The sequence below is a fragment of the Borostomias antarcticus genome (assembly GCF_949987555.1).
Source record: "Borostomias antarcticus genome assembly, chromosome: 17".
Classification (NCBI taxonomy): Eukaryota; Metazoa; Chordata; class Actinopteri; order Stomiiformes; family Stomiidae; genus Borostomias; species Borostomias antarcticus.
Window position 1 is genome coordinate 4,385,819 of NC_140250.1, and position 72,089 is coordinate 4,457,907.

The following is a 72,089-nucleotide window of genomic DNA, read 5'->3' on the forward strand; positions in this document are numbered from 1 at the left end:
AACAAGTTATCACCATCCGCTAATTACATTAGGCAGGAAGGACATTCAGTGCCTGCGTGCATGTTTGTGTGTGTGCGTGCGTGTGTGTGCGTGTGTGTTTAGAGTCACACTTATTACAAACGAACCTTGGAATCTAGTCTGGTGTTGTTTAGTGAGCATTAGAACAGAATCAATTCTAAAACCAGATCAACTCTTCGTAGCCCTACTGTATATATGACTGTCTGCCCTAGCCTGAGACACACAGAGTGATCACATACCTGTAGAACTACGGTACTTTTTTTCTTTCTTTCTTTGAATTTCTATTTTTTTCTGCTCAATATATTTAGTCATGATCAGTATCACCATTCATATGTCTATTGTATTCAGTGGCCACTTGATTATTGTATGTACACCTATACTGGGTAGAACCCCCTTTTTGGGTCCAGAACAGCTTGAATTTTTCGTGGCATGGATTCAACATGGTGCCCTTCTGTACACCACTGTTATCAACAGCTGTTGTTCGAGCATTTCTGTAAGCTTGAACAAGTCCGGCCGTTCTCCTCTGACCTCTCTCATTAACAAGGTGTTTTCACCCACAGAACCGCCACTCACTGGATGTTGTATCGTTTATCGTCTCAATCTCTGTAAACGCTCGAGACTGTAGTGCCTGACGATCCCAAGAGGACAGCTGTTCCTGAGAGAACCACCAGATCTGGCACCAAAGTCGCTTAGATGACACTCCTCGCCCATTCTGATGTTTGATCCAAAAATCACTAAACCTTTTCAAGTTGTGGCCACATAATTAGCTGTTGGAGCAAGCTAGTTTGCATCAACGAGCAGGTGTACCTCATGGAGTGCAAACCGAGTGGAAGAGCGTTTCCCTGGTTTGTTGTTTTGTTTCATTATGTTTCTGCTATTGATTTTGTTTCATTAAAAAATGGCTTCTCTCGCCATTTCATTCTATCCACCCCCCCCCCCACAGTCCTTGTCAAGCCGTACGTGTCACCTCGCTCATTTGGGCTTTTTAATCAGTGTGAGAGATTTGCCACATCCTCGGCCCCCTCACTAATGGCTGTCTGTCCCCATTACCCAACAGCCCTATTACTCCTCCTCCGGGAGCTATGATCAATTCCTCTATCGTTTAGGCCCAGATCAATCTCTACCCCCAAACTTTAATATCTCCCATCCCACCATGACACATCGCCCTCCCCGATTAGTCACATAGGCTGTATTTCAAACCGAAGGGCTCATCCCTACGCCCTACACCCTACAGTGTCTTCCCTTCGAAGTCTCCTTCTTCATCATTTGGGTAAGCTTGGTTCATCCTCTCCCCCCAGGCTCGAGGCCAAGGGGCTATCCTTTTACCACCCCAAGCCTGGGTGAGGGGATCACCTGGTCTATATATCCGGGCACACCTCCAGGAGCCATGTCACCGTTTCGTCATCCACGACCGTCAGGTCACGCATTCCGTTGCACGTCGGATATATCGGACAGTCTGCGGTTTGCTCCTCGGCTCCACACTCGCACGCCGCGCAGAATGCCGAGCCCGATTGGCGCATCAATGAGCGGAAGCATCCGACGCCGGTCCGGAGGCGGTCCCTTTTAAAAATGTAAAAGGGAGAAATGAAATGAAACTCTTTTTTGTCCGATTTCATATGAATTGATAATTACTGGAGGCCCCCTGTTCTGATCAGCCGTGCTCACACCCATGATCAGATGACTCTGGCTAGCTACAGTAGGCTACCATGCAGGGTAGAAGTGGGAGTTAACGGTGGCTCAATTAACGAACTGAGATCCGGATCCGCTGTCCTCACTTGACATCCATCACGTAATTAGCTCACCCGAAACAAAGGTGACCATTTAAAAGGGCTATCATGGGTCCTCCTCTGTTGTGTTTGTGTGTTGTCCCGCCTGCACCCGTCTCCACCACCAGATCGACCCCAAATAACTCACCCCTTGCTGGCCCTCCGTCAGGCACCATCTACAGTAGCAGACAGAAGGCAGAGCTGATGTTCAGATTCAGATGTTCCTTCAGATGGCCGTTGCTCTGGTGGGCGGGGGTCATACCAAACCTAATGTTGCAAATTCCAACAAATCATCGTTACCATTTGAACAGAAGTACGTGGTCCCTGGAACACACAGATACACGACCTGGAAGTTTAACATTCTGCAGCGCTTCCCACTCTGGCCCCGGCATTACTTTTAAATATTAAAACTGTTAAAGGTTAAATTGAGGTCTGCTTGGCCAGTTATCTGTATTGCATGGCTGATGTACAGTTCACCAAAAAGGCCATAGTAGGTCGTGCGTGACCAGAGAATCAGTTCCAAAATAGCACTTGGATCTCATTTCCAAGCAACTCCACCCAAATTTTATATTGATTGAATTATACGAAAAAGAATCAATATGAATACAGAGTCCAACTTTTTAATCACAATCTCATTTCTACTGGCTAGATTACACTGTTAACCTTTCTAAAGTGGATGACCTCAGTGCCATTGTCCTGGTCTGATATTTGTCCACCCACACCAGTCCAATCCAGAGGAGGGATTGTGGCCACAGCACCAGTTAGGATGGGTCTCAAGAGACTGTATGTGATTTCTTGTATCCTCGCTTTTTGCCTTCCTCTGAAAACACACTGGAGGAGAAGCTCCCATGTTCCTTCCCTCTGACATGCTCCCCTAATCATTTTTGAGTAGGATGCAAGAACAGAATCAAGAGAGACTTTTTAGATTAAAAACTAAACTCTCCGGGACCATTTCACAGACACTCTCCCTCTCCTTCGCTCCCTCTCCATCTCTCCTTCTCCCTCTCCTTCTCTCATCTCTCTATCTTGCCCTCTCCTTCTCTTTTTTCTCTCCCTCTCCTTCTCTCCATATCTCTATCTCTCCCTCTCATCTCTCCTTCTCTCCCTCTCCTTCTCTCCATCTCTCTATCTCCCCCTCTCCTTATCTCCCTCTCCTCTCTATCTCTCCTCTTTCCTTCTTCTCTTTCTTCTCTCCCTCTCCTTCTCTCCATCTCTTTATCACTCCCTCTCCATCTCTCCCTCTCCATTTCTCCATCTCTCCCTTTCCATCTCTCCCTCTCCATCTCTCTACCTCTCCCTCTCCTGTGTCCTACCACTTCTTCTCTACATGCCTATGCAGCTGAGAGAAGCAAAGAGAAACAGGGCACGGAAAGGAATTATTTATTAATGGGATGTCTCCCCAAAGCTTTGTAAAACATGCTATTATGCTCCCATTGAGCTCTCGGCTTCAAAGCAATGAAAGCAGAACTATGAGTGCCACGAGGGCTAGCCTAGATCCACTCAGTCATACACCATTGTTAGTTCACGCCTGGAAGAAGGACCAGGCCCTTGGAGGAATGATCTCCCCAAGTCAGTGGATTCTAGCCTAGCCTGGACCATCTGTGGACCACAGGATTCATATGGAAAATATATCATATAAAATTGCATACGATTTTTAAATGTTCTACCTGAAACATACTGTATAAGTAACACATATGACAGAAAATACAGGATTCGTGGTTTATTATTGTCGAATCTGGCTGCAGGCAGGCCACCAATAAACATACAAAAAGTTCAGAAAGTATAGTATAAAAATATTTTTCTTACTGAAGACTAGCCATATGTAACATATCCACTGTCATCTACCTATGTTACTGTTAGTTGTCTATTATTTCATACAGTCATGGTTACAGTATGTTTCATAGAGTCATGGGTACAGTATTTGTTTCATGTGTCTAAAACAGGGCACTTCTGTAAAAGAGACTCAGGTCTCAAAGGTTGGTCCCCTGGTTAAATATATATACAGTATATATCTAATATTTTGTATGAAAGTGGCTATGTCTTTGAAATAATCGTGTATGAAGAAAGAAACATCAAAATATACCAGATTCTTGTGTATCTATGGGGCAGAGCCCTGACCTCCCTGGGGCCCTAAGCAAAGTTCTGCTAAGGGGCCCTCCTATCTGACCCATGAGCCATGTAAACCTTTTTCTATTGACACCCCAGTGCTACAATTGAGTCCCCCCTCCCCCTGAACTGCTTGTAGCTGATGCTGGCTGTTCACCTCTGGTTGTGCTAGTGCTAGTACTGGTTGAGGCTGCCTTCTTCTCCAGGGTAGGATTCCCCCGCGAAATACTTACTGACCAGGGCACCAATTTCATGTCCAAACTCCTGAAGGATGTATACCAGCTGTAGGGCATCAGGGGCCTCAGAACAACACCTTATCATCCACAGACTGATGGTCTAAACGAACATTTTAATCAAACCTTTAAACAAATACTCGCAAATACTCTGATAGTTCATCAGTGATACTGGTTCTGATTGGGACCAGTGGCTCCCATATCTGCTGTTTGCTTACAGAGAAGTACCACAGGGCTACTCACCTTTGGAGCTGATGTATGGACATGAGGTAAGGGGGCCTCTCACACTCCTGAGGGATGTCTGGCAGAAAGACCGGGAGGCAGAAGAACCTTGTGAGGTTCTTATGTAATCCAGATGAGAGAGAGGCTGGAAAGAATGTCTGCTCTGGCACAGGAGAATATGGTGGCGGCCCAGCAACACATAAGGACCTGGTATGATCGATCTGCCCGGGAGAGGAGCTTTGAACCAGGCCAGAAAGTGCTGATCATGCTGCCGACAGAAGAAAGCAAGCTGCTGGCAAAATGGCAAGGACCTTTTGAGATAATCAAAAAACTTGGTCCCACCACTTACCAAATCTCCACCCCAGGTCGTGGCCGTTCTACCAAGAACCTGCATGTCAACCTTCTGAAAGAATGGGTCCCCCGGCCAATGCAACCCGGCAGTCTACCAGTGCTGCTGATCAGGAATTTGGAGGAAGAGGATGCTGGAGAGCAGTACTTACCTGAGCCTACCTCTCCTGTCTTGGATCTACACCATCTGTCACCAGAACAGCAAGCTCAGGTGAAAACTATATGTGATCCAGAGGTGGTCCAGGAGAACCCTGGCCGTACACAGGTAGTAGAACATATGATTGTGTTGAAGGAAGATGCTTCTGTTAGACGCATGAGTTACTGAATTCCTGAACGCTTGTTAGTGTCCCTCAAGTCACTGTCCCTTGACATCATCGAGCCGTCTAGAAGCCAATGGTGCGATTCCATTGTTCTGATACCAAAGAAGGATGGAACGATCAGGTTCTGTATTGATTTTCATCCTGTATTGCACTGCCCGGATTTTTCTAAGACCTTTATTCTACAGACTGACGCTTCAGATCGGGGTTTAGCTGCTGTCCTTCTGCAGGGCCCACCTGATGGCCGACACCCCGTGGCTTTTCTCAGCAGAAAGCTGTTCCCTCGAGACATGATACTCCACCATTGAAAAGGAGTGTCTGGCAATCAAATGGGCCATTTCTTCTCTGAAGTATTATCTTCTCATCCTGGAGACTGACCACAAGGCACTGAAGTGAATGGAGAGAATGAGGGACTCCAACAGCCGGATCACTCGTTGGTATCTCGACCTGCAGCCCTTCAGATTCCAGGTCCTCCACATCCCAGGCAGGGACTGTTCCAGCGAGCTTCCGGAGGAGGGGGAGTGTGTGACGGTCGCGTCAAAGCGCCACACATGATAAGTAGTTCCTTATTGTTTATTAAATAGTCCTTTCACCTTTCTTGTTGGTTTAGTTGGTTAATTTGTACATGTTTACATTCATAATGCACATACATACCCAGTTTCATATAATGACACGCCACATAGATTTGCGTTCATATATCACATCCATACTTTATTAGCAGTTCTGACTTGTATTGTTTGTTTGATTAATTTGAATTAAGATATAATTTTTGAGTAAAATTACTTTTAGCCAATACCCTTCTTAAGTTTATGTACCTGGCCAGGACCTATATATACACTGCTCAAAGAAATTAAGGTAACGCCAGTCAGCAATCTTCATGGCAGATCGCCAAGAACAAAATAACTAACTTGAACATCTTTATTGATTTCATTGTGCTATTCGCCAAGAACAAAATGATGGTCAATGGAAACCAGAATCATTAACCCATTGAGGGCTGGAGTGTAAAGAAGTGTTCCCTTAAAATTTTGAGCAGTATAGATTGAGTTGTTCATTTGTTAGTTGGCTTCCCTTATGTTCAGTTCTGTTTTGTTCGGCATTCTATAGTTTAGGCCCATTCTTTTGGATTTGAACTTTTTTTGTTTGGGTGAATAAAACCCCTATCTTTACATTTGCTTCATGTCCTCATCTTTTTGGCTGCTTGGTCCATCACATAGACAGTCACATTCCAGATTGCCAGCTAGTCTTGTCTACTATAGACAATAGAGAATGCTATATTATCCATACCAACATACAAAACAATAAGAGCCTGAAAGAGAAGGGAAAACAGTACAGGAGGCTGAGGGTTTGTTTTGTGCCATATTTTAAATGATTGGATTATATATGAACAAGATTATAAACAAGATATGATATCAACAAAATATGAACTAGATACAGTATGAACTAGATATGAACAAGATAACATGATGAAACAGATATGAACAAGGCATCAACTGGTCAGGGTCAGCCTGGTCAGGTCCAGAGGATGTGCAAGGGAAACAGATTAGGAGAGTTGTAAACGAACTATAACTCTATCTTCCTCTAACTCTGTCTAAATCTATCTTCTCTCTCTTTCTATCTACCTCTCATCCCCGTTTATTTTCCCTTACAATAAAAATAACGATACACCACAAAATCCCAGACTTCTGTCTTCAATTTAATTCAACAGACACCTCTACTGAAAATGGAAGAGGGAAAGTTAGCGAAGCAGAGAATCACAGGAGATTGTATCCACTTGCGAGGATGTGATGAGCCTCACAATGAAAGATTCAAATATTAACCAGAGCAGAGGAGTAACAGTATAAGGAGGTAGGAGAGAGAAGGATTCAGGGGCAGAAAACACTAAAACAATGGTCCAAGTTCTTGGCCAAAAACAAAGAGCAGTTTCTCATTGAGACATGGTCCAAGTCTAAACTCATGCGCCAGATGGAACTCGCCATTGGAAACTGTTTGGACAAGGGCAGGCACTTTCAAAGATACTTGGCAAGTGATTGGATGAACCATCTGTCTATCACCGTCTATCATGCACTTACTTCAACCGTTCCTCGCTGTCGTCACACCTAAACCTGCCCAGCGGAGCTGTTTGTATTTCAAATTCCTCAGAACCAACGCTGACTGGTGAGATCATTTTCTGATCTGGCACAAATTGATCTCTATGGAGAGTAGGGCTGGGACTTTTGCCCCAAAATCATATTCGAAGTTCGTTTATTTATTAATAATAATATTCAAATATATTCGAATTATTATTAATAATATTTTTACCATTAAATTCTTACAGAAAGACCTACCTAGGTATTAAAATAAAGTTGTGCACATTCTGTCCACTAGTGGGCATTGTATCATAGGCAATATCGATAAGCAATGATGTTTTCAGAAGCAAATACAAGTCTTTGTCAACAACCGTTCTTTTAATTTATGTCAGACCCTGGCTTGAACAGTAGGTTTTCACTGTTTGACAAAAATAAATAAAAATAAGCCAGTCAGGCTAGGTACTGAAAGACAAATAAAAGATAAATAAAGGTAGTAGGATGTATATCCCATTAATCAAACATGTAGCCTAGGCTAAATCAGAACTTGCCATTATGGGCTATCTGGCTGCAGTATGTAAGACTCAACAACCCTCGTCAACCAGGAGCCGGTTGCACCAGTCATTACTAAGTGGTGACTAGGCCTATAACCTAAGTGGTGACTAACTCGAGATTTGGTCACTACTAAATTTAAATGGGTTGCACCACTCACGACTAGTTCCTACAACTAAATATGTCCACCACCCTGGGAGGTGGTGTAAGTGATGACTAGTGCGAGGAAGTAGCGTCTTCAACTCTGCTATTAGGACGGAGGTGGGCTGAAACATTGTAGCTAAATCTGTCGGTGGAAAAATTATTTTTTTTAGCAGATGTCTTAGTTATATCAAGATTAAGCTAACTATTGGCACCGGTGTGCTTATTGGTGTCATATTTAATAAGTTTGAGTAATTTCACGATCGAGCTAGCTAACCACCTTTAGCTCAATGGTCTCAGTTGCTGGTTAGCGATGAGAGGGGGAGTCCCAGCCCAGTTGATAACCCTCCATTGCGGGTTGGGGGGATGCAACGGTCGGCTGGGATCCTCATAGTTAACCAGCAACTGGTCAGTGGACTGTACCAGGCAGCCTACGGTATGTCTGAATCAAAGGTTATCAAACAAGCTTGGGAACTAGCTGGCTAGGATAATTTAAGCATAACAATCCAACGGCTAACTCCCCCAAAAGAACCCCTCCACTGCACAAGCACCAACTCCAATAATAATAATAAGCACAAGCTACCGAGTGCAACGTTAGCCTTGCTAACGGAGATAATGAATTTGGAGAAGAGTGTTGCAGCTGGTGCTAAACGAGGCAAAGGAAGAATATTTTGTGGACTATTATCACATCCATTTCACAGTTGGGATTATACAGAAAGGTGAGGATCGAGCCTGTGTTGGATGACCAACTCAAATGCCTGGCTAGCTCAATATTGTTGTAAGTTTAACATGAATCGCATATGCGAGCCGGAGCCCGTCGCTTTCACTGGATGACTCGTGAAGCATGCTACATTTATCTCGCATACTAAACATGTTTTCGTGGAGTAGTACAGGTATGTACTAAATCGTATGTAGTAGGCGAGTTGCAGTATGTACTATATAGTATATGGACATTCGGACACGGCCCAAGCTCCTTGTTTACATTTTTACTTGCCGATTGGCTATTTGGATCCTGCCGTCACAGTCATACAACGACTATTTTTTAGTAACTAGTTAGTAGTTACTAGTTAAGACAACGCCTAAATTGCCGTGGTGCAACCGAAATAAGATACCAACTAATATGCGACTAACTAGTAGCAACTAAGAGTTTAGTCAGTGTTTAGGCGTGACTAAATGCTTGGGTTTAGACAAACTGGTGCAACCCAGTCTAGGGGTATAGATTTCGATCTCCTCCAGCGTGATTGTGGGCGTTGGCGAGGCCATTGTTCTGCTAACTAAGTGCTAACTAACGTCACCTCCTACAGGTCCAATAGCCTTGCTAATGAGCTCGCGATTGCAACTTCACCAGGCGTGAAAAACCCTCTGAATCTGAATCAAAAGCAACGTTTGCTAGCCAACACATTTACAAAACTTACAGGTTCGAATATTAAGGGCTGCCTAATATTCGTTCGAATACCAGTATTTCTGTCAATATTCGAATTATATTCGAATCCCGAAGTTCGGACTCCCAGCCCTAATGGAGAGTATCCAGATCGATTTGCGAGAGAAACAGAATGTGAGTTTGCGAAATCAGGAGGCTATAGTCTAAGTCCAGGAAAGACCAACTTCAAGACATCACTTTGATAGTTGGACATGGGCCTGAGTGTCATGTGATCAGAGTCAACAGCAGTGGCACAGAACGTGAGATTCTACCACTACACACACTGTTCTCAACACAGGAGGAGGCAGACACCCGGCTGTTGCTTCATTGTGCGCATGCCTCACAGTATAGCTCACATGTTGTGATCAGTAGTCCTGACACTGATGTGTTTGTACTGGCCATCACTTTCTGCAAGGAAATAGGAGCAGAGCTGTACTTCCACACAGAGAAAGGGACAAACAAACGCACCATACACGTACAGAGAACACCAAGCCATCTTTGTGATGAAGCCTCTGATTGGCTGATTGGCTTCCACTGTTTGACCAACTGTGACACAGTGAGTGCTCTGCATGGAAATGGCAAAGTGAAGACAGTAAAAACACTCCTTTCCAACGAAGAGCGTCGTGCTACATTCCGAAAGTTGGGAACAGCTTCTCAACTGCCCGCACAATGAAGCTGTATGCAGAAACAGATGCATTTACATGAGACCTCGATGGCCTAAAAGGCTGCAGGGGTGCCAATTATCCACATTGTCAAACACTCAGCAGGAAAACTATCAGGCAGCCATAATATACAGGAGGTCCCTGTAGAGCCAGCCAGATATCCAGCCGGCAATGAGCCAAGGCTGGAGAATAGGCTCTTTGCACAAGCGCCACTACTTCCTGAAATTCTACAGGCATCCTTGTTTCCTGTCCTATACTATTGGATGGAAGTGATTAATCAGGTGTGCGGCACACCTGATCACACCTGATTTATCACTTCCATCCAATGGTATAGGACAGGAAATAAATATGCTTGTAAAATTTCAGGAAGTAGTGGAGCTTGTGCAAAGAGCCTATAGACGGAGACTTCTTCGGGACTGACTGGATGTCACTGGATGTAACTCCTGCAAAAGAAAAACCATACAATGTTTGAAAGGGAGATTAAGACAGAGACAGACCAATATAGAACACAGTTGGCCAGAAGACAGAGAACACAGACAAAAGAAGGGATAGAGATAAAAAATAGGGCATGCAGTAGCCAAAGTGTGTGTGTGTGTGTGTGTGTGTGTGGGGGTGGGTGGGGGGGGGGGGTGCAAGAGGGAGGAATGGGGAGGGTTAAAGGGGATGCTGTGGAAGGAACGTAGGCCAGTTTCCAACTAGCCCTACACTAGACAGGAATAGAAGACCTAAGTGTGATAACAAAGCATTTTCAATTATCAATATTGACTATATCAAATATTAGTCTGGGATTAGCAACATATATTACTATTACAAACAAAAAATGAATTTGAATATGAATTAATATTAATTGAAACATTAACTGACAGTGAAGTAATCAGCAACTTAGCTTCAAGCTTTCCAAAGAAGTATGTTTTCTTATTTCCTAGTCCCCAATTATGTGAAGGAATATCATTGGCAGACAGGTCAAGTCAGGTGAAGCTTGGCTTTTTGATTGGATATCGGCATACTGTGCCTATCGAGCCTTATGAAATGTATATAGTTTTCATAAAACTATGATCAACTTGAGACTGGAAACAAACAGAAATATGTTCAGGAAAAAAAAAACGTATCATATTCTGAAAAAAATGTACTACTCTATCACTGGGGATCGGTCAATTAAAAACTAAAGCAGATAGCCGGCTACCCACCGTCTAATGGAGATCCCTGAGTTTTATATAAGACTGGTCACGGTGGTGATCCTTGGACTCTGACACAAGGAGATGGTAGAGATATATACAGGGTAGGGCTTTGAAGCTGGCTTCTAAAGCAGAGTTTGAAGGATCTCAAGATAGATAGAGATGCTGGAACAAAATACCAAATGGAGCTGAAGCACGGGTGTACGCCTCTCTCTTGTTTACACCCACTTAATCCCTCATTGTATCACAAGCCCCTAACAGCCTAGATGCTAAAGACATCATAAACCCACATGAACGCTAGGTAATGTCTAAATCCATCATCTACGGGGGTGTTAGTGGGCATCATAAATAAAGCTTAAGTGGTCTTTAATAAATCCAAGGTTTTACATGTCTCGCAGGTATTTTCTCATAAAACCTAAGAGGTTTTTCCTCTTTACCTCACAACGGCCTCGATGTTGACCACATCAACCGGTCTTTTAAATTCCTTTCAACATAATACTCAAATGGTGTTTGTTGATCTTGGTGCCTTTAAAGCACATCTTAACTCATGCATAATAGTCTTTCATCCCTGAATCAAAGTCTTTCTCCAACATTCATATTTCTCCCTATCGGGGGATGTCTAAACATTCACATGGAGCTGATATGATGAAAACACAGAGATGAGAGAGAGAAAAGGCACCCTGAATAACTTATGAAGGTTGGTCTTCAACTCCAGGCATTATGGTGTATTAGTTCCACTACTTTGCTGCTCCGTTTCCCCCGTCAAGGTGGGTTACGCAACTTAGGATGAGGAGACACGGTGACTATTTCTGGGTAAGAAGGTTCTGTTTTCCTCAGGAAGAAATGTTTTCAACAAGGAAATTAACAATAAAAAGACAAGCAAAAAAATAGTTATAGTAAATAATTCATTTCACTGTATACAGTACTATTCCAACCTTCTAACTATTTGTTTCATAATGTAAAGTGCATTATAAACTAAAAATGCTGATAACCAGTTTTTTCTGAGACTGACTTGTTGAGCACAAGCACCTCTTTTCTGCATCTGGCACCTAGGGAAGCAATTTGAATTCTTTGAAGCTTAAACACTCATAAATATAGCGTTTACAAAACACCTTTTTATGTCTAGACAGTCTTTTTCTGTGTTGCCAGTGAGGTTGAGGGAGGAGATCATGCACCTGCACATCGAACCCTCCAGAGGACAAGGTGCAGAGGTGTTTGTGTTGAGTGAAGTTGTACACTAGCTAGTTTCCTCCGTAAGAAAGAAGAAGCCATATGACTTCTGCTATCTTCTGCTCTTCTACCAATGCGCGGCTTCACACACGCACACCCTGGTGAGGCAAGCACAGGATCAGCCACTAGATGGATATTACAATAAGTGCCTTGCTCAAGGGCACAAGGGTAGGGCTGAAGCTGAGATCAAAAACAAGCACCACACTGGTTACCACACACTATTTTTCCAGCATCAAGCTCTGGACTCAAACCAGCAACCTTCTGGTTCCAGGTCCAACTCCTTAACAACTGGGCCACCCATGTGTGCTCTAGATTCCAGACAGGGAACAGCACTGTATCTGGAGAGCGGACCCTTGTTGTGCCGTGCAAGAGTTTGTCAACACATCATGAAAACCATGTAGATTCAGTGTCATGAGACCGGTGTAGATTCAACTCCACAAAATGTTTCTCTTGAGTTTTCTCCTGGCGAATAAAGGGCTAGAAATATCAAAGGAGTGGAAGAGAAGTCCAAATGCAACATCAACAGCAACAGCCTATTTATCGTTCGAAACATGTCTAGTTGTGACTGTGTGAAAACACCCCCACTAATCTGGAATCTGCGTGCACTGGATTCCAATGGCATTTGACTCTTAGTCAAGTGTCCAAACGTGAAAGCGATTATGGACAGCAGTCGTTGAACAGTGAGCCAAATTGTCTGGTGAGGGAATAAAATGGTTTAGGGTACACAGGTGTGGTACCAGGGTTTTTAAAGTCTCTTTTGGGGTGCATTACTTTGTGTAAAGCACAGGGGCCTAGGCATTCTCAAAATTATGAGAAATAGGCCTACCTTATACAGGCACATAAAAATCATCTGATATTGCCTTCAGGAACATTAAAAACTACCATGATTCGCATGAACAATCATGCGAAATGTAAGGCCTCATCTTCATCAGTTAGATCAGCATGACCCAAAACTAGATATGATCAGGTCATTGCCATAACAATATCAAAACAGATTTGGCCTACACAGTATCAACTGTGTAACTTCAACAGTATAGAACTCAGGACAAAAAGATGTATAAATCAAAAATGGCAAACATACAAGTGTTTATAGGCTACTTGCAACAACATAGGGGATATGATGACGATAAATTCCAATTTCCATTAGCCTATCTTCCAATGTGCGACTTGAATTGCATTTCTTCGTGAGCGGTGTGTGTTTTTCTTCCTCATGAGGAAGTGTGTTCTTCTTCCTCATCACGCAGTGGCAGGCAACTTCAGGTGATGACGGATAGCGCTGCAGTTTTACTGCATGTCTTTTTCCCCCCAACAAGCTCATAAAATAAATAACATCGGCAGGGTCAACTGGCAACCAGAAACAAATCATTACGAAGAACTTAAAATGAACTGATACTACATGATAGAACATTTGGACTAAATTTGATTATTTAATAGAGAATAGTATTATTTTAAGTGTCTACTCTTGTTTGGGTTATGATTTTAAGTGGTTTTGTTTTGGGAACCTGTAAACACTGAATAGCCTACAGTTCAAGTTTATTTAACATTTTCCACTTGGCTGTTTTTTGCGTGTCTCCTGTTATTCTTATTTCCAAACTAACATTTACTATAGTATCCACAAAGATACCCTTGACTGGTATAGCAAAAATTCGCAAATCACCTGTTTGATTGTTATAATAGCATTAAAGGTATAATATGTAATATGTGGATTAAAATAAACATTTTTTCAAAAATAATACATCCATAGGACTTTGCAAAGGCTGCAGAGTAAAAAGATTGCTTTTCCATAATAAAATATATTTTGTCGGAAATTATTACATTATGAAATTTTGACGGCCCGACAATGACACTCTGTTGATATCATACCAGCCAATAGTATTACAGCGTTGGTACTGCACGCTGGGTTGCCAGGTACTATTCTAGCTTCACCACTGTGAGATTAGCAGTAGCCAGCTAACGTTATACTTCCATGAATTAGCAGCATTATAGATGTTGATTAGTGTTTGTGCGACTATAAAATGGCAGCTTTTCCGTCCACTTCCGCTCACTCTTCTCAGCTAAACGTTTGGTAAAATGGCCGAGTTTCGTCGTCCTGCTTCTCCGCCTGAGCCCCGGCAAACCGTGCGATACGAATCTCAAAAGCTCAGTGACCGAAGAAGGAGCAAAAGTCGGATAGATATCGGGCCAGCCTTTGCTCATTGGACGGAGTTTATGGAGTTTCATGGGATAAAGTTGCATGGTGACATGGCTACTTTTCTACTAGACTGGTAAGCTAGCTAACTAGCTATTGTTATCTTTCTTGGAATCTGCATAGCCAGACCTAACATTATCTCCACACTACAGCATCTAATGTAACTTATTACATGCCACTCTGAAATACTTGATTGTGATTACTGATTAGTGTAACGTTATGTTCCTCTCAGAGTGAAGATCTTATCACAGTATGACTGAACAGTGCATTCTCTTCCATTTTGGCAACGTTGTGTTGTTGCAGTTCTTATCCTTAGACACTAGATGGGGGAAATAATCCACACATTACATATTATACCTTTAAATATGGCTAGATATCGTAAAACTAGACATTTTTATGTTGTTGTTCTACTGTTGTTGGACTCCAGACTCCCTACTGCTACGTCACTTCTGGTTTGGCAATTTATTAGATGCAGAAGTAACAAAAACAACTCCAGAAGGCACTGTAGTGTATATTATATATCTTTATTTTAAAATAAAAATCGAATTTGTTCATCATTTTCCTATACTGTACATTGACTCACTGGGGTCTCCAGCCAGCAATAATGCTCTTTAACACTGTAGTGTCCACAAACCTCTGATTGAACACCTCTGAGTTGTTAAAGATGACTGTGCCTAAACAAGTTTTAACATGTACACTTGTTTAGCCTAAAATCATGTGTGATTTATGACATATGACTTGTGCACATGCTGTTATCTGCTGTTGTTACAGACCTTCGTAGTCAAGAAAAGATAGATCACTCCAGAAGCACAACTAAGGCAGGGCCAGAGTGAGAGGCCATCAGGAGACAAACAAATCGGGAATAACTTGCAATGCATTTCTTTTTGTTATGGAGCTCTTGACAGCATAGGCCGGTCCGTGTGCCTGCTAGCACTGCCGTGAATAGATAAGTCAGAGGCGAGGCTCTATCACTGATCCCTTGGTTGCAAGATGCAATCTGCGGGCCCATCAGTCAAACGCGCAGGCTGCTGCTCTGCCCAGACTTTCGTCGATCTAGGAATATGAAATATGCAGTGTCTTACAGGCCATGCAGCCCTATGGATTATTTGTCACTCCTATTGGTTACACTCAGTCGATTCAGTATCAATTATGGTTTCTCATACTAGTCAAAAATAGACTTAACAAGACTTGTGAAGAAGGAGAGGGCATGCAGATTAAAAAATATGTGTGTGTGTGCGTGTGTGCGTGTCGAATCGCTGAATTATTCTCAATGGGCTCTATATCAAGTATGCCTGCTAAAAAGGTCTCCATGGTTTCTTCAGCAAAAGTGACAATAATGAGGAAGTCTAATGTAATTAACACTGCGCCACATCCGGAGACAGCTTTTCAACGCTATGAGCCTATCTGTCTCTGATATAGTCATTGAGAGCTAAAGCTCTTCAAATCCCACTGACTAGGTAGCAGTGGCCTTTCCTCTCAGTTTTGGCAGTGCTTACGATCGCCCCCCTCTGACCTCATGAAAATAAGCTATGCCATGTTAATAACTCAACCTACTTTTGTAAACTAGCTCCGATCATGCGGACTAAAAATAGTACACTACTGTACATGGACAAAAGTATTGGGCCACCTACACATTACACCTACAGGAGCTTTTATGACATCTCATTCTAAATTCATAGGCATTCATATGGAGTTGGTCCCCCCTTTGCAGCTATAACAGCTTCCACTCTTCTGGGAAGACTTTCTACAAGATTTTGTGTATCTTTGGGAATTTTTGCCCATTCATCCGGAAGAGCATTTGTGAGGTCAGACACTGATGTTGGACGAGAGGGCCTAGCTTGCAATCTCCGTTCTAGTTCATCCCAGAGGTCTTCGATGGGGTTGAGGTCGGGGCTCTGTGCAGGTCAGTCAAGTTCTTCCACACTAATCTCACCCAACCATGTCTTTATGGACATTGCTTTGTGCACTGGGGCACAGTCATGCTGGAACAGAAAAGGACCCTCCCCAAACTGTTCCCACAAAGTTGGAAGCATAGAATTGTTCAAAAAGTCTTGGTAAGCTGAAGCATTAACATTTCCCTTCACTGGAACTAAGGGGCCTAGGCCAACCCCAGAAAAACAACCCCAGACCATTATCCCTCCTCCACCAAACTTTACAGTTGGCACAATGCAGTCAGGCAGGTAATGTTCTCCTGGCATTCGGCAAACCCAGACTCATCCATCAGACTGCCAGATAGAGAAGTGTGACTCATCACTCCACAGAACACGTTTCCACTGCTCCAGAGTCCAATGGCAGCGTGCTTTACACCACTTCATCCGACGTTTGGCATTGTGCTTGGTGATGTAAGGCTTGCGTACAGCTGCTCGGCCATAGAAACCCATGTCATTAAGCTCCCAGCGCACAGTTTTTGTGCTGATGTTAAAGCCAGAGGAGGTCTGGAACTCTGAGTCAGCAGAGCGTTGGCGCACCCTGCGCCTCGGCACTCGGCGACCCCGATCTGTAACTTTACGTGGTCTGCCACTTCATGGCTGAGTTGCTGTGGCTCCTAAATGCTTCCACTTTACAATTACACCTCTTAGTTGATCGTGGAATATCTATGAGGGAAGAAATTTCACAAACGGACCTGTTGCAATGGTGGCATCCTATTACAGTACCACGCTGGAATTCAGTGAGCTCTTTAGAACAACCCATTATTTCAATGATTAAAGGAGTAGTAAAGGGAAAATTCATGTTTAGCCCTGTTTTGAGGTTACTTATGATCATATACAATGGTTCAGATCAAAACGTTGAAAAAACTAGCACTTTTGAGAAAGTCTGATAATTGCTCTACTACTGTTTAGGTCATACAATGGATGTGGATGGGCATCTTGAAAAATCTTACAAAAACATGTAAACATACCGCATAATGACAAAGTGAAAAGTTATTTTTTGCAAATTTATTAAAAAATAAAACACAAATATCACATGTGCATTGGTATTCACACCCTTTACTCAATACTCCCATTCTTTGCAGATCCTCTCAAACTCCATCAGGTTGGATGGGGAGCGTCGGTGCACATTTTCAGGTCTCTCCAGAGATGTTGAATCTGGGTTCTGGCTGGGCCACTCAAGGACATTCACAGACAAAAATGTTGTTTGCTGGTTTCGTGTCTGCAAAAAAGACGATGATTTAAAGTTGGATAACACTCGATTTTTGCGTTCTAGATTTTGGACATGCTCTCTCCAGAGGATTGTAAACCTTGAATGCACCACTGCCAGACTGAACAAAGCAAAGCCTGGTACATTTGATGCTTGGAAGTCTCTATCTTCCGATATTTCTGCTCTGCTTTTGACTGCATAATAATGTTTGTGTAATACTGTGTGTTCACCCAGTTTGACTGAGGTGTCACATATTTTCTATGGCTTGGCTGTTGCCCTGCCGCTGAAAAACATCCCCACAGCATGATGTTACCACCATGCTTCACTGTAGGAATGGTATTGGCCAGGTGATGAGCGGTGCCTGCTTGGCAGGGGGGGGTGGGGGGGCGAAAGGGGCGGTCGCACTGAGCCTCACGCTTTAGAAAGCCTTGCGTTTTGGCCGCGGTTTGCCTTTTAGTGCATGGTAGTGCGCTAAGTTAACTGGCCCGAGGTAACCCATCACTGGATGGGTAACACATCACTGGAAACACTGCACTTTTGCTTTCATGACTTAGAGCTGTCTAGGGGGAAGGGGGGGGCGGGGGAGTGAGAGAGCCATCCTGGGGGGAGGGGGGGGGTACTTGTGACTAAGCGAAAAAATATCACAGGGCCTCGCATATCCCCCAGACGGAACAGTCGCTTGATATTCAGACCAAAGAGTTCAATCTTAGTTTCATCAGACCAGAGCATTTTGTCTCTCACGGTCTGAGTGTCCTTTAGGTGCCTTTTAGGAAACTCCACGCTGGCTGTCATGCCTCTTACTGAAGAGTGGCTTCCGTCTTACCACTCTACCATAAAAGCCTGATTGGTGGAAAGATGGTTGTCCTTCTGGGGGACGATACACAGTTAGTTGTCATTGGGAGAGGATCTGACATGGTAATCCAGTCTGGGGGTTGGAGAGATGTGGGCTCCCTGGATCATACCGACCCCATTACTTCTTTATTTTTTATTCTCTTTTTTTAGAGAGAGAGAGCCAGTGCTTCTGCTTACAATTCACAGAATAACTCAGCAGGAGCACAGTCTAGCCTCTGTAAATCCCACAATGATGTGTCTGAAGGCTAACATTAATCTACAGTACTGTAACTCTTGTTCAACAGAAGAGAAAAGAAAGAAATTAAATGAGATTATAGCTGGGCATTTTGCAGAGGAAGAGGAAGAAGGAGGAAGAGGAGGAGACAATGACAATTACATGAGCGTCTCTGGCAGGACCCTAATCTTCTATCATGGCTGAAAGCATGCCTGCACCGGGTCCGGGTACATAGGGTCGACCATGCACTTCACCGCCTACCGCCTAGCACCAGAGGGCACTGCCACAGGATTGAAATGGCCATATCTCCACATGGGAAGATAACAGAGACCACTGCCACAGAGTGGCCCAAACATGGCCGCAGATTCACCTCCATTTTTTGGACAGGCTCAGGAGCGAAAAATTCCCCCCATTCACTATCAATGGGGGGTCTTGAAAAGGCAAAATCTTGAGGTGGGAAGGTCACAGAGACACAGTATTTGAACTGGCATAAAGCTCTCGACCTAATAAATGCATCAATACCATATCCAAAACAAATCCTGATCACACGCATGTGTGCGGGCACAGAGCCACGAAATGCATTCAAGGGCGGAGGTCTGTGCTCTCGGCACACCATTTCTAGAGTTATTTTGCTACTCTTGCTCTTTGGCTTTAGGACTTGATTATGCTCTTAGTCACTTGTGTAGAGAGGAGATGCACTTTTGAGTTCTGTCAAGTAGTACACTGACTGACACCTACTAGCAAACAAAACATGTTCAGTCACAATTATACTGTTAAAACTAAGATGCCTGGATAAAAAAATATGTTTTCCAACGGATATATTTGACGAAAGTAGATTAATAAGCAAGCCGCTTTTCATCGCTAACTCAGAGCGGGGAGAGCCATCTGTTCGTGGACTACAAGAACACTCATTGATACCTTTGACTGTGCATGTGACGCGTTTTTTCCAAAGATGGCGTGGTTCAATAGGGCTTCACTTCTTCGAGCAGTCAGTGAATGGAGTGACCCTATCCAGTTCGAATAATACATCCATGGGTGGAGACGGAGAAGCAGGACGACGAAACTCGGCCATTTTACCAAACGTTTATCTGAAAAGAGTGAGCGGAAGTGGACGGAAAAGTTGCCGTTATAGTCGCACACACACTTGATGCTAACCAACATCTATAATGCTGGTAATTCATGAAAGTATAACGTTAGCTGGCTATTGCTAATCTCACAGTGGTGAAGCTAGAATAGTACCTGGCAACCCAGCGCGCAGTACCAACACTGGTATGATATCAACAGTGTCAACATTTCATAATGTAATAATTTCAGACAAAATATAATTTTTTATGGAAAAGCAATACTTTTACTCTGCAGCCTTCGCAAAGCCCTATAGATGTATTATTTTGGGAAACAAAAGTTGATTTTAATCCATATATAACATATTATACCGTTAATGAGTAAACTCAATGCACCCTTTATAATGTAATTAAATGAACTATTAAAGGTTCTACAACCAAGAGAAATTAAGCTATTTTTCAGTCTACCTTTTTTGGGCTTTTCAAATTAATGATTTAATTTTAATTAATTAATAAATCAGGGATTTACTTTCTCTAATTAAGGACCCCTTAATTCCTATGAATGTCTCTGATACAGTTTAAGAGGTATTTTAAGGGGAAAATAATAGTATTTTAAGGGCTTCAGGTTTCATAGAGAGTGTAGACCGACAAGCAGGGGTAGGAAGCGGGGTTGGAACTATTGAGTGGGAACAGAGTGGGATGGAGAGAGAGGGGGAGGGAGAGAAGTGTCTCAGACAGAGAAAAAGATAGAGGATAAAAGGCATGAAATGTGTTAAGTGTGCTGTAATGTCATGTGGTTCCCTTTATCTCCTCTCGACACTGCCATACCAGTGCTCTGGATTGCATCAGGCCGCCAGCCCGCTGTTAGCTCAACAGCACCATCAAGCGTTCACAACTTGTATTGGTGTGACGACATACAGTGCATTATCTGTTTGTGCCTATAGGTGGCATTGTAGTGAATAATACAGTTGAGTCTGAATGTTCTTCAAAGGGAAGTGATTCAGAGCTGTTGGTTATACTGAGGGGGCTCAGAGGTTTGACGAGAAGACAGCAAATCAATAATCTGCTCATTATTTTAACAAGAGGAACATGAGAAACCCATCACTCCAACTAATGTCGATATCATTATACATGTTATGTATATGACCATCCTGAGCATAATCAAATCCCCTGTCAATCCGAATGCCTAATTAGGCTATTCAACAAATTATTTGTCTATTTATATCCATTGCATAACACATAACGAATTCACACTTTTTAATGTGCGGTGGCAAAGGTATTTCAATGGGGTCATGCAGTCAGCTTACTGGTATTTCCAAATGTCACCTGTGACACAAGGCCCAACTAATCTAATGGGTGGGTGTTGCCCATTCCGGTTGGCCTTTAATAAAGCTGTCTTTTTAAGGGAGTTTTTTTGTACCATTTTTTTTTCTCCCTTTCACGGTCGCAGTGTGAAATTGTCTAACAATGTGAGGTCGTTTCCCTGCGCCTTCATTAGGCCTACTATGTAATTAGCTGCGGCTGCGTTCGATTCCCTTAATTTCAGGCTATTCAGATCGATATCACTCAGGGCAGCAGCTAAGTGGGAGTTTGCTGGCGGGATTTCTTTTTGCAGCTGAATGGAAAGCGTCAGCCGGGGGCCAAAGTGAGTGATGGAAGACCATGTCCCCATTCACTGACTCAAACTTAAACCCTGACCCGTTAGCACATATCAGCAGAGCTGCAGTTATCTCATATCAAACTATGAAAAGCCATTTCACAGCTTGATTTGACCTTGTTGGATTGGAAGCCTTGTTAACATCTACCGGTATACCATCTGTCACAGGCAGTCCTAGGATATAGTCCATGTGGACCCAGTGTACTTGTTCTTTCATCACCATATGGTCATGTTGGCGCACCACATGAGGTCAAGGGCTTGGAGTTAATCAGAAAGGTGAACAGCGCTGATGGCTAGGCTAGCTGATGTAGCAGAGAGGAAAAGGCTGTTCGGTGTTCAGGGATCAGGGACTTTGAGTACGTTATAACCATCTGAATTTCTGCCGTGTCTTCTTCCATGGGAGAGGTCTGGGTTCCGTAACAGCCTGATTCACTCCCCCTAAGGAGGTCATATTCCTGTTGAATCCTAATGCATAATCTTCAAGAAATTAGATTTTTATTATCACTTCATCATGAATAAATCCAGCGGTTGATATGGGTATATGTGGGTGGCTGGTGAGGTCAGCCAAGGCATCCATTCACAGTTCTTGACAACTAGCCTGATGTAATCACCCTGCACCAAGGTAAGGATATACGCAAAGTTTGCTGAATGAATCAATAAACCATTAAGCACTACAAACTGACGCGATGTAAGGTGAGGATTCTTGTCCCACATGAGACCATTTAGAAATATGATCACATGCTGAAGACACGCAGAGCTGAATATAGCTCAATCAGTGTTGCTCAGATGTGTGAAATAGGAAATCAGCAATCAAATATGCAGATACAGTATAGACTTAATTTTGAGGAGTAATTGGAGCGCATCGATTTGATTAGATAAGATACCACATATTGTGTTTTGTTCCTCTGAAGATTCTAATGCTTTCTATAATCGACATATCTTAAGATCAATGTTTTCTTTTATATCAGACACTTTGGTAGAATAATGTTTCATATAAAAGAAAACATTTATCTTAACATAAATGAAGGCATAAAGAATCATATACAACATCATATCTTGATCACGACGGAGGGTGAGGTTGCAGGCCTGGTGATGTGTGTGGGTGTGAAGACATTCTGAAATCAAGAGCGCCTAAAGTGATTGCTGGAGAGACAGATAAAGACCAGTCTTCATTTTGCAGCAGTGCTAGGAGTCATGTTGTAAATTCTTCTTAAAACATACATACATGTGATGCATTCTTCATTCAACACAGAGAAAACAACAGGGGGCCCACAGAGAGTAACATGACATCATCTTGAAGAACTGTATTCATTCACTTTTTTACAGCTGACGCCCTTTAATGGAGGGACATAGTAGCCTACCCTTGGCTGTTTTTTTTTGTGTTTTTTTTATATGTACTGTACTATATATATATATATATATATATATATATATATACTTGTAAAGAAAGATATAAATACACTTCAGTTATTCAGTGAAGAATTTCATTCAGATATGTATACACTAAAATCACTATGACAGCATTCTTCATTCCCCTGTACACAAACGTCTAACTGTTCAGCGTCATCTTCTACAGTATGTTGCCTCTTGAATTTAGTGTGCTATAAAAAAAGATGAATATGCATGCTTCATTTAAAAAATCAACAACAAAGACAATTTGGTAAAGTATTCAAGACAATTTGGCAAAGTATTCAAGACAATATTTGTACTGTTTCAACTACATTCAATAGCAAGATCAGTGCACTGGGACCTCATAGTATACTGTACACTGCACACAACACAAAATAACCACCATAGGACGACTATTGATATTCAGGAACACACTACAAAAATGAAAATATTTCAAATCACATTCAAAAAGTACTGTAGTCCATCTGAGATGTTGTGCTTGGCAATATAGTTGTTGCTATTTTTGTTTTTGTTGAGATGAATCTAGATGAGATGTCTCCAACCACACAACCAGCGAGAGTTTTGTGGTTTAAAGGAGTAGTAAAGGGAAAATGCATGTTAAGCCCTGTTTTAAGATTAATTATGATCATATACAATGGTTCAGATCAAAAAATTGACAAAACTAGCACTTTTGAGAAAGTCTGATAATTGCTCTAACACCGTTTAGGTCATACAATGGATGTGGGTGGGCACCGTGAAAAATCATTCAAAAACATGTTAAACTCTCGATTTCAAAGACAAGAAGCTCACTGAGGGGGTAATTGGTGTCCGTTGGTGTTCTGACATCAAGCGGAACTACTTACGGTAGCTATTGTTATTGTTCAAGCGGAACGTATGTGCTGCGACTAAATAGTTCTATGCTAAATATTTAAAAAAGCCTTTCCAGATGAACTAGAATCTTACTTTATGGCGAATTATATGTCAGAACGCCAACTAACACCTCGGTGAGTTTCTTGCTTAAAACAGGACTAAACATGATTTTTCCCTTTACTACTCATTTAACCTTTTACAGTAATTGAACATGTGGCCATTTAACATGACTTTCCCCATTGGACATTCACTTGAAACAAGATGGCAAAGCAACATACCTGTACAAAGCAAAGCTTCTTGGAGATATTAAAGACCATATACAGTAGTGTAGAGGTCTGTGGCAGGTATACATTCTTGGCAATAACAGCACCTCTTTTGTTTTTAATCTACAGGAACATACAGTCCTAATTATATAATACAACAAAATGCCCTCAAAATATAACTCCACTTATTACAACAATTCAATGGACTAAACAAACGAAATATCTCTATCTTGCAAATACAATTGTCTTCATTCAGTGTAGAAGCAAGTATAATATATAAAACACAGTCCCATCTAGAATCAAAATGCAGAGTCAATGAAGACATTCGGGACAATGTTCAATTTCACATTCCGATATGAAGAAGGTGGTATGGAGAAGTTTAGTTGGGAGTACTTGAAGCTGCTGTTGAAGTAATAGTCCACTTGGGGGCAGCATGTAGGTATCCTTTGTTGTGTTCAGTGCAAATTCCTCATTCCCAGTCTATAGAAATAGAAATGGTTGACTTTGCTATGAGGTTCCTTGATTTGGCTGTGGGCATGCGTGCGTGCTTGCGTGCGTATGTGTGTGCGTGCGTGTGTATGTGTGCGTGCGTGCATGTGCGTGTGTATGTGCGTGCGTGCGTGTGTATGTGCGTGCGTGTGTGTGCATATGTGTGTGCGTGCGTGTGTGTTTGTGTATGTGTGTGCGTGCGTGTGTGTGCGTATGTGTGTGCGTGCGTGTGTGTGTGTATGTGTGTGCGTGCATGTGTGTGTGTATGTGTGTGCCGATGTTTGGACGGATCCTGTGGGAGACAGTGGCCCATTAGTGTACCAGCAGAAGTTACAACTTCTGAGTTTTTATCTAAACATTCTACCAGTGCTTAGAGCTGCCTTATTAATTGACAAGGCCTCTACAGTAGCATTATTAACAAGGCGTCACAGTTACATAATAACTAAGTCAACTAAGCCAATCATCTGAAATCATCTGAAGTGATGATTTAACTACAGTACAGCTTGATGTCAGCAGCTCACCTGGTTATAAATGGACATCAAACACGCCCTCCTCCACTGTCTCTAGGTCCTCCTCGGCAATTACTGAGAGAGAGAGAGAGGGAGAGAGAGGGAGAGAGAGAGAGAGAGAGAGAGAGAGAAGGAGAGAGAGAATGGTTGGGAGAAAGAGAGGGGGGGACAGGGAGAAAGATGGGGAGGAGAGAATGAGAGGGTGGTGAGAGAGAATGAGAGAGGGGTGAGAGAGGGAGAAAGAGGGGGAAGAGAGACAGAGTGTGAGAGAGAGAGAGAGAGAGAGAGAGAGAGGATGACAGAGAGAGAGGATGACAGAGAGAGATAGGGGAAGAGAGTGAAGGTGGTGGAAGAGAGAGAGAGAGTGAGCACGAGAGAGAGGGAGAGAGAGCCGGTGGCTATGGTTACCCGCCATTGTGCACAGACCATTCATATCCACTCTGGCTCTGATATTCAGGGGCGGCTGTAGCTCAGTTGGTAGAGCGGGTCGTTCAATGATCGACGGGTCAGTGGTTCGAATCCCAGCTCTGACTGTCCACATGTCGAAGTGTCCTTGAGCAAGACACCTTTTGCTCCCAATGAGCAGGTTAGCGCCTTGAATGGCAGCTGCCGCCATTGGTGTGTGAATGGGTGAATGAGATGCCATTGTAAAGCGAGTGCCGCTAAGGTGGAAAAGCGCTATGTAAGTGCAGTCCATTTACCATTTATCATTATATTCGCTCGCATCCTTTGTAGGCCTCCGCTATCCAGCGAGACCCATGGTGAACGGTTTCCAGTTCTCAACACGGGGACACCCGGGGCAAGGTTCCACGTTCCCACAGGGTGGTTTGAACATGCTCAACACCGCCGCCCACACTTGATTTCGCATTTCCATTGCAGATTACAGACATTTAGGAGAACGCCCCCGAATCCTGTTGTAGCTGCAGCGCAGCTAGGCGGCTAAAGTGTTGAAAAGAATGATTTGAAAAGAATGTTTTCGCCACGTTCTGGACTTTCATACCATTTGTCCTTTCATACCAGTCCTCGTTTCGTTCTCACGGCGGGAAGAGAACCGAAAAGGACCCTAAACATCCGACGGATAATCTGGACTATTAATCTGATGTATATAATCTGACCTGTTAATCTGACATTAAACTGTACCTTACAAGTTGATTCAGCATTAAAACGCATCAACAGGCTGTAGGCTGACCAGGGTGTTGGCTGGGGGGTGTGTGTGTGTGGGGGGGGGGGGGGGCTCACCTGTGTTCTGTAGGCTGACCGGGGCAGGAGGGTGTGTTGGAGTGGGGGGGGGGGGGCAGGGGGTCTCACCTGTGTTCTCTAGGCCGACCGGGGCGTTGGCGGGGGGGGGGAAGCTGTAGGAGCGAGCCTGGAGGGCGGGCGGCGCCTCGTGGCTGATGCTCTTGGTCCGCTTGCGGCACTCCACCGCCAGGCGGCCGCGGCACGCCTTGTGACAGTTCACCCCGCACGCTGCCGGACGGAGGGAGGACGAGAGGAACGGGGGAGAGAGGGGGACAAAAAAGGATGAGAGTGAGGGTGAGAGGAATGGCGAGAGAGAGAGAGAGAGAGAGAGAGGAGGAGAGGGAGTGTGAGGGAGAGAGAAAGAGGGAGGGTTGCGACAAGAATCATCGGGTTAGAGGGAAGAGCTGGTGGTGAGGGGCCGGCGCTCATACACACCGCGCAGACACACACACACTGAGACACACACACAGCATTAGACTGGCAAAACCTCCGCCAACAGCTCTGACAGGGAGGAAAACTCAGAGAGAGAGAGAGAGAGGGCCCCCTCCTCGGGGCGGATGCGTTAACGCGTCAGCGCTCGCTTCGGGCGTGAATAAAAATGCGCCGTCAGTGCGTCCGGAGTGAAAAGGACAAGGCGCGGCGCGTGCTTTCCGCGGACTTGCCGAGGCGCTCGTTAGCGTACGTACGTCTGCCTGTTTGTATTCTGTACACACGCTCTCATTCGCCAGAGACTTAATTGAATTTGAAGGCCCGCTCGCTTTCGCTAAATGGTCCATATCAACGGCGGACTGAGGTGAACTTCAAACACAGTCAATCGCTCAGCACTTCTATGCCACGGCGAGGGATTCGTTTCAATTAGTTGCCACCCATCTCTGTCGCACTCCGCGGCTAGGCTAACAGCGCTAATGGAAACGAATGGCTGGTGTTTCTCATTGACTTCCACTGATCTCGTTAACACAACAGCTGACTGGAGCACTCGCACCCCGACTGAGACACAGTCTGTGAGTACGGAAGACAGGGGAGTAGTGAGTCCAGGTGTGTGTGTGTGTGTGTGTGTGTGTGTGTGTGTGTGTGTGTGTGTGTGTGTGTGTGTGTGTGTGTGTGTGTGTGTGTATGCTGTACGAGTGAGGGATACAGATGACAGGTGTGTCTCTCAAGAGGACTACACGTGTGTGTGTGTGTGTGTGTGTGTGTGTGTGTGTGTGTGTGTGTGTGTGTGTGTGTGTGTGTGTGTGTGTGTGTGTGTGTGCGTGTGCGTGTGTGTGTGTGTGTACTGGTGCCTATGTATAGAGTGTGTAGTGTGAAATGAGACGGCTTACTCAAACAGTGTTCTCTGAGAGATCCCAAAGCACAAATCTATTTCAACATTGTGATTCGTGTTTGTCCAGCAGAAGAAGACAATCCTACGAGTGTTGACTTTAAGAACCCTCTATGGGGGAATATCACGCGGCTTGTATGTATTTGTCTGGGCTCCTGTTCTGTTGACCTTCACTCAAAGCCACCTGAAGCGACAGGCTGCTTCCGATCGATGATGACGAAGAGGGCCGGCGATTAAATGTCATGTGCCAGATTAGATTCATGGTCATTAAACGGATATCTCAAAAGGCTTGCTGGAGCCATTTGATATATTCTAGTCAGCTATTTCAGAGACTAGATTGTGAGTCTTACCTTTACACTTGTATCCCTGTTTGTAGAAGCCCCATATCTAAAAGTTGAGAGAGAGAGAGAGAGAGTCATTTGACATTTGTACAAACATATCCACATGAAGCGAATTCTTGTAATAGGAGGGAGGCCACGACACTGACACCCATGTGGGCTGGGAGAAAGAGGAGGACGATGAAAGACGATGGCAAGTATGAGGGAGGAGGAGGAGGAGGAGATGAAACATGGGTGTGTGGAGGGAGTGAGGAGGAGGTGAAAGGTGGGTGTGAGGGGGAGAGTGAGGGGGAGCTTTAAAGAAAGAACCAAAGGTAGAAGATGGGGGACAGAGAGAGAGAGAGAACGGAGAGAGGCAGAAGGGGAGGGGTGGAGAGACGGGCAGGGTAGAGAGCAGAGACGATGGGGGGAGGACGGGGGGGAGGGGGAGGGGGGGCATCAAGCAGTCGATGGCGCCGACGGTGGGGGGACAATGACATGAAAGACCTTCCCAGGAGATCAGACACACTGGAGAACTGAGAAGGGAGGAAATACCCTGATACCCCCCCAGACACACACACACACACACACACACATTTACACACACACGTTTACACACATAGGCATAAAAACAAACACACACACTAATATTCATGTATGCATTGCACACAAACACACACGCACGCACGCGCACACACACACACACACACACACACACACACACACACACACGGTGGAAAGCCTCAAACTGACATACTGTAGAGTCTGAGGCAGGCTCCTGAACAAAGTGAAACAGCACTCAATAAGAAGCAACACACCACTATCAGAACAGACCACTATGAGAACAGCATCGCCGCCTAAGCACTACTGAACACTATCAGCACATCAGACTATCAGAACAGCATCGCCACCTAAGCACTACTGAACACTATCAGCACATCAGACTATCAGAACAGCATCGCCACCTAAGCACTACTGAACACTATCAGCACATCAGACTATCAGAACAGCATCACCGCCTAAGCACTACTGAACACTATCAGCACATCGGACTATCAGAACAGCATCACTGCCTAAGTACTACTGAACACTATCAGCACATCAGACTATCAGAACAGCATCGCCGCCTAAGCACTACTGAACACTATCAGCACATCAGACTATCAGAACAGCATCACTGCCTAAGTACTACTGAACACTATCAGCACATCAGACTATCAGAACAGCATCGCCACCTAAGCACTACTGAACACTATCAGCACATCAGACTATCAGAACAGCATCACTGCCTAAGTACTACTGAACACTATCAGCACATCAGACTATCAGAACAGCATCGCCACCTAAGCACTACTGAACACTATCAGCACATCAGACTATCAGAACAGCATCGCCACCTAAGCACTACTGAACACTATCAGCACATCAGACTATCAGAACAGCGACACCGCCTAAGCACTACTGAACACAGTAACTGAGTCCTTACACCGCTGTTTCGCCTAGATGAAGATACCGTTTCAACACCATTTGCAGATTCACAGTTCTGTTCTATTCTAGTCTCTTATTTTGATTGGTCCTATTCGAGTGTGTTATGTTGTTCTTATTATACACTCCCACGCTCATTTCATAGTTTGAGCCATCGTGCACAGCGTCTGATGCAAGCATCTGATCTGTTGTATTCTATTCTGTTCAGGATCAAATCAAATCAAGCAAAAAAAAAAATGTTTCACCCGAGGGCCAGAAAAGTGAGCTGTAAAAATTCTTCCTTGACCTCTCTCAACGAAACGATCGAGCAAGCTCCTGGAAAATATTTGTCTATTGGCTAAGAACATATACAGAGCAGTAACCATGGGCTAAATACTTCACAGGAGAGGCATGAATAACAGTAGAGTGCACAAATAGTTACAGAGAAGTTGCCTACATGGTCGGCCATTATGGACTCCCACAAGCACACAGTCAAAAGGCCCCTGGACCCCTGGTCTAACATCCACCAGCCTAGCCAGCCTAGCCCTGCATGTACCTCCTCAACCCTCACACACACTCACTATAGTAGTACTGTAGTAGCAGTTATATTTGACAGTTGATTAAAAAATATATATATATACCTTATACATGCAAATAACAAATCATTAAGGAATACACAATAAAGTCACAGACATGTCCTTGCTCTTAGACATGCAGTACACAGAAGGACATAAAACGCACAAGCAAAATGATCTTCCAGCTTTGAACTGCAGGGAGACATCAGCAAGCCTACCTTAATTTAGCACCACTCATTAAAATTACCAGACCACAGAAAGTTGTCAGAAGAGAGACATCATTAAATCAACTATGAACTACCAGGATAAATTGGAGGGGCCGTTGAACTTAATTTAGGTGGGCGGGTTGTTTTTTCAGTTCTGCCAGCCACTGGGCAGAGAAGTGTCAAATGGAAGAGAGAAATATTATTTTTGACAGTGAGCCAACAGGAAAAGTTAGGCGGGCGGACAGGAAGTGGCTGGTGGCTGCCAAGCGCTGTTAGTGAGCTTATCTTTATCCCTCTTTCATGGTGTTTTCCCATAAGGGCATGACAATTCAGCTATGCTAACTGTGGTGTGCTGGTTTGTGTGTGTGTGTGTGTGTTTGTGCATGTGTGTGTGCGTTGCTTGTGTGTACATGCATGACGCACGAGTGTGTGTGTGTGTTGTGTGTGTGTGTGTGTGTGTGTGTGTGTGTGTGTGTGTGTGTGTGTGTGTGTGTACACTGGAACAAATCTACTGTATCTTTCTCTCCCAGCTTCTTTACAGCGTTTCCCAGCGGGCAGCCGGGCAGTCCTCCAGCTCAGAGCCAAACACTGGCCCTCAACACCGCTCCACTACCGCACCCCTAGTCCTCAACACCGCTCCACTACCGCACCCCTGGTCCTCAACACCGCTCCACTACCGCACCCCTGGTCCTCAACACCGCTCCACTACCGCACCCCTGGTCCTCAACACCGCTCCACTACCGCACCCCTGGTCCTCAACACCGCTCCACTACCGCACCCCTGGTCCTCAACACCGCTCCACTACTGCACCCCTGGCCCTCAACACCGCTCCACTACCACACCCCTGGTCCTCAACACCGCTCCACTACCACACCCCTGGTCCTCAACACCGCTCCACTACTGGACGCTGATTAAACCTCTGACCCATCCAGCAACCACTGCGGGGCACATGACTCACGACACCAGGCCAGATAAATCCATCAGTTAAAATTTGCCGGTCAAATGATCACCTCTGCCGTACGCCACAAACCAAAACAGCAGTGTTGAACAACCAACTATTGATTTATCTCAATCCGAAGATGAACTGTTGAAACAAAAGTTCCAACTATTTTGTAACCGCACTGCCTCATGCCTTTGACACTGTAACAAGAGGCCCCTCCCCCTCTCTATAACGCACTGTGGAGGTTTACAGAGCGAAAGCTACTTCCACTTGAGCAAGGTACCCCCATAATTTGCTCAAAAACAAGTGGCTTAGTGTCAAATAATTAATATTTAATTGTAAATTGTAATTGTACAGTCTGGGGTGGTCGGGGGAGGACGGCAGGGTACTTACAAAGCCAGCGCAGTGCTCACAGAAGGTGGGCTTAACGTAGGTGGTCTCGGTGAAGGTGTGTACGAATCCCATCTTGCAGTTGAGCAAAGAGCTGGCCTTCATGAAGTAGTCGATCATCTCCTCTCGACTGATCTTCCCGTCCCTGAGAGAGGAGAGAGGGATGGAGGGAGGGAGAGAAAGAGAGAGGGTTGGGCCAGACGAGGGCTGTGCTGAGGAGTGTTGATTCACTGTGTTGTGATTCATTGATTCATTTGATGTGTAGTTTGATGAGCGAGTTTGAAGTACAAATATGGTCAAACGGTGAGACTCACTGGTTCTTGTCCAGCTCTCCAAACTTGCTGAGGTACGGGAAGTTGTTCCTGATGATCTCAAACTCCTCCCTGGATATGTGGCCATCTCCGTCTGTGTCAAAGTTCTTGAAGACCGACTGTAACCATGGCAAAACATACAGTAATCAGTGCATGCATGCCTACCTGATAGAGTTAAATTAAGGGCTTCTGTTATCACCCAGTAATGGGGGCAGTTAAGGTGACAACTACTGCAAACTACTACTGTCTTCCAATCCAGTTATGTTGTGGCAGTATTAGGGTTAGCCTGGGGTTAGTGGATGTGATATGCAGTACTCACGTCCACCATCTTTTCAATGTGTTTGTTGATGACGGCCGGATCAGCTTTGGGCTTCACAGACGCCGCCCACTCGTCAATCATGGAGGGCTTGGGGGCGGGAGCAGGGGTGGGGTTGGAGTTCTGCCGGGACGAGGAGTGAAGAGATCAGAGTAAAAATAGGAGAAGAATGGGTCCAGTGAGAGTGAGCGAGTTGTTGACATCACGCAACCTTACGCATGAAGTTGACTGTGGGTTGCCAGGTTTGTTAAAATGTGAAGAGAAAATGAACCCGCTGGTTTCCTTTAGGATCTAACATAACGCTACTGGTTTCCTTTTTTGGGAACCTTTAAATGTCTAGTTAAGTACCTAGGGCTGGAATGAGGAATGATGAGGAAAGAGCACTGATAAAGATGCTGTAAGGACAAGCGATAGCAAGAATTTCAACGTACCAGTACCCATACTTGTTACACCTGGCGAATGAACTTTCTATTCTATTCTAGTCTATTCTATTCTATTCCTATAAGCTCATATGAGACACATGCAACCCTTGAGGGCATGGCGAGCGCGTGCTCACCACTAGCTTGGCACTGCGGGGCTCCCTCTGGAGAGACAGCTGGTAGATCTCCTCCTCTGTGTGGTACTGGTCCAGAGAGACCTGCAGGAGGAGGGAACAAGGAATGCAAAGACGGGGAGGAGGAGGAGGGACGAAGGGGATCGAAAGGCATGAATGGACTATTAGTTGAGCAGTGAGGTGATATTAAAATGTAGAGCATTTTTAGGGCTGCTAGGAGCGTTTTCTTGTCAAGTGACCCATGGAGATTGCTCATGACAATTTTCACGCTTGTACGGTATCCCCAACTGAACGATTCGGCCTAAAACACACTCTTAACCGCTCCATATTGCAAAGCCAAATGTCCGACACAAAGAACTGGTGAATTGATGTCATAGTAGGTTACGGCATCTATAGACAGACAATGGCTTGTTTTGATGGCAGTGGAATTCATTGTTAAGTGGTATAATTTCTACGTTAGAAGAACGTTATCGTAAGTTTACATAATGAGTACTATGGCAACGGGTGAGACGGATCTATTTCTGTTTCACGTTACCTAGTGGATGGATACATTATCCCTACTTATCCCTACTCACTGTGGTAAATAAACCTACATATGTTTAGAAGCCTAAAGAAGTGTCATGTAGTGTTATATTATCTACCCTGTGAGGTAGCTACTGTACCATATCAGACATAGGTTTCATGGAGTTTAAGTTATAAACAGTACAGTATCATTAATCAATGGTTTAAAGCTCAATGAGATAACTTTTTTATTGTTCAATATTCAACTTTACTTGCTATTAGTTTATGAATTGGCCTTAGAAAGACCCCAACAACCATTTTCATGACATGAGACTGCATGAGACCCTGTGAATTCATTATTTTAGAATTTCGGTGTACTGGCTATGATACATTGATGATGATGATGATGATGATGATGATGGCTAGTACACTGGTGGGAAATCTTGTGGTGAAAACAGAAGTGACACGTGTCACAATATCAGGAAGACAACAAACACTTTGCCCCGCGAAACGAAATGTACATAAAAGAAAGAGGACCAGTATTTACCTGCATTGAAGCCATCCTTCCCAAAAGTAGCTACAATCTTCCAATCCGGTCTGCGCCACACGCGTTTGTTATCATTTTTTTGCCATCATTACAGCGAGTGAGTGGGGGATTGTGGGAAGTGTGGTTCTTAAAACGCAGTGCCGATTTTATCACGACCAGAGGGGCTGCCAAAGTGCCGAGTTCTCTCATGTAGCTTTAAGTACTGTAGATATTCTGATACTCCCTATATCTGACCTAGATCAAATCTGCTGTATTTCTCTGGTGATGATTTCCTGTAATGACTGTACTGAGCATATGATCACGGAATCACCTTCGACATTTGAATTACCCAGAGGGGAACGGTTGTTTATTCTGGATCCATGATGCACCATATCACCATGGTTTCCCCCATGCTATTGACCAATCCCAGCCAACCTTTAGTCAGATAAACTGGATAAAGCCAAGAGCTTTAGATAATAGAGTATCGACCAGTGAAAGCAATTTTTTTTTAAACATAATTTTCTATTCCATACCATAGAGAGAGAGAGAGAGAGAGAGAGAGGGAGGGAGGGAGGGAGGGAGGGGGTGATGACGAGCAAAGCCACTATCTCCCATCATGACCTGTGGTCAGTGACGATGATGATGCTGAGCAGAGCCCCAGTCCCCGATCTCGTCAATCAGCGCTGGTTCTGGGGGATACAAACAGCTACGCTGGGCGGGTTTACGGCAGCAAGGAGCGCTTGAAGTTGTGTAGTGCGCGCGTGACCTTTTCAGGTGTTTTTCAGATGGCTCATCCAATCACACGCCACGTTGTTTTGAAAGTTCCCGCCCTTTTCCTCATCATCTCTGCCTCGACGTGCGAAGAGAATGAAAAGAGAAAATTTCACCCACCAGCCATACCAGGGATACGCCATTAGATGATGCTATTAGACCAAAAAAATGCTTCTATCCTTACACACAAATTATTTTTCTTGACTTTTTTGACAACCCCCCCTTCCCTTTGTCAATTTATTCCTTTGATGCCAAGTGACAGTCTCCCGCTTACCCCTTTGCAACCACTGATTCCATTAATTTGCAGTAGATTTCTGCTTAAGTGTGTCGCCCCCAGTGACCTCAGTTACATGCATATATTTCTGCTGATCGCTAAAAGCTAATCAGATGGTCGGAGGTGCTGGAATGAAACCAATTGAGTAGATTCCTGACAGTATGGCAGTGGAAATAGTATTCATTTTGCAGATAATAGCAAAATCTGCACGCGTGCTTCTTACTGTATATGCTCAATTTATGCTGATGCACTCTCTCTCACCCAATAAGTCTTGACCCGGCTATCTCTTTAAAAGAGAACTGATTATTAACTTTTTTCTGTGAGCAAGTCTTTCTTTCTCTGTTGCAGTCTGCAGGCCTAGCCAGGACAAAGAAAGAGAGGAAGTACTTCTATCGTGTGTCCCTCACCGTGAGGAGGTTGAGCAGGTCGGTGTTGGCGTCGGTGTTGGGCGGCGTGGTCTGGACCAGCGCCAGCTCCTGCAGGATGGCATACAGCTGCTGGGTCTTGACCAGGTTGACCCGGGTCTTGTCCGGGTCGGCCCAGTCGGGCAGCGCCACGTGGACGGCGATCAGGTCTTTGAGGTGCACGCCCAGGATGGGGAAACGGAAGCCGGTGCACTCTGAGAAACGCCTCCTGTACTGGCTGTAGTTGCCGCACGACGTCACCAGCTCGATCAAGCTGTTGAACACCTGAGAGGAGGGAGGGAGGGAGGGAGGGAGGGAGGGAGGGAGGGAGGGAGGGAGGGAGGGAGGAGAGGTGGAGGGTGAGAGGAGGGTGAAGGTTTGAAGTCTGAAAAAGTACAAAGGCCCCTGAGCGCTTTCTTTCAACTCTGGAAATCCAGAGAACACAGATGACTCCTCGATCGTAACGATGCAACGTGTTTTCCTGCTTATGTCCTGGCAACGTGAAACAGGTGCAATTATGCTCGTGTTCGACCGTCTGCAGCTAAATCCAGGGATTCAGTGTGGGATGATATATATGCAGGTTCTGACCACTGGGTTTCATTCACCCTGTTTCTTATTCTGAGAGAGGCTCGTTCCATCTAGTTAAATGTTAAAAGCAAATTCTCATCTAATGATCGTGGATCTCCAGAGCATCGAAAGCTGGGCTTCAGAACGCCTACTATTCAGAAATGAAAAGCACACCTCTCTAACTAGCCTTATTAGTATTCTACTACCAACCACAGACTCACTTCCCACCACAGTCGGACACAAACAGTATATGACAAAGATACCAGCACTTACAGGAATGTCTAATTTTAGGGTAATTTTGAGAACCATTGAGCAAACGTCAAGAGGGGGACATCGTTGGATTCGTCTCGGCCCACAGAATCCTGGAAGCCCAAACTCGAGCTGTTTGGAGTTGATTTTGGCTCTTTATAGGCACAGAGTATAACCGCCCTACTGAGGCCCGTTCAGTTGGGTGTCCCACTCGCAATCTATGCGTTTAGGTTGTAAACGCCCATTGGTCATCGTCTCGTGGATCAAAGGAGATGGATATCATTTCTGGATGTCATTCCAAATGGACATCATTTCTGGACGTCATTCCAAATGGACATTATTTCTGGACGTCATTCCAAATGGACATTATTTCTGGACGTCACTCCAAATGGACATCATTTCTGGACGTCATTCCAAATGGACATTATTTCTGGACGTCACTCCAAATGGACATCATTTCTGGACGTCATTCCAAATGGACATCATTTCTGGACGTCATTCCAAATGGACATCATTGAGCAGTTTGGAGTCGATTTTGTCTTGTTGTAGGAACAGCGGTGATTTAGATCGGCAAGGGAGGAAAATAACACTGGATGTCTGATTTTGTTGGTTGCCAATATATGGAGAAAAATAAAATAAAATAAAATAAAATAAAATAAAATAAAATAAAATAAAATAAAATAAAATAAAATAAAATAAAATAAAATAAAATAAAATAAAATAAAATAAAATAAAATAAAATAAAATAAAATAAAATAAAATAAAATAAAATAAAATAAAATAATAAAATAAAATAAAATAAAATAAAATAAAATAAAATAAAATAAAATAATAATAATAATAATAATAATAATAATAATAATTAAAAATAATAATAATAATAATAATTATAATGATAATAATCGCCCACTAACCACCATTCAGTTTGCGTGAAATAAATAAATAAATTTCCCCCCATTAATCCTCCGGCTGGTTTGTTACCCATATCTCAGGTTCTGGGGGGTAGTGGGGCGGGGTAGGCAAACAATAATCAAACTGGAGGTTGTAGACTACGAGCCATTTCAGGGACTGTATGTGTTTTGTTTCTACTCGGAACCAGCGGCCCAGATCAAGCCAGGTTCTCCCAAAGACTTGACAAAATATCAGGACTGCAAGCCTCTGAGCGCGGAAGCAGAGAGTGCTACCTTGTGACAAAACCCTAACGGCATGACTCACTCCTTCAAGGCTCTATCTCTGATCTACCCAACATGATAGAACCACCTCAATAAGAGTCATCTAATCTATGTTGTAAAATGTACCCACAATGCATCTAGCCCCAAGACTAATCTATGAGAATCCTAACACTTAGAACAAGCAAAAAAGGACTTACTAAACACTTCAAACTCTGAACTCGGTGGATTTAGTAGGTGGGCTCCTGGGTAGAATAGACTAGACTTTTACGAAGCATAGTTATTTTATGTACCAAGCAAAATGTACTTGTCAATGGGAAAAATTAATTATGGCGAGCGCACAGATGGTTGGCTCTGGTATGTGTGACCAAAAGCATGCACATATGCACAAGTCAACAAAACACTTTAAATAGATAGGATGGACCACAAATATTCACACAGATATGATTTAGCACTCCTAACATGAAATATCCATAAACAATCGCTACTACAGAGATTGAAAGATCTTAACATGTCACTGTGAAATAGTTTGGTGTACTCTGGTATTTCAGACACGCCTCAGATGACAGCCAAGCATGTTTTGGACAGCATGCTTGGACAACCTGTTTTCCAAGCACGTGGTGACATGGCAGTTGACTGTACCTTGTTGGTGTCTGCGCTGATGTGTGTCTGGGTGTCTTTGAGACGAGAGATGGAGCTGTTACTGAGACCGCCCACCACAGCCATCAGGGTGTTGAAGTTCTGCAGCTGGAGCAGTTTCTGGGAGGGAGAGAGAGAGGGAGAGTGGAGAGAGAGAAAGAGAGAGAGAGAGAGAGAGGGAGAGAGGGAGAGAGAGAGTGAGGAAGAGAGAGAGGGGGGGGGATGATTAAGTGCTAGGGTGTGTGAGAGACATGAAGCATAAGGAGATCCAGTATGTGGGTGTGTGAGCCAGTGCCAAGGAATGATTTAGCAAGAGGAGGAGGGGGAAAGATAGTCTGAGAAGGAGCCAGAGAACGAGGAGATTTTGAGACAGAGTGATTTAGAGGGACATGGACGTGAAATAGAGACCATTTTCTCGGTCTCAGTAAGTGAAGTATCACAAACGGACGCGCTGAGCACAATTTCGACTTCAAATAGAGACATGAATTTATTCTACATCCTATTTAAATTCCTAATGTTTCGGCTTTCAGGCATGTCGTGTCTAATGTATTTCTCACAATGCTCATTAGAACTACACAAATGAGTTGTCCTTCCTAATTGTTACTTACTGATGGAGATTGCAAACAGAGATCCTGATGCACTAATCACAGTAAGTGTATTATGTGTACACGCACGCGCACACACACACAAGCACACACACACACACCAGCAAACCCTATTCAAACGCATTAACAAACCTCTAGTACTAGAGCTCTGCTAGTAGAGCGCTCTGCTAGTATAGACCATGCTAGTAAAGACCATGCTAGTATAGAGCTCTGCTAGTATAGACCATGCTAGTAAAGACCATGCTAGTATAGAGCTCTGCTAGTAAAGAGCTCTGCTAGTATAGACCATGCTAGGATAGAGATCTGCTAGTATAGACCATGCTAGTATAGACCATGCTAGTATAGAGCTCTGCTAGTATAGACCATCCTAGTATAGAGCTCTGCTAGTATAGACCATGCTAGGATAGAGCTCTGCTAGTATAGACCATGCTAGTATAGACCATGCTAGTATAGAGCTCTGCTAGTAAAGAGCTCTGCTAGTATAGAGATCTGCTAGTAGAGAGCTCTGTTAGTATAGACCATGCTAGTAAAGACCATGCTAGGATATAGATCTGCTAGTAGAGAGTAGTAGTATATCTCTGCTACACATTACACCTACACATTAGACCAATAGTATGAGCTCTGCCAGTATAGAGCATGCTAGTATAGGGCCCGGCTAGTATAGACCATGCTAGTATAGAGCTCTGCTAGTACAGACCATGCTAGTATAGAGCTCAGTTAGTAATAGAGCATACTAGTATAGAGCTCTGCTAATAATAGAGAATGCTAGTATAGAGCTCTACTAGTATAGAGCTCTGCTAGTAAAGAACATGCTAGTATAGAGCGCTGCTAGTAATAGAGCATGCTAGTATAGAGCTCTGCTAGTAATGAACATGCTAGTATAGAGCTCTGCTAGTAATAGAGCATGCTAGTATAGAGCTCTGCTTATATAGAGCATGCTAGTATAGAGCTCTGCTTATATAGAGCATGCTAGTATAGAGCTCTACTTATATAGAGCAAGCTAGTATGTAGCTCTGCTAGCATAGAGCTCTGCTAGTACAGAGTCCAGCTAGAGGAATTGCTTTGCCCTTCAATGGCATTTCACTGAAAATCAATTGGGTTGCCGCTGTGTGCGGGAACACTGCCTGGGGGGCATCAATCATTGTTACACTCAAATGCCCTCCCAATCAATGCCCACTATGGCAGAGTGGGCAGCAGCCAGTCTGGCATCATCATGGTAGAACCACTACACTGTGGCCTGAAGTACGCTGACTACTAGTGACAGGTATCAATAACGTGGTGAGTGGTTGTCTGACAGACAATGTTTCCACAACACAACTGCACTGAGTGTCTCCCTAGGATGTTGTTGAACACAAACGCCTTGTGGGAAATGACATTGGGATGTCCCGTCCACAATGGAAAATGCTCATTCATTATTATTGCCTGACGAGGCTCTTGATCTACCAGGTGTCAGTGTATGTGTAGATGGTGGTCGATGAGGTCAGGGGAGGGGGGGGGGAGAGATCTGAGAGAGACGTGTGACATAATAGTCTGTCAGGAGGGGCCCTCAGATTTGGAGGTACCCCTACCCGAGTTAGAAGACACCACAAAAGTGTTTTTTCACATTACATCCTGTCCCCCATTAATGAAACTGATTCTTGTGGTCTTTTATTTTGGGGCAACATTCATTAGGGGCCAGGCAGCGTAGCTGCCGGAACCCTATTGTATTTGCCTATATTATTATTATTATTCTCCTTCCACTGAAGTCTAACTTCCCATGGACAAAAAATCACCAAAATTTGCACATAGCTCCAGTACTATATCCAAAGTCCTCAACCTGCATTGTAGGTCAATAAACCTGAAGGTGGCGCTACAGCAACAGTCTAAAGTTTAAAACTTAAAAAAATCATAACAAATCAGCCATAGGTGCTATCACTGTAAAACCACCACGTGAATGTAGTCCCAAGTGAGACAAAACCTTCATACACTTTGACCTTGCAGGAAGTTTGAAGTCCATCACTCTGATTTCTTCATAAACTGTAAAACCTATCAAACATATCTCCTCCCACATTTTTTGTTCAATTGACACCAAAATTAATATACTGTATCTACAGACTGTCCTTACCAAAGGATCCTCACAGATTTTTGAAATATGAAAAATTGAGCCCACAGCACATCAAAAGGTTTCACTGTTAACAGTTTTGTATACAGTTCCTATTAATTCTCGCCAAATCAATGTCTGATCATCCTCATAAAAAGTGACAACATTGGCCACATATCCAAGATGTAGTATGATTTTTTTCAGAATTTTATCTCAAAAATTGAATTTTTAAAAATATGTTTAATTCTGTCCTCTGAAACCAACACTTCATACAGAGAAAACTACGTTACCCACAATCCAACGCAAGCTCAACGAATCGGAGACATCGCTGTTGGCAACACTACCCAACCCCCGCCGAGGATTACAATGACTAAATTGATTGATTGGCAACTGACTGAGTACACAGCGGCTGAAGTTAATGTTCAATTATGAAAAAAAAGCTAACAAAACCTGTAACCCACATTTTTCAATCAATTAACACTAAAGTTGCTACACTGGATCTTCAAACTGTCATTCACAAACTCATTGACCAGATTATTGAATTATCAAAATTGAGCTTACAATGCATGAAAATGTTTTACTTATTATTATTATTCTCCATCTTCCACTGAAGTCTAACTTCCCGTGGACAAAAAATCACCAAAATTTGCACAAAGCTCCAGTACTATACCCAAAGTCCTCAACCTGCATTGTAGGTCAATAAACCTGAAGGTGGCGCTACAGCAACAGTCTAAAGTTTAAAACTTAAAAAAAAATCATAACAAGTCAGCCATAGGTGCTATCACTGTAAATCCACCACGTGAATGTAGTCTCAAGTGAGACAAAACTTTCATACGCTTTGACCTTGCAGGAATTTTGAAGTCCATCACTCTGATTTCTTCATAAACTGTAAAACCTATCAAACCTATCTCCTCCCACATTTTTTGTTCAATTGACACCAAAATTGATCTACTGTATCTTCAGACTGTCCTTACCAAACGATCCTCACAGATTTTTGAAATATGAAAAATAGAGCCCACAGCACTTCAAAAAGTTTTACTGTTAACAGTTCTGTATACAGTTCCTATTAATTCTCGCCAAATCAATGTCTGATCATCCTCATAAAAAGTGACAACATTGGCCACATATCCAAGATGTAGTATGATTTTTTCAGAATTTTATCTCAAAAATTGAATTTTTAAAAATATGTTTAATTCTGTCCTCTGAAACCAACACTACATACAGAGAAAACTACATTACCCACAATCCAACGCAAGCTCCGAAGACATCGCTGTTGGCAACCCTACCCAGCCCCCGCCGAGGACTACAATGACTAAATCGATTGATTGGCAACTGACTGAGTACACAGCTGCTGAAGTTAATGTTCAATTATAAAGAAAAACAGACAAAACCTGTAAAAATTAATAAACATATCTCATCCCACATTTTTCAATCAATTAACACCACACAACTTGCTCCACTGGATGTTCAGACTGTAATTCACAAACTCATTGACCAGATTGTTGAATTATCAAAATCGAGCTTACAATGCATCAAAATGTTTTACAAATGTTTTTACGATACGATATGAATGTACAAAATTAACATTGGAATGTCAACTTTCTTGTTGTCCTCCTATTCTCTCGCTTATTGCTCCTAAACTTGTCGGAAATTGCCTGGCCCCGCCTCATCGCTGCGAAGCAGCTTTAATTTTTTTTGTTATTCATTACACCTACCCCGATCTCAGAAAATGGCCAGTCTGAATGGGAGAAAGGTGACAAAAAGCCTATAACTTGAGAATGCTCACTCTTATCTTCATCAAATTCACTGAGGTATGGACCGGGTGTCTGTCCTTCATCAACAAAGACTCAGAATGTAGTTTACCTGTATAAATACTGAAATATAGCACTGTAAACAGAGCTTTAGTTTAGGCGGAAATTGTCCTTTTGTGGTGATGGGAAAAGGGCACTCCTTTACTGTTCTCTGGTTTATCAGAAAAACACATTACTGTCATTTATAGTGTTACTGAATGCCCTAGGATCCTATTGGAAAAAAAAAGTGGTTGTATGGAGATATCTAGTATAGTTGTATTGCAAATGAGAATTCTGTAGACATACCCCTTCTCTGAAACAGCCAAATTAGGTCATTACGAATGAAGGATAAGTGGTATAATAGCCTATACAGGAAATTGGGACCATATCCCTCCTCCACCAAACTTTACAGTTGGCACAATGGAGTCAGGCAGGTAACGTTCTTCTGGCATTTGGCAGACCCAGACTCGTCCATCAGACTGCCAGATAGAGAAGTGTGATTCGTCACTCCACAGAACACGTCTCCACTGCTCCTGAGTCCAGTAGCTTTACACCACTCCATCCGACGCTTGACATTGCGCTCGGTGATTTAAGGCCCTCTCATCCAACATCAGTGTCAGATCTGCTCCAGAATTTAATGGAGTGTAAGTTGGTCCATGCTACACCCCTCCACGCTCCAAGCTACATGAAAATTGGTCTGGTAGTTTTTGCGTAATCCTGGTCCGAAATATGAATGTTGTGAATGGCTGGCCATGTTTGGGCAGCCGGTGGACCCGCCCTGTGATTTGGATCTGCTCCAAAATTGAATGGGTTCTAAGTTGCACCATGCTACACCCTTCCACTGAGTTCTGTGAGAATTGGTCCAGTAGTTTTTGTGTAATCCTGCTAACAGACAAACACACAAACAAACGCATGCCCGCACACACACCACCGAAAACATTACCTCTCACCCTGCGCTGTTGCTGAGGTGGAGGTAACAAGCAGGTATGCAAATGGATGAGAATGAGGGACAGAAATGATTCACACAACATCCAACCCTAACCATAACATCTCCAAACCCTAAAAACATCTCCCAACCCTACCAACATCCACAGGATGTAAATCCAATGGTATGCAGTGTGGTGCTGGTAATATTTGGGAGGGAGAGATGAGCAGATGGGGAGAGAGGGAGAACAGGAAGGAGGAAAGCAGGAGGCGGCAGTTCCCTGGGGCCTCTCAAAAAAAAGAAAGCAACATCATTTGAAATATCTCCCCCACTGTCAAAGACGGCAGCAAAGAGAATTTCAGTGAGACAGTAGTGAAAGCGAAACTGCACTCAAAGTGTGGAGAAGTGGGATCTGTAATCCATCACATTTTAAGAAGCGAAACACTTATCGAGCGCCGATACTCCCGCCCCAGCTGTTCTGTTCTGTTCAGTTTGGGCTCCATTATATTCTGACGGTGGGGGTGAGAGAGGCGGCTGTGGCCTGCATGAATAAATCATGACGAGTTTGTTTAGGAGATAACGAAACGTTGCTCTCAAACAAATCCCTAAATAGACTCGGTATACGAAGGATAAAAATGTACAGGCAGCGGGCCAATGGAAGGGGATGCATGACGCAGGTCAGAGGTAGCGATGACAAGAGTCGCTCAAAAAAGAGAAGAGGTGTATTTTCTATTGGTACGTTTTTCTATAGCATTTCTATACTGTAAGGTCACAATGGTTTGAGATCCAAGTAGTTTCCAATTGAGCCTACTATTTCCCGGTGCTGTTTTGCTGCTAGGCAGATTCTTTTCAAAACTATTTGAGTCGCCATTGCTGGTGACATCTCTTGTTTATATGGCTATCGGGACGACCCTAGCATCTTAGGACCAGTGAGCCTTAAAGGGTTGAGACTGGGAAATCTTGGACATAACATAAAATCACATAAAAACACTTTGTCCTGCCCAGTGACTATATATGGAATATTCTGAGGTTCTTCCACATTATAGTCATGCAATGTAACTGAGGCGGCAGTAGTTCAGGAGGTAGAGTAGCCGTCTGGGACACAAAAGGTTCCTGGTTCGAGTCCAGCTCCTCCCGACAGTGCGAATACGCTAACTGTATGTTCATTTCCCGCATGTTGTCATTCTGTATCAAGAGATGAAGGCCGTCTATTTTGAACCTCACAGCAGTAATGGGCAAACATGATTTAGAATATCTTATCTACAAACCGAAATGTCTGTTTTTGCAAATTAACCCCTTGAATAGACTATGTTGTTAGTTTAATCAGGAATAATAGACTGACATCAGATATGTGATCATTTAACAAGGTTTGTTCGTGTGTGAGTGATAAAAAATCTAAATAGGACCTCAGAATTGGATAAGTGGAAAAAATGAGAAGAGGAACTTTCGGAAGATCCGTGGTGAACTGAGAACAGCAGGCCTATAGGCCTATGGAACGCTGCGCTCAAGTTGGGTGAATGAAGGAACTTTGTCCTCTTGGTAAAATTTGATTGAGCTCTAAAAGCAACAACAACCCCTCCCATCCGCTCTAGACAGACGCGACCCCGGGGCGTAACAGAGAGAACCGACCTGGGCGACCCTGATGAAGTGGGAGATGACGGCAGCTCTCTGAGGGGCGGTGGGCTTGGTGAGGACCATCAGCTGGATCCACTGGGACACGCTGTTGAAGAGGGTGATGAAGCGCTCCAGGATGGGGTTGTCCACCGTGCAGCCGTGCATCACGAAGCTGTGGTAGTCCTGGAACTGAGGATGAGAGCAGGGGAGAGAGGCAAGGAGGGAGTGACTGACTGGCCGTTCGGGGTTGACATACAGATTCTAGAAGACATACAGCATGGCTCACATAAAGGTATTGAAACAGCATTTCAATTGGAAGGTGAGAGACAGACAGACAGACAGACAGACAGGCAGGCACACACACACACACGTACACACACTGTCACATACGGTATACTGGCACGTACTGACCAGGATCTTGCAGAAGGACTTGTACTCCAGGTAGGTGAGGTGCTCGGCCAGTTCACAGGGGTCCAGGTGGTCGAACAGCAGGGACATCTTCCTCTTCTTAGACAGAGAAGGCACACGCTGGGTCACCTGACGCTTCCACTTGTATGACGGCCTGAGAAGGACAAGCAGCGCAAATCCAATAAAACCATCTCCCAAAATAAAGTCTGCATTGGGTCTCACTCAGTGAGTACTACAAATGAATGGTGGAGATATAACTGTTAGCAGTCTAAGGGCAACACTACTATACTACTACTACTACTACTACTACTACTACTACTACCTCTAGTACCCCGAAAGTAAAAATATTTGCCAAGGTTCGCTCAAAGAGGTTTAGTCTGGTTTATTGAGAAAACATACAAGCGCAAGGACTTCCAGGATAACGCACGTGAGTGGCATCCAACAGAAGTCCCGCAGTCTGGTCTTGCGCGGCCTTATATTCAAAGCAATACACATGTATGACGCTTCCAGGGATGTGATTGGCTAACCCATCTGTACACGTCATATTAAATGGCAGACATCATCAACAGTGGTCAAGAGTTGAGACACGTGATATGAGAAAGAGCGGTAAATCTTGCAGGGACAATGGAACAAAGAATGGTTATTCTGGAGCAGACAACGTCTAGGTGTGTCGACCTCCTGGAGAGGTCATCCTGTCATAAATTAGGTTAGCACAGCTATGTGAAAGGTTGAGGGAGGTGGTGAATTACAAGGGACAGGGCCGGACTGGGTGAATATTTCATGCCGGGAGTCATGCCCAAGTCAGGCCACGAGCCGAGCCGACGCGGTGAGATGGAACACTTTCAGTTTTGTTTCGTTGACCGGGGGGGGGGGTGGGGGCATGCCATTCACCGTGTGTCAGGCCAGTTGGCGCGCCAGGCCACCGGGAAAACTCCTGGTGCTCCCGATGGCCAGTCCGCCCCTGACAAGGGAGGTTGTGAAACTACAATTTCTATGACATTAGGCAGCCTTGGGATGCATACATGCACAGCATGAATACTCTCTTTCTCTCTCACAAACAAAAAGACATGCACACTGTCAATGTCATTAAGACACACTTACACACTGTCAATGTCAATGAGCTGACTCTGGTGCTCGTTCCCTTCCGTGGTCAAGAGGTCCTTGAGGTCTTTGATCTGCTCCGCCAGCGCTGGGTTCAGGTTGAACTCGGCCGGGAACTGTGAGATCCAGTACCTGGGGACACGAAGAGAAGAAAAAAAGAGAGAGAAAGAAAGAGAAAAAGTCAAAAGAGATGAGAGGAGAATGATAAAGAAAGAAAGGAGAGACACAGAGAAGACAGAGAAAAAGAGGAGGAAGAGAGAAAGAGGGAGATATAGCGAGCTACAATGCCATCCTCGTGAACCCATTGCACACCAAAATAACCTAAAAAAAAATACAAATAAGTCCTTACTTGACTAGATGGCAGATTCTTGTTCCGAGCTCAGCAGTGCTGCTCTTCTCCTGTGATCTAAGCACAATGTTAAGGTACAATCTTAACATTTTATGGTGGCCTACACAATACAATTCCGTACATCAATGTTGTACGGTAGTCTGCACTATTTGTCATCAGTGGAGGATATATAGAAGTATAAGGAGTATAACCACTCCTTTATCCATGGACCCACAGTATATCCACTTCTTTAAACACCACTAATGTAAAAGCTGTCACATTTCTGCTACAGTATACTCACTTCTTTAGTAAGACTCTAGCCACTCCTGTAGTCCTACAGCCCTGCAGATAGCGGAAGTGGAATTTTGTTGCAACGTGAGCCTAAAAACCTGACAGTACAGTATGTAGTATTTATCTACATTGATGTTGCACTGCATATCTGTTTTTACTCTATTTTATTATATTTTATTATTTTCAATGCCCTTTTGCCTTATTTTATCATGCAAAGTTGAGTCGGCTCTGAGCCAGAGATTTTCATTACTGATAATGATATTACATTGTTATTGAGTATATGACAAGAAACTTGAAACTTGAACTTGAAACTTGAAACTATGTTTGAGCAGACCACACATGGCTAAAACCGCATTCTGCCTGCCGCAGGAGCACAGAATGACATTCATGGGAGGGTCGAGATGCACAAGGTTTTCCCAGCTGTCTGTCTGTCCGTCTGTCTGTCTGTCTGTCTGTCTGTCTGTCTGTCTGTCTGTCTGTCTGTCTGCCTGTCTGTCTGTCTGTCTGTCTGTCTGTCTGTCTGTCTGTCTCCCCCTTGTCTGTCAATAAGAGGCACACTGCGCTGTGGACTGACTAAGTCGCTGCTTACACTGCACTCTGTAGCAGCCCCTTGGCACACACACACACACACACACACACACACATCGTTTGGATAGTGAAGGATACTTGAGCAGCAGTTTCTTTGCCAGCTCTGTGGAAGGGAGGTACCAGGGGTGCATCATGAGGAACATGCGCACCAGGGAGGGCTCTTTGAGGGTCCCCGTCTCCTCTAGAAGAGGTCAGACACATCAGTCATCATCACTGTGCTTCACACAACAGGCCGTTAGCCTCATAAGACAATCCCTCCGTCATTTCAGACTCTCCAGAATCTATTTGTGTAGTGCGTTGTGCAAATGACTAGAAAGCAGTGGGAAGTCTATGCCTTGAAAACAGTCTTCTGATCAAAATGTTGTGTTTCTGCGTAAGTGTTGTACGTTTCAGTGCTATAAAGAAGATTAGTAGACCAACCGAATGCTTGGATGCATGCGTCAACTAGTTCATCAACCTTAGCTGACTGGTCTAAAGATAAGGGCTCCATGATGGTCTCTCCTCCTCCCACTCCCCTCTTCGTGGTCCTCGTCCTCTAGCCCTCAGAGTTCCTCCTAAACACAAAAAATAAGAAGGATAATTTACAGTAAATCTCTCACAATTTATTTTTTTTACAGGAGCTGGAAAGCACCTGTAACTCAAGAAACTCCACTGCTGCATACTTGGAATAGTTGCAAGTCAATTATGAGGCACACAGTGTTCCTATGATCTCATTGTGCACAATGAGTGTTAGGGTTTGGTTTGGGACACAGGCGCAACAGGAAAGGAGGAGGCAAGGAACGGTAAAGCCCGGAGGGGCGATTTAATAAGATCACAAAGGGGGATGTGGTAGTCGTACAGCCGGTGGTCAGGCAGGAGCGTGGTAGTCGTACAGGCGATGGTCAGGCAGGAGCGGGGTTGTCGTACAGGCGATGGTCAGGCAGGAGCGGGGTTGTCGTACAGGCGATGGTCAGGCAGGAGCGGGGTTGTCGTACAGGCGATGGTCAGGCAGGAGCGGGGTTGTCGTACAGGCGATGGTCAGGCAGGAGCGGGGTAATCGTACAGGCGTGGGTCAGGCAGGAACTGGAGAGATGAGGAGGGGAGGCAGGGTGAGTGAGAGTAATCACAAACGGGGAACGGGAAAAAACACTACAAAATACGGGTAAGGAGATTGTAGGCTAGGCTATACTTTACCACAAGAGTTTATGGTAAGATCTGGCGATGAGTGGAGTGTAGACCAGGTTCTTGTAGAGGTTGAAGGTGATTGCAGAACGAGGGACAGGTGTGGTGATGATAATTGGAAACCGGTGAGTAGAGCCGCGCCCGCGTCATCGTCGGAGACGAGCGCGCCGTTCTTGTCTTTGCGCACGGGCCGATGTGCTGGGCATGTCGGGATCCGACTCTTCGTCACCGGAGAGGGAGGAGACTGCCGAGTCCGCGGAGCTGGCCGGAGACGGGGAACGCCCGGCAGTGGGGGGAAACTCCGGAGAGTCAGAGCGTTGTATGCCCGGGCCGATGCGACGTGCGGTAGAGCGCGCAGCGGGCCCAGAGGGGAGAGAGGGAGGCGGTTGTGGAGGCGAGGGCATGCGAGCCGTAACAATGAGGGAGATATAGACACACCCAGATTGATAAACATGACTGAAATTCCGAAACATACAGTACCGTACACCAAGTTCAAACTTCAACGTCCATTCCACAAAATATAAACAAACCAGGCTGGCCCCTACATTACTTTCCAGTTATTTAGCAGACACTTTCATCAAAAGCGACAATAATTGCACTTAACTCACCAGAACTCACAAGTACATCTCCTTTCTAAACAAGTGACTAATGAGCTTAATCTTGTGCTAAAGTCAAGCACTAAATTTAACTAGACCCTTGTTACCATAGAAATGACCCCAGTTACCATAGAAATTAAGTGCAGTGTCAATTGAACCATAATGCAGAGAGGGTGCGCAAATATTTCGGTTATTCCAGAAAAGCATTAATATGTAATTAAATACATAAATGTATTTTGAGGGTTGTCAACAGATGCTCAATGATCCACTAATCCTAACCTTGTTGTTGCATATCAACAGGTTGGCGCTTCAGTTGTTTGTTTTTTTTGTGTTTTTTTTGGTGGGGGGGGGGGGTTAAGCAGTATATATGTTACAAATAGCACAGTAATGGTTCTGCATGCTAATGTGTCTATATGGTAATATGCATGACACACTACTGGGCATACACTCCTCATCCTCACCATGTCTTCATCGAGAGGAAAGAGTTTAATACTGTATACTGTAAAACTGGTTCTGTACATGTTATAGTGCACTGTGGAAAGCCACAAACAAACCCACCAGCCAACTGTCACTCTTTTTATCCGGAAAACCACAATTTATCACTTGCTGAAACGACTGCTTTGCAACACTGTGTTCCAGCGCAATGCAACAATGCAAGGCATGCCAGCCTTTTTTCTTGAATAGAAAAAAAACTATTATCTTGGTTTCCTCCTGCTATTTTAGTGAGGTACAAAACAAACGAATGCACACACAAGATAGATATGGTGTTCAGAGAGCACAGACCTCCGCCCATGAATGCATTTCGTGGCTGTGTGCGTGCATGCGTGCGCACGTGCGTGCGAGCAGTACATGTTTGGTATTGCTGCATGCGTTAGGACAAGAGGTTTATGCGTCCAAACCGCATGTCTCTGTGACCTGCTCACGTGGAATTATGGCCATTTCTGGATTACACTAGCGCGGTATCTATGGCTATGTTTTAGAACGGGCAAAACGATTCATGATTACACACGAAAATTGCACATTAAGACATAAACTTAAAATCTCTTATCACATAAACACGCCCAAAAACACATATCACACCACCATTAAAGAGCCTATCAAACAGGTGATTTACGAGTTTGAGCTATTGCTATCAAGGGTATATTTAGTAGCATGCCCAGATAGCAAGTGGATGTGTAATAATTCTGGACCATATATGGGCCGGAACTAAGCCACAAGGGCCAGATTTCTGCCTTTATATGGCCCAGATCCGCTTGCTATCTGGGTGGTCTAGAATGTTGTGAGTTTAAAATGCAGCGATCCAACCAATGCCAAAAGTCACCAGTAAATATATTTCCATCCTGTTTGTGTTCCATGTCTGGTGCACATTCCCTGCTTAAATAATCTTGAATCCAAAAGGATAGCCTACTTATTCCAATCTCTAATTGTAGGCTAATCTCAATCTGCGCTGCTGTGATAACAATATTATATCATTAGGCTACTACTGTTCTAGTATAACAATATTATATCACTAGGCTACTACTATATTCTCCAGTCCTGTGTCTGTCTGGGTTTCAGTGACTATAATCTAGTTGCTGCCTCAAGGAGAAGAAACCTGCCTAAGGCTAGTGTCAAAATTGTATTATCCAAATCCTACAAGAGGTTTAATAAAGAGTCTTTTCTTGGTGAACTTGATAGCATTCAATGGGCTGATGTGTGTGCTGTTGATAATGCTGTTCATAGATTATTTTATGAATATTGTTAACAGACATTCACCCTTAAAGGGGTGGTGTGCTATTTTGGACATTTAGCCCTATTTGTGGTCTGTCTACCATGAACCTGAAACATAGAGACCATAATTGCAGGCTCTCACTAGGCTACAATGGAAGTCAATGGGGCATACGTAAATGCGTTGTAAAAACTATGATAAATGTGCTTTTCCGAGATGGCAAGCACAGGGTGTAATCTCAGTCTCAGTATACTCTCCTGTGAAATTAAAGTCACATAACGGCACATAATTTTTGGCTTCGCCTCATGGGGTTATTAGCCTTGCACCTAATAGCGCCATGCATTATTTTTCGATAACAGCACACCTCGTTATGTATTATCCCTTACTTATACCAAAGAGAATAGAATGCATTCCATATTATTTGCTTATTAGTTCCGGCCCTTGATTCTTTGCGTCGTGCCTAACAACACCCCCTGGCTGTTCTAAATCACTTTAATCCACGGCCTCTTGTGGTTTATTGCTTCATTTTAATTTCAAACTCAAGAGTTGCTGTGAGGATGACCAATAAGACCACACCTGATCTTTACGACACCATGGCAAGGAAAACAACAACCGACTGGCCATCAGAAACTCATATGAGACTCATATGAGACAAACTGAACATCACTATATCTGAACTTGTGTGTGTGTGTGTGTGTGTGGGAGGGGTGTGTGTGTGTGTGTGGGAGGGGGTGTGTGTGTGTGTGTGTGGGGGGGGGGGGGGGGGTGTAGGGTTAGACCTCATGGTCCCTCTCAGAGTGTCTGATGTGTGCCGGCGGATGAAGGCACTGAAGCAGGGTCACGAGCGTGTGTCACAACGAACGTGTCTCCTGGCTGTGTCTGCTGCAGCGTGGTGGGCGGACAAACTCAATTACAGGCTTCACGAGCCGTCCAAGACACACACACACACAGCTCCGGGGAGAGAGAGACACACAGAAAGCTCTGTTCTCACCATCATTCATTTAGATCAGGAAGGTGAGAACAACCACTAAAGCAACAAGAGGGGGGGGAGAGCCAATGGGGAGGAAGAGATATTTAACCTGTAGAAGGGGCGCCGTTAATGCCTACTCTGACACGACAATGACACAAAAGCCGTCGCCTGGTGATAACAATGTAGCTTACTTCGTAGTTCAAAATGTCCTCTAAACAATTCAGTTTTTCTAATCTAACGGCGTTGTGTCGGTTTTAAACTGGGTTGCTAATTTTGACGATAGCACTGCGATTTGGAATCCTGGAGAGGGGCTGTATTAACGCCCATTCCACCCACTGCTATGTACAGTAAAGCTTCATTTATACTCAGTCGACAAGTGTCGTATGACAAATGTCTGTCGACAGAAAAAAAATTGACCGACATTTAGCGAATACTTCAGCGAAGTGTCTGATCACCTCCATGGTAACTTGCAGACGCATGGCTGATTGATCCATGGCAACGAACGTGCCTTCTATCACAGCTGTGCGACGAAAGTGAAGTTTGGTAGGTGCAAGACACCCCTGTCCAACACAAAGAAAGTGTCGACAGTGACGTCATTTCGGTCTGTCGACACTTTCAAAAGTGTTGTACGACAAAGTATACATTGGCCTTAATGCTGGTACAGTCATATGGAATTCTCATACAATGACGTGGCATCGCTAAGCAATACTCAACTCAACCGGATTAACATGTCAGGCGATTCCTGTCTGACCGCTTACACCTTCACCAAAAGGTTCAGTGAAATATGACACATATGTAACTTGTATATATATAACTCAATCAATCAATCAATCAAAGCTTTATTTGTATAGCGCATTTCATACCCAGAGGCAACACAATGCTAACTTAAGTCTGATCATTTGAAACTAAATGAAAAGATTCATGTAGGCTTACATATAATGTAAACTCTAACCGTTGTGTTACATTTGCCCAGCTTCTTGCTCGGAGTGACGGTCGTTCTGTATGGTGTCTATTGATCAAAGTGCAATCTCAGGCAGTGAAAGTTCCAGAAGGTTCACAGAGCTGCGGGCGTGCGAGCCATTCAGCCTCTCTCTGCGTGCATCAATGTCAATCGCAGAAGCAGAGAGCACACTCTGTACTATCGACTCAACTTTCTTCAAGGTTGTAAAACATGTGACTTAGCCATACTCAGATCTATACAACATCAAACTGCACAACTGCACATCTGATCTACAGTATGTTGTGAATAAAATTACTAATTTATAACGAATGCACCTAACCCCTAGCCTCATTAGGCCATCCTGATCGCGTGAGCTCACATTCTGTTTCACTCTGCAGATCAGTCTGGTCACCCTCCATAGAGAATCGTTTGGGCCCAGTCAAGAAATGATGATATCAACGTTTGTAATTAATTTGAATGAAAAATATGTCTATAGCGCTTGCGCTTCTTCTGTTGTGAGAAACAGGTGTATCCTTTAAATGTTGTAGAGGGAGAATCTACAGGAGATGTTGGCCGTACAGGACAATTTGTAGTTGAAAGAGCAATAAGGTTGAGCATCGTCACCACAGCAGTGATAAGAATAAACCTGAGGAGATTACAGAGCCAGGAATAGAAGAAAGAAAAGGCAGAGGAAAGAGAACTGAAGTGTGGTTTCCAAGCTGTGATTTTCACTTCCTTGTCCTTGTTTAGCTACTTGTTTTTTTTTCTCCAACATCGACCCTGTTTGTGTACTCAGGAAGTGTGTCGTCCTCTTCCTGTCCCCTTCACCGCAGGCTTCCACCTATCAAATGACGTTCAATCAGAGATTACCTCCAGGAAGGAAAGAAGGATGCATTCATTACCTAACCCAACCGCCTTCTCAAACAGAACACGCTCGTCTTCTTTTCAATCCGCCATTTTCACAGAAAGCTGTTTTTTATTGACTGTCAGTTTTTTAGAGCCAATAGGGTAGCATGCCATCTTATCACTCAGAGTTAAATAGGCAAACGGACGTCCGTCTACTGTCTATTTCGTGAGTCCCGGTACTGTATCACCCTACCGGGCACTCGTGACCGTTCTAAACCAGGAGTTGTGCACGCTTACACTTTACTTTAACTGCCATCTTATCACTGACAGGTGCCAACCGTGTTACCTGAAAACACTGATGTCTATGCCCACTATTACCTGACCCACGGGGCTAGAGTTGGTCCGCTGCCTGCTACCCTGATGGGAAGGTGACAACCCCATTAAACAGAACTAATATCTCTCCATCTGTTCTGGCAGCTCTCACACCCCAATTATCCAGAGACAGAATCTATTCCTAACCACCCCTCTCTCTCTCTCTCTCTCTCTCTTTCTCTCTCTCGCTCTCTCTCTCTCTCTCACTCTCACTTAGAGGACATCTCCAAAGCTCTTGTCTGTCGTGGTTTTTCTGGTGGTCCACGCTGCAATGCTTTTGGTGTCAGTCCTGTTGCCTGGTGACGCCAGGCTAGGTCTATCGATCCAGAGAGATTAGGGGGGGGGGGGGGGTACTGCAAAGATAAAAGACATGTTGATCCACAGTCAGTCTCCCCCCAGCTCATACACATACTGTAACACACCTACACACACGCACACATACACCTATCTAATGATCGATGATTGGTGTCCTTGCACGTCACCACAATAACCGCAGACCAAAAGAATAGTGTAAACAGGGTAAAGCTTGTGTGAAGTGGCCATCGTCTTTTTACTGTAAGTGCGTTTTCTCATTAGTGCCTGTGATCTGAGCAGTGGTGCGCGCACACTAACGGGAGTCAGAGAGTGCGGTGGGGAGGCGGTAAGTGAGGGTGTTTGTTCGTTTGCCGCAGCTATGATTACAACTGCATGCATGACCTCGCCAGCCCTGTCATAAAGGCCTCGGTGCCGACATAAAAACCGGATGGTCGTTTCGGGAAACGCGACGCATGGGACAGATATGCCGATGCAGAAGCAGGTCGTCGCAAGCATACACATGTAAACAGACTCTTTCACACACACACACGCACGAACACAATGACATCTCCCATGATGGATCTATCCCAGCGGTGGCTGTAAATAACCTGGTCCCATGTGCAACCCACACCCAGTCATTGATTGTTCCCTCAGACGGCATTCTGGGAACAGCAGTTGATTTATTTTTTTGTCATTAGGTAATAGCCAGGAGGAACTATTGGGAGGAATTTGAGGAGATTCTTCACTCTAATTACAATTCTAAATGTCAGACCCCACCACGCGTGCACACACACACACACGCACACACGCTAGAGCTGTAACGATTACAAATTTTGCTAGACAATTCATTGTCTCAGTATAAAAAAATAATAATAATAGCGATTAAAAATATAATTGTCCAAAAAAACTATTTTTTTCTTTGTACGTTGACTGGAGGACCTAATGCACCTGCGTGACTTTTAGTGTGTTTTTTTTTTTAAATCGAGAGTTTTACATGTTTTTGAATGATTTTTCAAGGTGCCCACAATTATCAGACTTTCTCAAAAGTGCTAGTTTTGTAAACGTTTTGATCTGAACCATTGCATATGATCATAAGTAACCTTAAAACAGGGCTAAACATGCATTTTCCCTTTACTACTCCTTTAATTGTGAAACACTGATTTGAAGTAAATTGATTTTTAGTCAATTTTGCTATTATAAATTTTGCTAATAAAATAAATGTGCTATTTATGATATTGTATTGTATTGTTTTAGTGCCATTAGCCCACTGTACAACAACCACGGTTGTTTTTAAATGTGCTCTATAAATAAAGTTTGACTTGACTTGACTAAATCAGTAAATGGTTTTGGTTGGTTCCATTGGAACAATAATATGGTACATTATTTATTACATGCCAGTATTTGTTATTTGAGTTTTTCTATAATTGTATTGTTTATCTTTTTTCTTTTTTTTATATTGTTTGTGCTTTGCCTTTCCAGGGTGCCAGTAATTTTGGAGCATATGCACCCATATTGACAAACATTCACACGAATGTGGGGCCACACAAACACACATACTCCATACTGTAACACAGACAACCCCCCCATCAGGACCACCAGTGCACCCCCTGGTTTCAGGAAGTAGTACTGGGGCTAGGCTCTCGTGTGCTGCTGTCTGAGCCAGATATAGACCCCGGGAAAACCCGGTGCTTTCTGGCTGTTTCTATTTGCAGTCTGCCCTGCTACGGAGAGCAGGAAGGGCCACATTTCCTGTCCCTGGTTATCTTTGAGGGCAGAAAGGGAGGCAGCTACTGCTGCTAACAAAGACCCAAGGACAGAGAGGGAGGGAGAGTGAGAGGGAGGGGGAGAGAAGGAGAGAGAGGGAGAGAAGGAGAGGGGGAGAGAGAGAGAGAGAGAGAGAGGGAGGGGGAGAGAAGGAGAGAGAGAAGAAGAGAGAGAGATGTTGGCTTTTGGTGTTTTGATCTTTACTCTGCGTTGTGCTCGTGCCCAAACTGACACCAACTGACACAAAGGCCCAGTCCCAATGTCCCCCCTAAACCCTCAAGCCCTGAGCCCTCACAGACTTATTGACGTCACCTGGTGAAGTGATCGAGTGTGAGAGGCTGCAAGGGCTCGAATTGGTATAACAAGGAATGGGACAGCACTTGTGACATCACATTACGTTGACGTGAAAACATATTTCTTACTATTGTGGGCGTGGGGCTTTTTTTAAATCAATTTGTAAATTGTACATGTTTTTCTTGTAGGCCTTCGTGTAAATTAATTTTGGCTGAGTCAAATCCCCTTTACATTATCAGAACTCTGTGTTACCCTCAAAACATTTGTTCAACTTGAAATCATTTCATTTTGTGGTCATATGCGAACTACATTACTGCCTGTGATTCTTGTTTGTGATGAATCCAAAAGTATTAACTTAAGATTGATAATATATTATGTATACACATTCCTGCACCTCACAACTCTTTCCATATTCATGTTGGAAATCTCAATTCAAAGAACACTGCACCGAAATGGGTAATTAATGTCATACTGCTTTTAACTGGGCAATCATATGATTTAGAGCAACAGAAATCGATGTAAATTATAACCATAGCCTACATATTTTTAAACAAATCACATTATACAAACCCATGGGGTTAATAACCCATACTTAAAAATAATGAAACCAAAATAATTATAAGGCTACTTGTGCAGATAAGCAAGTCCAGCTGAAAACATGAAAACATATTTTGTTCTGTAACGTGAACGTTACGGTTGGTTGATCTGTCCGTGCTTGTTTATTGGCTGTTCTTCAGGTAACCCCGTGTTTCACGTCACGACGCTATGAACTGTGGGTAATTCCCTTGGGCTAAGTCTGCAGAAATGCAGACTTACGGGAAGGGGCCATAAAGGGCTCAAAATGGCTGCCGGAGAGCCCTCACGCACTTGCCGAGTTGACATTGGGACACCCCTAAGCCCTCGCGGACTTCGCGGGAGCGCGCCCTTAAGTCTGCGAGTCTGCAAGGGTGGACATTGGGACTGGGCCAAAGACTCTAGGTCTATCATGTTCTTAAATAATACTCTTGTGCATCAACAGTGTCCTTGTTTCTACATCAATAATAGATAGATGGGCACAGGAGCCCTGATATCTGCCCCAGTCTGGCCCAAACATATAAGACCGACCTTGTTAGTTATAACTAAGCACACCATGGTTCTAAGTAACCCTAAATATCTCTATCAAATATCACCCAAATCCCACAGAGAGAAGGAGAGAGGGAGCGAGAAGGAGGGGGAGAGAGAGAGAAGGAGAGTGAGAGAATGAGAGAGGGGGAGATAGAGAGAGAGGGAGAATGAGAGAGTGAGAGAGGGGGCACAGCGAGAGATAAGCGATGAAAAGGGACTGAAAATAGAGAGACGTGAGAGGGGGATGGACAGAAAATACAGTGTTAGAGAGAGGAAGTGAAAACATTCAGTTAAATATTTGCGGGGGACGCAACATCTGCTGGCTTTCTTAGACATAAATAATAAGAGGAAGTTCTTTCAGAGCAGCTATGCTGATTATACGCTTCACATGTTAGTGACAATGTAGCTATGTTGTACATGTCTGACTTGCCTTGTGGCTTGACATAACAATGTATTATTGTGAGAGGATATGGTTGTTTGAGAGGCTGAAAGTTTTCATTGCTTTTTGCAGATGCTTCCTGCACAACTCCTGTCGTGATGTGAATCTGGCCAGACGTGAATACTAGCTATAACAAACACTGGAAGTGTGTGTGTGTGTGTGTGTGTGTGTGTGTGTGTGTGTGTGTGTGTGTGTGTGTGTGTGTGTGTGTGTGTGTGTGTGTGTGTGTGTGTGTGTGTGAGTGAGTGAGTGAGTGAGTGAGTGAGTGAGTGAGTGAGTGAGTGTGTGTGTGTGTGTGTGTGTGCGTGCGTGCATGTGTAGACATTTGTGCATAATTGCCAACGGCCCAGAATGGGTTTGTCTATGGCTATTTAAACAAAGTCTTTTCTCTTCCCCTCCTCTACTGATGTCAATATCGCCTCATGAATCCTCTTATTCAAATCATCTACATGAGGCCCCTTATTCAAATCAACTACTGCAAAAGTCACGTTACCAATTTTCACGTTCACTGTTAATCTTGTCACACACACACATTTCCTCTCAGATGAGTGATGAGGGCACGCATCGTGTGACAGAGTGAGAATGACAGGAGTTTCACATCCTGTTGTTTGCCACTTCCTTGGGCCCCGCTATCACCCACTGTGGCACAAACATTCAACTCCGCAGATGCAAATGTGGGCCTGCCTTCTGCCCGCGGGAGAGGACACCGACCTCACTAGCACCATCCAACCACAGCACAGGGAGATAAGCCTGGCCAGACAGCAGGATGTCCTCCAAACGCCTGCTTAATGGCCTGGTGACTGAGCCATGAAGCACTCTCTAGTCACCTTGAGCTTTGAAGACCATTTAACAACGATTTGCGGCGACAAATAACGTCAGCGGTTCTCAAAGACAAGCGCATGGTTCACATTTCCAAAGCTGAAGTGTTTTTCACCGAAACCAAAGAGGCAATTAATTCTGAAACCCTCCTGTCTAGCCAACTACATCCTGTTGATATTTCCCCAAAGCAACTCACAAACGCATTTCCTGTATGATTGTCAGGGATTGTGAGAAATGTGAGAAGAGGGAAGATAAGTAGGCTACCAGTATCTACAGTAGCTGGCTCTAAATAAAATGAAAGCTGCAGCTCGCCTGGTCTTCAGTCACCCCAAGTTCTCCCATACACCTCCCTTTCTCCATTCTCTACACTGGCTCCATGCTCTACACTGGCACACACAACTCTGCTACTGGCCTACAGGTAAATGAAAGGAACAGCTCCCTTCTACCCCCAGGCCATGATCTGCTGCCTTAACAAACAAACATAAATAAATAAATAAATAAATAGATGTATACGGCCATACGGCCATGCGCATTCATGAGATTCATCGTTATGAGAAGGCAGGTGCGAACTCATCCAGCGGTTTACGAACACATTGAATCGGACGGGGTGCTTTCTTAAGAAATGTTTTTAGGAAGAGATGTAATAATTGAACTAAAGAAGATATTGGTGTACGAGGCCCAATGTTTTTGCTCGTTTTTTGCGCCCAAATTGTATGTTGCACATCTTGCTTGCCTGAAGAGGACCACCGTGGAGATAAGTCACCAGAGTTTATTGTGTTTTTATAAAATCCTTGTCAGAATGGTTTTAATGAGGTGTTGTTGCCCAACTGGGAAGCGCTATATGTATTTTAACATTCCTTCTAATAAAATCAATCAGTCAAGCCCAACACCTCCTCCCGACCACTTCACTCTGCTACCTCGGGGCAATTAGTTGCCCCGTTGCTCTGGTAATCGATTGACCCACCCCTGCAGTGGTGCAGCAAACTGCCCACTGAGATCAGGACAGCAGAGTTGCTGCCCGTCTTTTGCTGCAGGCTCAAAACTCACCTCTTAAGCACCTATTGTATTTCTATCTTACTGCTCTTGCTGCTTGACTTTAGCACTAGATTACACTCTTGTTTTGAAAGGAGATGCACTTGTGAATTCTGGTGACTAGTGGTACACTGACTACCTACGTTCAATACAATTACTTTACCTCGTTTTGGATAAAAGAGTCATTTGTAAATAAATAAATAAATAAATAAATAAAATAAAAATAAAAAATTTAGATTCACAGTGAACTGTGAGGTGTCCTTGGGTGCACAGTACAGTACATGGCAACAACCATAACATGTGAGCTAAGCCAGTAATAACACAGGAAATGCATTGTAAACACATGCTTTCTATCGCGTGTGGATGGCTGAATGCTTAACCCTGGGCTATCAAGCCACACACGTGAACAGGGGATGAAGAGAACATATCCAACGGTAATACATTGATGTCTGTCACTAGGTTTAATTTATGGCCGTTTGGAGCTCTCTCTCTCTCTCTCTCTCTCTCATTACGTGCTTGCCCTTTAAGGTAAAGAGTGCACTGGCAGGCTGAGATTAGACAGGGCTACGCTCAGGAACACGTGGGAGACCGGGAGAGAGAAAGAGAGAGAATACGAGAGAAAGCGAGGAGACAGAAAGTAGTAGCAAGGAAGAAGACATGGAGAGGAGGGATAGGGAGGGAGATGAGGAAAGAGAGGAGAAGGAAAGAGAAGAGGAGGACTAGGAGGAGGATAAGGGAGGAGGACGAGGAGGGCACCAGGGCATGCAGCCGTGATGGGAGCGCGTGCGTCCGAGTGAGCAGCTCCCTGTAATTACTTTTCTTTGTTGGTTTATTTTCCTCTCTGGGGATTGATTGTGTGCCTCTGCTTCCCCTCATCAGCTTCAGGTTTTTTCCCCTCTCCCTCCAACAGGATCTGGCCCGTTGGCGGATATCAGAGCTCACAAAGAATCCAATTAAGGCCGGCTTCGCCTAACGAGGCAACGGACCCTGACACTGGGCCAGGCTGATGAGGATGAGGGGGTCATACGGCTGGAGCACATGGAGATGAGTATCATGTCAAGTGTGTGACTGTACAGGGGATCACTGTGGGAGCCACACAGGGTATTATCCTGCAGGGGTAGACTGGGGCCTATTCGCTTTACACTTGTGGTTTCCGGTCTAAGCGGATATGGATCCCAGTGTCCAAAAACGGGCCTACCCATAAACCTGTGATGTGGTGCGGTAATAACTTCTTCTGGAATAGGCTACTTAATTTGGTGTGTCCATGTTTTATTCGAATTCGTAGCGACTGGCGAGACTAGGCTGCTCGATTCGGCGTTTGTGTGACAGGATGCCAGCGGGCTCTAGACAGGAAACCAAGCACTGAACAGTGAATAGAACCCAGGTTCTCCTGACGCAAGATTACTGCGGGGGTAGGAGGGGGAGGAGTGGGTACCCCCCCCCCTGTCACAACAACTAGACCAGTTGTCACTGGAATTATCACATTCAGTGGCTTTGAAACGGAAGAGTGCAAATGGTATGCGCACTTCAAAATGACTGCCAAATGTAACTTATAAAATGGGTCATTGAGCTTTTGTTTAATAGTTTTCTTGATTGGAATGCTAGTTTGTAAAGCTGTGATCTTGGTCTCCTGCGTGGCTATAACAGTCAGAGTTAGTCAGGGGTGGAAGGACTCATTATTTGCATGTATTATTCAGTCAGTAACTGAACCTCCACAAGAGCACAGTCAGCATGATTGTCCAATATTCAAATACCTACTCTAGTTAATCAACAACACACTCAGATAACTGCACCAAAACAAGACTGACCACATAAATACCATGTGTAGCTTAGGTTTACTTCAATCCCCAATCATTTCCCAGTTCCACATTGGTTAATTGAGCCAAGACCGGCAGGCTTCACTGGGACTTTGAGACAGAGAGACTGACAAGTCAAATCCTTTAGTCCCACACCATAACATGAATAGAAAAGAATAGAATGTCTTTATTGTCATTGTGCCAAGGTACAACGAAATTAAATTAGCCTCAACTTGAGTGCGCTGAACAACATACAACATCACAGTGTGCGGACAACAATACACAGACAACATCACACAATAAGAATATAACCTCACCCAATAACGTAACATGGCTAGACACCGGGACCCAACCAACAGCAGACCGAACACCCGAGATGAATCCTAATGCCTTACAGCTCCATGGGCGCCGGCTGAAATGTACCTCGGAGTAAGATCTCCCGTCATCCCAAAAAATAAATGGACCAGGAGTTTGACGTCTGTGGACACGTAGCCTACAGGTACAAAGCTGGGACAAGGCCGAGAACGGACTACACTCTCAGCTCACATCACTTAACTTAATGATCTTACAAAGAGAATGTGAATAACATTAGATAGTTGTGGTAGTGTGCTATATTATTGCATGATATTATCTATTAGCCTCCTGTATATTTGCATGGTATGATTATAGCACTCCCTCATCTTAAACCCAAGGGCTGGCATTCACACACTGATGCTATCATTATAAGACAATTTCCCAGAGCTTCTTGTGTCAAACTAACAATGTAACGATGATGAGGTTTTCACACCACAGTATTTTACCTCTAATTGGATCCCTGACTGAAACAGGAGGGAAGATCCTGCACCAAACACATTAAAGGCTGATCCTGACCAGCCATCTGCCAGAGTGTGGAATCTGCCAGAAACTTGTCTATGCTCCCCTCCTTCCTAACCAGACCCTGACCCGGGGAGGTGACCCGAGGAGCAGGTGACCCGAAACCGCTCTGGACCACCCATGGGCTTGGTGTGATTTTTGGCACACAGCTGCTAATTGCTGGCCAGTCAGCTCCAGTCCATGAAAACAAGAACAGAACACTATAGGAACGCTACCATCCCCTATCTGAGCAGACTGCAGCTGTCTTTTAAACATTTATTTTGTAAGGGGTATGTAATTAATCCTGTATAAACCTGCTGCAATTTGTTCCTCATTAAACTTGAACTTCTAGTGGGGAAGGCAATAGCATGTAGCTAATGAATATCATTGTGAAATCAGACTGCTGAATCCAAGTGAACGGTAAACATGAGCCTGAACTCATCCTTTGTTGTGTGATGGTGCAGTTTGGAAGAGCGTGCAATAACACGATACCAGTGCCTGACACTTTTTACTATAGAGTATCATAGGCTACCCGTAGACGGAAATTCACCGTGAACGCATGCATCTGGTGCGGCTTGGATCACGAGTTAAGAGGAACATAAATCCTGTATGGCTGGACTATTTAAAAATAACCCCATGAGTTGTATTCGTTAATAAGAGCTCATCTGAAAGATGACAGATATAGCCCGAGGCGCATTCTTCAAGATACGAGGAACCAGTCCACCCTGGTTTGTAAAATTAATCATATCACGGAAATATGAATATAGCCTGATATTACAGGTAGGCTATACAGTACTCCCCTTGGCTTACCTTCAGAGTTTGTAGAGTCCCATTCCACAATATCCGCAGTGCTGTTTTTAAACTGATGATTTCACAGTATAACGGCCTGATTAAATGGTATAGGCAAGCCAACCGTTCTCTTATAAATTTGGAGGGCGTAACTGCAGAAAAAACTAAATAGACTAGCCTAAATTACGCACACAGGAAAAAAAAACTTTGAGCCACGATAGAGGTCCGAAATCTTGAGTTTAAGGCACAAGTCCGCATGACGCTATAAAGCCAACCATTCACTCGGGGACAAGTTACAGATGCCTGTTGCAGCTGGCTCTCCACTGTGCGCTAGGTACGCTACCCCTGCCAAGTAATGTTCTCTGTGCCGTGCGTCTCACTGCAGTAGCTCAGTTTACAGTGCTACAGCCCTGCCTATTGGTGGTGTTTCATACAGGCAGTAGTGATGTAGCCTAGCACACCAATGCTGTAGCCTATAGGCATACCGACCAGGAATAGTTCTGTTTCCCCAGCCACACGATCAGAGTGGCCTATTACAAAACACTTGTCTTCATTATGTGTAGGGCGGGCTTGCAATACAGCCATTTCAGGGAACACCGTTTCTAACCGGGCTACTAGATCAGGTGTTGGCAACCTTTTATAAAATATATTATTGGCCAAAGAATAAATAAAAACTCTGACTGGAGCCGCAAATCATTAACCACATAATGAAGGCAGTGTTTTTCCTATATTTTGTTTCCCCATGGGTTACGCACCCATGGGGGCGACGCATTATGGAGAGTGGGGGTCTGGAGAGGGCTAATGGGACTCCGGAGCCGCAGGTTGCAGACCCCTGCCCTGTCTAGTTCATTCTAGTGACAACGTGAGCTGGTGCACACTAGCGCGCATCTACGCGCGTCGTTTCCGAAGTAGAAGTATATGGGAACTATATTAGCCAGGCTAAGCTACATATCCTGAAAGTAGCCTACAACGTTTAAAGAAGAATATCGTCTGAACTTGTGTCTGCTCCCAATTCGGTACAGTTTCGAGAGGGAACGCTGCAGTATACGCCCTAACTATACAATCGAAACAGAAATCGCCTGGGCTCTCATGCACACACGCACACACGTCCCCCTCCAACTCCTTTCTCGAGGTTCTGCCCACTATTGCCCAACCAGGAAGTTTGAGTCGTAAAGGTAGGTCGGTGTTCTTTTGAAGGTTTGTTTGATAATATCTATATTAATAGACCTAAAGAAAAAGAAGGCACAGACTGCAGAGAATCATAAGTTGGTACTTTTAACGCCCTCACCCGAGAGAAGACAAGTCTTGCGACAAGACTGATTTCTGGGCTTGGCGACATTTTAAACTTTAACGGAAAAATAACCGACTCTCCTACAATTAGCCTACATATCACAGTCTAACTTCATTTTTCGGCTTTTTATGTGCATATTTAGTTATATAAAACGACCTCAGGTCATCTCTATTAATTCTGTGAGTGTCACCCTGAAAGTTGAGCGATGCCTCGTCATCGTATGAGAATTCCTTATTAGGCTACTGTACCAACGCTACTGTAGGAGTGGGTGGAATGGACGTTAATCGCAGCACTACTATAGTCAAAATTAGCAACCCAGTTTAAAACCGATAGGCTATAACGCCGCTTGATTTGAAAACCGGAATTCCCCTTCCACTAATTGATGGGTTTACTTTGGATGATGTGTTTAGGCTATTTTGGACGACCAATCATCTCTATAATATTTTATCTTTTTCTTTGACAGTTGTATTATTTATTACCAATGTGGCTTAGTTTTTATTGTTAAGTAGGCTAACTCCACTAGTTTTATTCAAGGTGTAGGCTAGGCTATGGGTCTACATTGTAATACGCCTTCCAGTTCAGCTAGGCTATAACTCTTAAGCTGGGTTCACATATGGTAGGCCTACAGCGAGCATTTGAAGCAGTTTTATAACAGAATGTTTGTTTGTACTGTAGTTCTAAAGATGTGTGAATCTCCAAGACTTCAGTTTAGAGACATTCTAATAAATAATAGCTTAATAATAATTCATTAATGTATACACATACAAAAATGTACTATGATACAAAAACTTTCTAAATCTTTAGACCAGTCTCAAAAGAACCCAGAGTCAGTGATACCCTTGGACTGTCAGGGAGGGCATTCCAAAGCTGGGAGGCAGCTGAGCAAAAAGCTCGGAGGGGTCACGGAGGGGTCAAACATATTCTAGAACTTCAGACATTCAAAACTATCTTGGCTATTGTAAGTGAACACAGCTTCAAAGCAAAAAACGATTAAAGGTATTTTTCTATTGATGATTATAAAATGCCCTATTGACGAGGTTGTGATTAGAATATGACATTTCAGATATGACTGTTTTTTGCACCTAACAATGACAGGTAGCCTGGGGTGGAGGAGAGAGTGGAAAACAAGCAAACAATGGACAGTCAAGAGGTGGGAGTCTTTCTGGAAGAGTGCCTGTTGACTGCAAGTACAGGACTGACGGTGGAACCCACAGAGGAGGTCAAGCGGAACTACAGGATGTGCAGAGGTCAGCCAGCAGGGGGCGTTCTTCAACAATATTCAACATTCAATCAATTATAGGCTATCTAGGGACTTAAAATGCTTGAAATAAGCACTTTTTTTTTAAGACTTTTAAATATTTTTAACACTTCCTTGAACACAATGAGAAACTACAGATTAAAAAAATTGCATTGTTCCATATTCATATTAGGTCATTAAGCCACATTATTAGTAGGCCTACGTGTGCCCATTCTGCAGAAGACATGTTGTCTTACAATAATAAGCTAAGCTTTAGCAAAGGGGTGAGGAGTAAGCATAAAAATATTTATATAAGGGTTGTCAAATAAATACTCGAACTCCGACTAGTCGTCGACTTTGACTTTGGGGAAAGAATACATAGGCCTAATCGATCTTCTAATTTTGACTAGTAGCCTAGGCTACTGCTACAGTGCGCGTCACCTCCCGAGTCCCGCCCATCTTCTAATCATGCCAAAACACATTATGTTAGTAATCATCCTTTTCAATATGGCCAAAATTTATAATAATACAAATAATCGAATATATTTGATTTTCGGAAAATATTTAAGAGAGAAAGTCAAATATCATTTCTGAGCTCAGTTGACAACCCCAGGTCAATTCACACACCTGTAGCAATATAGTGCTCCCTGCTTCTGCGATTGAAGTGTGTGCATGTGTGCAGAGGCCATGGATGTATTAATAGAACTGGATAAAGCCACTCCATCATGGATGTATTAATAGAACTGGATAAAGCCACTCCATCATGGATGTATTAATAGAACTGGATAAAGCCACTCCATCATGGATGTATTAATAGAACTGGATACAGCCACTCCATTCACTGACCGCTGTCAAAAATGAAGCCATCTTGGCAAATTTGTAGTCATTTGACTATTTCCGGTGACTTTTGTACTTACACAGTTGTGCTTTTCTGGCCTTCCAGTGACTTAAAATCAATTGACTTTAGATTTCGAATCCTGGGGGCCTGGCAGAGGCCCACAGTTCTGACATGCTGTATCTGTCTCAGGTGACACTGATCTTGAGAGATACACCTGCAGAATGTCAACTTCATACATTGGCCGGTACTCGAGATAATATGCCACAGAGAGACACCAACCTGCTTAATCACTCATTTAAGGAAGATTAAGCACTTATTTTGGGGCCATTTTATATTAATTTATACAAATAAATGCCTTGTTAAAGGGCAATGCTCGTTTTTGACAACCTGGACCTTATTTACGACATATTATAAGAAGTTTGACTCACCGAGATCACTTTTGTGTAGTTCGGAGGCCTGTAGAAGAAATTTAAAATCCATCGCCAGCCAGTATATCCATGTAATGACGGTGATCGGGGCACCGAGAAGGCAGTTTCTCAAAATCTATTTTCGGCCGCTAAACGGTTGTTTTCATCAATCAGATTGGATGAATCAACAGATGAGATTCCTCAACGCGAGGCATTGTTGTCGTTTTCAAATACGGGGTCTTTGGCACCAACAACGATCGTAGCGCAGAGAATGTGAGCCGGAGAATAGCCAATCTGCGCGCTGGCCTGTGCGCATGCGTGCTGGAGCAAGTGGGGAAAGGCGTGTAAAGATCATATTACAGAGGCTAAAGACCCCGTATTTGAAAACGACAACAATGCCTCGCGTTGAGGAATCTCAACTGTGGATTAATCCAATCTGATTGATGAAAACAACCGTTTAGCGGCCGAAAATAGATTTTGAGAAACTGCCTTCTCGGTGCCCCGATCACCGTCATTACATGGATATACTGGCTCGCGCTGGATTTTAAATTTCTTCTACAGGCCTCCGAACTACACAAAAGTGATCTCGGTGAGTCAAACATCTTATAATATGTCGTAAATAAGGTCCAGGTTGTCAAAAACGAGCATTGCCCTTTAAGCATTCTCCACAGTAAGCATTTTAGTATGCCACTATAGAATATAACGACATTGGACATTGTAGCAATATGTTCTTTTCTTACCATAATGTAATAGATTTTGTATGACAGTTTACTTTGCTTTCCCTTGCTTCATTACTGTATACCTGTTCTTAGAGTCTCTGTCTATAGAGCTGAGATCGCTGCTTCAGGAGGCTGTGGATATGAAGTGGCCCTTCGTACCAGAGAGATGGCAGTACAAGCAGTCACTGACTTCCCTGGACAAGACCAACCTCGAAGATCTCATCAGTCAATATCTACCTAAATTACTGGTGAGGATAACTCTACTCTGGTCAAGCTTTGCTTAGCCTTCTAATAGAACTTATTAGGTTCTACAAAATAACGTGATGTATCTATGTGTTTACCTATCTACCTGTCTGTCTGTCTGTCTATCTATCTATCTATCTATCTATAAACTAATAAAATGTTTTCTTTATGGGAGTCATCCACTGACAGACAACTGATTCTATGTTACTATTTGTACTCATTTCATGCACATTTTTATAGACAAGAAATAGTTCAGTACAATTTAAAGTACTTAATTTTCCGCAAGGAACTTCATTTGTGCAGTGGACACATAGTAAGACAGACAACAATACACATGAGACACAAACAGGCACAGAATACATAAACATTTTGGTAGTGTGGTCGGGCCCTGACGTACAACACACCGGCAGATACAGTATAATTTCAGAGCCTTTTGAGTGTTTGTTTTTTTATGCTGCTATAGGCTCTCCTGAAGGCAGCCATCTTGACGAGGGAGGCCAGGTGTGCAGTCGCTGTGATCTTCCTGATGGACCGGTATCTGTATTGGATGGACGGCTCTAGCAAGCTGCTGAAGATCACCAAGGCCCTCCACCGACATCACCCAGGGACTCCTATTGCCCCCCAATTGGTCATAAGACAAGCGAGGGTTTACGTCAACCTGGGTGAGGTCATGACTCCCCAACTTCAGCCTCTGGGTGACAGACTGGGGCTTTTTATTTTCTGTCTACTGTCTGCTACTGTGATATATTAGTATTATTACATTATATAAGTCTCTAATGCTAATAATGTCACAGTGAATATGTCTTTCCTGTGTTTTGTGCTTATGTTGGTCAGGTGTTTATGTGGTGCAATAATAATCTAAAAAGGCAATAAATCCTGATAACTGAATAATAATACATTTTAAATAGTTATTTCCATCGACCATAGGCAAACTCCAGAAGGCAGAATACATTCTGAGCAGTCTGATCAACTATAGTGGAGCAACAGGTAAGTCTTTTAGCAAATCCCATTATGACTCTGGCAAGTGTTTCCTAGTTAAGCTGACTTTGTATTTCCAGGTTGTTGGGTGTATCACTTGGAAAGTGACAGGGCTCTTGTACAGGCTGTCTGCGTTCAAGTACGTGGGCTCATACTGCAGAAACTGGGTAATGCCAAAGATTGTGTGTGTGTGTGTGTGTGTGTGTGTGTGTGTGTGTGTGTGTGTGTGTGTGTGTGTGTGTGTGTGTGCGCGTGTCCACGCGTGTGTGTGAGTGTTTGTGTGTGTGTGTATGTGAGTGAGTGAGATAAAGGACTAGTTTGATTCTATTATTATAAGGTTATTTACGATCATATACCACATTTTTACTAATTGTGCACTCTTGAGATGTTAGTGCTCATTGCTCATGTCACACCTAAGTACACAATGGATCTCTATGGGCATATAGATTATCCTTCAGAAAACACCACAAACTCAAAGAGGATATTCTACATGCATAGAGATCCATTGTGTACTTAGCTGTGACGTGAGCAGTGAGCACGAATATCTCAAGAGAGCACAAATCGTCAACATTTTGACGATCATAAATAGCCTTATCAGATCAGTCAATCAGATCAGTGCCTATAACAGGACACTGTTCCTTTAAGAGTGTTCTTTTCTATCAATCTCAGGACTGTGGCTGGAGGCAGCGGAGCTGATCTGGGCATCTCTGGTCGGCTACTATGCTCTTCCTCAACCGGACAAAAAAGTGAACCAGAAATATAAATTACATTGACCTTCCAGCCTACCTCGGATAGCATTATTAAAGATATTGCAGAAATAAAGGGTAATTGAATGTATTAGACTGTATTTTGTTTCGTAGGGCATTGGAACATCATTGGGTTTGCTGGCCAACATACTGGTATCCATGAGTGATACCGACTTTGAAGGTTTTAGATCTAATCAGGACATGGTGAGTCATTCTCATTGGAATCATTAGTGTAAATTTTAGACTGCTGCAAAACAATGTGTACAATGTATTGATTCTACATTGTAGTGCTAGCCATAGACCTACAGGGTATATGCACGATAACTCCCATAGGAACGAACATGAAATTATATATATATACTTATACTTGATCCATGTATCTGTTTGTATCTGGAACAGTCTTTCCTTGGGGACAGTGGCCATCGTCTCCTCTGTGCAGCTGAAGCAGTCAAGATGGGGGTTCTGTACTGCCAGTATACCTCGCTGTATGTTTTGAACTGTGTGGTATGTCAGTTCATCTCTCTACCTCTTTGGCATTCCCTCCAAAAATGACGATATAAAATCACGACATCACAACTACAATGTGACTGCGTACCGTATAGTCTCGGAGCCTGTCTGGACAGTCTGGACTTCAGCCGCTTAGAATTTGTAAAAGGAAGTTCTTAAAAAAACGCATCACTTCCGGTCCGGACTGTCTACTACTCTCTACGGAATTTTGACGGGATATCCGCCCGTTTTTTCCCCAACTTCCTTCATCAAAATGTCTGCGTCTGAATACCAGACGTAGTTGACAGTCCAGGCTGGAAGTCGACTCGTCTGGCCTCGCGAGATGACGTACCGTAAGTAATATTGCCATGATGTCACTAAAATGAAGTAACGTTGCCTACAACATCACGGTGTGAGAAACGCCCAAGGTGGTAAGCTTCGTAATAGAGCGGCCGCGACAAAAAAATTAGGAAGCATTTCAATAAGATAAGACTCACGCCGTGGTCAGACTGGTCAGAACTCGTGCCAGCAGAAGCCTGGCTGTCCATCCCAGAAGTGCATTTCCATCCAACCGTCCGGTCTGAACCCCGCTGTTCTGCTTTTAAGCTCTGCCTCTCTCTTGTGTCCCTTCCTCCAGGTGATCCAGGGAACCTGTCTGTTGTCTTACAGTTTCTCCTCGGGGTGCCCCTCGTCCGAGAAACAGTCCTTCCTCCTCCAAGCTAAGGAGGCCTTCGAGGTCGGCCTCCTCACTAAAACAGAGGGGGACCTGGTCACTAGCAAACAGGAGCTCCACACCCTCCTCCGAGCTGCCTACTCCCTCATAGTCGCTCACAAGTGGCTGGGCACCTCTGTGGAGGTAGTGGTCCAGGCTAGAGAAGCTTGTAGGGAGGCCGTAGAGAAGTTCTACGCCTACAGCCGTCCAGACAACCAAGAGAGGGACACTCTGTGCGCCGAGATCATGCGTCTGATAGAGCGCGTGAAGTCCCGACTGCGGGTCGCGCCGTTCTCCAACTCAGACGAGGGGTCCTTCGTCCCGGACGGCTATCGGAGCGCGCGCGAGACGGCGGCGGCGACGGCGTTCACCCTCGACGGCTTCTCCAGGGTGATGGGGCGGTACCGGCAGTACCACGCCTCGGCGTGCGAGGCCTCTGAGGTGGGCTGCAGAGGGAGGTCCGGGGACGGGGGTCCGCAGGCCGGACTGTGCATAACCGCGCTGGGGACCACCGCGGAGAGCGTCAACACGGAGCGCGGACGAGTACGCGTGCCGGTGGGGCGGACGTCACGTTCGCCTTGTCCTCCCCCGCCGTCCACAGGAGGACAGGAGCTCTGCTCGACCGCGGGCAGCACCGAGGAGCCAGCGGAGAACGAGGGCGCGGCGGTGAGGCGCAGCTCGCCGGACAGCAGTCTCGGGTCCTCCTGGCAAAATATCCCCGCGGAAAGCACCGGAACTCCTCCCAGCGGTAGCGGCAACAGAGGAGGAAGTGCGACGAATAAGGAGGACATGGAGAATCCGCGTGATCCCTGCTGTCTCACAGAGGACGGGTCGGACGCCGCGTTAGAACCCGGGGACCGTGTAAGAAACGGCGTCGGAGCTGGTGTCGGAGCCCGGACCGGTTCCCGCCCCCCGTCGGGGGTCACCTCTTCTCCCAGCACAGGAAGTGGTGTCAGGGAGTTTGAAATGATAGATGAACAGTGTCTGACAGAGACTGTGGGGAGTGAGGAGCCTTGGCCTACATGTGGCGGGGCTGTGAGACGCGTAGAGGGGGGCGGCGTAGCGACACAGTCCGGCTCGTCCTTCGGCTCGCTCGGCGATAGCTTCGGCTCCCGGTCCTCGTGGGAAAAACTGTCCCTGTCTGATCCACACTCTCCTGTCGGTACTGGACATATCAGAGACACTTGCCCTGCCGCCAACGACCACGGATTGCTTCGTCATCGGCCCTCCGCCGACTCTCAACCGCCTGACCAGTCAAGACTTGGAACGAACGGTGAAATATCACCAACAGCCAATGAGACAACCGATGGATCA

General features: G+C 44.3%; 2 protein-coding genes across 2 annotated transcripts in view; one reads left to right on the forward strand and one right to left on the reverse strand.

Moving 5' to 3' along the window:
• Nucleotides 1-24,538: 24,538 nt before the first annotated feature.
• Nucleotides 24,539-47,835, reverse strand: LOC311320501 (RAS guanyl-releasing protein 2-like). Its single transcript, XM_084452263.1, has 16 exons — nucleotides 47,763-47,835; nucleotides 47,421-47,523; nucleotides 46,485-46,541; nucleotides 46,136-46,267; nucleotides 45,038-45,188; nucleotides 44,642-44,815; nucleotides 37,616-37,732; nucleotides 34,992-35,273; nucleotides 32,516-32,596; nucleotides 31,963-32,082; nucleotides 31,647-31,762; nucleotides 31,336-31,477; nucleotides 27,791-27,827; nucleotides 26,192-26,350; nucleotides 24,896-24,958; nucleotides 24,539-24,666 (listed from the first exon to the last, which is right to left on the reverse strand). Exons 1-15 carry the CDS (start codon nucleotides 47,830-47,832, stop codon nucleotides 24,900-24,902), a joined length of 1,800 nt encoding a protein of 599 aa, XP_084308389.1. The 5' UTR covers nucleotides 47,833-47,835; the 3' UTR covers nucleotides 24,539-24,666; nucleotides 24,896-24,899.
• A 17,697-nt stretch (nucleotides 47,836-65,532) lies between these two features.
• alpk1 (alpha-kinase 1) overlaps nucleotides 65,533-72,089 on the forward strand; it is a 10,156-nt gene continuing 3,599 nt past the window's right edge. Inside the window, exons 1-9 of the mRNA XM_084451734.1 lie at nucleotides 65,533-65,656; nucleotides 67,704-67,858; nucleotides 68,317-68,515; nucleotides 68,781-68,840; nucleotides 68,912-68,998; nucleotides 69,501-69,577; nucleotides 69,692-69,781; nucleotides 69,977-70,081; nucleotides 70,701-72,089. The exon at nucleotides 70,701-72,089 is cut by the window's right edge and continues 514 nt beyond it. Coding sequence (XP_084307860.1) covers nucleotides 65,545-65,656; nucleotides 67,704-67,858; nucleotides 68,317-68,515; nucleotides 68,781-68,840; nucleotides 68,912-68,998; nucleotides 69,501-69,577; nucleotides 69,692-69,781; nucleotides 69,977-70,081; nucleotides 70,701-72,089 — 2,274 coding nt within the window. The 5' untranslated portion in view covers nucleotides 65,533-65,544. The remainder of the gene's footprint in view (nucleotides 65,657-67,703; nucleotides 67,859-68,316; nucleotides 68,516-68,780; nucleotides 68,841-68,911; nucleotides 68,999-69,500; nucleotides 69,578-69,691; nucleotides 69,782-69,976; nucleotides 70,082-70,700) is intronic.

Excerpts from the sequence above, each read along its gene's own strand:
- LOC311320501 (XM_084452263.1), bottom strand. The coding sequence starts at position 47,832 with ATGGAGCCCTTATCTTTAGACCAGTCAGCTAAGGTTGATGAACTAGTT. Across the intron at positions 35,274-37,615 it reads TCAGCGCAGACACCAACAAG|GTGTTCAACAGCTTGATCGA; the intron begins GTACAGTCAACT and ends CCCTCCTCTCAG. Across the intron at positions 31,763-31,962 it reads ACATTGAAAAGATGGTGGAC|TCGGTCTTCAAGAACTTTGA; the intron begins GTGAGTACTGCA and ends CCATGGTTACAG.